General features: G+C 37.5%; 5 protein-coding genes and 1 pseudogene across 8 annotated transcripts; 2 read left to right on the top strand and 4 right to left on the bottom strand.

Annotated features, from left to right (window-relative positions):
• The first annotated feature begins 4771 nt into the window (after positions 1-4771).
• Positions 4772-7117, top strand: LOC132131150 (large ribosomal subunit protein eL42). The gene is made up of 5 exons (XM_059543141.1): positions 4772-4825; positions 5225-5330; positions 5411-5478; positions 6273-6395; positions 7036-7117. The coding sequence occupies exons 1-5, from the start codon at positions 4823-4825 to the stop codon at positions 7054-7056; spliced, it is 321 nt and encodes a 106-aa protein (XP_059399124.1). The 5' UTR covers positions 4772-4822; the 3' UTR covers positions 7057-7117.
• Positions 7118-10085: 2968 nt separating this feature from the next.
• LOC132131142 (glycine receptor subunit alpha-4-like) lies at positions 10086-25726 on the bottom strand. Its single transcript, XM_059543128.1, has 10 exons — positions 25185-25726; positions 23650-23777; positions 21030-21097; positions 20049-20272; positions 19876-19958; positions 19648-19785; positions 18920-19134; positions 18555-18713; positions 11634-11738; positions 10086-10529 (listed from the first exon to the last, which is right to left on the bottom strand). The coding sequence occupies exons 1-10, from the start codon at positions 25253-25255 to the stop codon at positions 10242-10244; spliced, it is 1479 nt and encodes a 492-aa protein (XP_059399111.1). The 5' UTR covers positions 25256-25726; the 3' UTR covers positions 10086-10241.
• A 2151-nt stretch (positions 25727-27877) lies between these two features.
• LOC132139863 (apoptosis-inducing factor 1, mitochondrial-like) lies at positions 27878-40992 on the bottom strand. Of its 2 annotated transcripts, XM_059548522.1 has the most exons (19): positions 40786-40992; positions 39203-39333; positions 37165-37264; positions 37005-37031; positions 33841-34128; positions 33674-33739; positions 32951-33096; positions 32648-32778; positions 32418-32508; positions 32149-32233; positions 31990-32066; positions 31028-31136; positions 30070-30177; positions 29707-29795; positions 29461-29601; positions 29113-29255; positions 28904-29028; positions 28595-28785; positions 27878-28501 (listed from the first exon to the last, which is right to left on the bottom strand). In XM_059548522.1, exons 1-19 carry the CDS (start codon positions 40871-40873, stop codon positions 28430-28432), a joined length of 2208 nt encoding a protein of 735 aa, XP_059404505.1. In that variant the 5' UTR covers positions 40874-40992; the 3' UTR covers positions 27878-28429. The 2 variants fall into 2 exon arrangements, with proteins under 2 accessions (XP_059404505.1, XP_059404506.1); XM_059548523.1 differs by lacking the exons at positions 33674-33739; positions 33841-34128 and having other exon boundaries at positions 40786-40991.
• A 1012-nt stretch (positions 40993-42004) lies between these two features.
• On the top strand, positions 42005-43733 carry tnfsf10l4 (tumor necrosis factor (ligand) superfamily, member 10 like 4). The gene is made up of 5 exons (XM_059543115.1): positions 42005-42323; positions 42428-42559; positions 42655-42700; positions 43003-43089; positions 43184-43733. Exons 1-5 carry the CDS (start codon positions 42090-42092, stop codon positions 43585-43587), a joined length of 903 nt encoding a protein of 300 aa, XP_059399098.1. The 5' UTR covers positions 42005-42089; the 3' UTR covers positions 43588-43733.
• Positions 43734-48499: 4766 nt separating this feature from the next.
• LOC132139862 (non-POU domain-containing octamer-binding protein-like) lies at positions 48500-55318 on the bottom strand. Of its 3 annotated transcripts, none has more exons than XM_059548519.1 (10): positions 55161-55318; positions 54276-54423; positions 54000-54193; positions 53005-53306; positions 52824-52919; positions 52198-52394; positions 49962-50146; positions 49842-49872; positions 49167-49246; positions 48500-49080 (listed from the first exon to the last, which is right to left on the bottom strand). In XM_059548519.1, exons 2-10 carry the CDS (start codon positions 54421-54423, stop codon positions 48985-48987), a joined length of 1329 nt encoding a protein of 442 aa, XP_059404502.1. In that variant the 5' UTR covers positions 55161-55318; the 3' UTR covers positions 48500-48984. The 3 variants fall into 3 exon arrangements, with proteins under 3 accessions (XP_059404502.1, XP_059404503.1, XP_059404504.1); XM_059548520.1 differs by having other exon boundaries at positions 48500-49077; XM_059548521.1 differs by having other exon boundaries at positions 48500-49077; positions 49172-49246.
• Positions 55319-56072: 754 nt separating this feature from the next.
• Positions 56073-60970, bottom strand: LOC132135739 (uncharacterized; annotated as a pseudogene).
• Between the last annotated feature and the right edge of the window lie 1179 nt (positions 60971-62149).

Genomic DNA, 62149 nt, shown 5'->3' with positions numbered 1-62149 from the left:
TTCACTTATAGTCTAATTAAAATAACAGTTTGGTAGCTTTAAACCCATTATATTTGAGATCACTTATATTCAAATTGCTCTTAAGAGCAATTAGATAGATAGATAGATAGATAGATAGATAGATAGATAGATAGATAGATAGATAGATAGATAGATAGATAGATAGATAGATAGATAGATAGATAGATAGATTGATCATCAGGCTCCTACAGTAATTATACTTTAATGGCAATGTATAAGTCCTTTTCTAAGCCATTATAGTGAAATAACTGAACATAAATGTAGGAGCCTGATAAAAATGTTCATTTTAGATTAAAATTTCAGACAGCACTTAAGAGGCTTTTAGATCAGAACTCTTCATATATATATATATATATATATATATATTATATATATGTGTGTGTGTGTGTGTGTGTGTGTGTGTGTGTGTGTGTGTGTATAATGCAAAAACTTTTAATTTTTGGCCTTTAAAACTAATTTTAAATATTTTTTAACTATATTTACATATTAAAACACAAACATATATAGACATTAAGAAATACTTTAGAAAGATTTATCAAAATGAAACCATATAGATACCTTTAAATTTGAATCATACCTGTATTTGTAGGCTGAAAAAACCCTGAAATCCCACAATATTATGAAAAATTTGTCTTTGGTTATATATGCATTTAAATACACCTAAAAATAATTACTGAACTTTCTTAGCAGGCACATATGAAAAAATGTCTAGTTAAATAAAATTATTTCTAGAATTCCAGTCCACTAATTTATCATTACCACCCGCCACTAATTTAATGCTATTAAAGTAAGCATACAGTAGCTCAGAAATACAAAATTCTAAGAATTGTTTTTTAAAACCTACCATTCAGATTATTCACATCCACCAGCCTCAGATCTTGGTTTGAATAGATATAGCTGAACACTAAAAATGAACCAGTTTCTTCATCAGCGTCTCATTCTAGCAAGTCTGTAGGTAGGTACAGGCAAAGGTTGGGGATGAGAAATTCTTCAAATTCAAATGAAAAGTGTCCTTGCTGCAGCTTTTCATGATACAAGTTGTGGTATTACTGGGAAGAGACAAACTATTGTGTTCCAGTGTCACTGCATCAGGACATCAGGTGCTAATACTTCTAATTTTATACTTAACTGAGGCACACAAATATGCTTTTTTTGAATTATTTCATTTGAATGTTTGTTTTTGTTTTGTTATTTAACTATAAAAGTTAGAATAACAGTTAAATGTTCTGAAACACAGTGTGTCTAGTCAAACAATTACATATTTGCACAATTGAAACATATATGATCAACATATATATATGATCATAAGTGAAAGTTAAAATTCTTCACCTTCGTTTTCATAAGTTGCTGGCCGTCAGCATAAACTTGTCTCCTTCCCATTTAAAATAAAGTCTGAGACCTTCAGCTGTTTGTCCCCCTTTTACCCCTCCATGGAGAACATGCTCTGCGATATGGGGATCATGCACTTCCACTACAAGAAACCATGTGGATGAAATGGTTAAAGAAAAGTACAAACATTAAGAAAATAAATGTTAATGTGAAATGTTTGGAAACGTTTAAATGAAATATTGATATTATCACATCTTCCATTTTTATACTTATGTTACAAATAACTGGTTATCATTACAAATACAGGTACAACCTGACAAAGAGAGGCATTTATTTACAAAAAAAAGTTGCAATACTTATATTGTAATTTAAAAGGTTGATGAAACAATGTTTACCTGGTATTCAGAAATATCATTGGCCAGTGTTGTGTCAATTATTGGTGGATCACCAGGGGTCCTGCAACATCCAAAATATTGCTTTATTTCTTACAAAGCTTTAATATCAACGCATGGATGTCCATTCCCTTTATATAGGCTTGCAAATCAGACACATTTTCTCAGTCGTTGGCCGTTTAACAAGAGAGCAATATGTTTGTTCTTTGTCTTTTCAAATTATTTCACTTTAATTAACCCCATTAATCTGCACGAAGGGAACCAAATGCTAACATGTGTGTAATCAGGTGTTATTAATCAAAGCTCCAGGACATGCAGTGTGTGTGTGTGTGTGTGTGTGTGTGTGTGTGTGTGGATGGATGGATGGTTGAGAGTGTGTTTTTCAGAGGGCATGTCATTTTAAACCCTAAATGTGCAGGAATAATTTTCTAGTAATATCTAGCAGTACAGTCTAATGTGAAGAATTCACCTTGAATTCCCTGGGTCAGACAGATGTTATACTGCTCATCAGGGCCATCGCAAGTGGGGTGAAAGGGGTGAAAGGTGGTGACGATTATACGGGGCCCACGATGAGTGGGGGGCCCGGCGATCTCAACCGTCTGGCTGAGGCTAGCCTAAAAGACGATCAGGACAGTTGACAGAACGCTGCTGAATGTCTTCACGAAAGCTTATCATTTTCATGTGCTTTTAAGCCTGGCCACTTTCCAACTTAAACATTCAAAAGAGTTTAAATCATTCAAGCACAAGACGTGGAAAACCTTAATTTGCACGCATCTCACAGTCTCAGAGCGGCGTCTCACAGACAGAACACTGTACCGAGCTCTCCTTTGCGAAGTTCTCCTCGAACTTCCTCCTGCACCTGAACGAACAAATACAAATCGCAGTTTAAACAAACAGAAAAGGATGTGAAAAAGCCCAATTCAGCAGCCGCGGTGTTCTGGTGTTCAGGACTCACGCAGAGAAACACATCTCAAAACACTTGCCTCTTTTTGCTTTTGTACCGACAAAACATACAAAGTGTCAAAATACCCGTCTTGGAAAGTACGTTCGAAAAAAACTGTCGGTTATGTCTTAAGTGAAAGTAAACAGTTGAGAAAACAAATCGGATGTGTATTATATTGGATGCATTCATAGTCTTTTAAAGTGACTGCGCCAAATTTAGCTACTAGCTGCTGTAATGTTTATCCAAGAAAATGAAAGAAAATCACTCACTGCTCTTAATTGAATTACTTCGTAGTTTTAACAAGAATGAGTGCACAGTCAAACCAAAAATTATTCAGACACCATATATTATTTTTGAAAAGAAAAAGTTTTAATAGTAGGTGCAGGACACTATAATAAATGTACGTAAGTGAATAGCAAAATAAAGCGTGCTGTGACAAAAAAATATTCATACAATGGACTACTAGTGAAATTGATAGAAAAAAATGGGACCAAAAATTATTCAGACACTTTGACCTCACCATGTTTTGCTTATGTGTTTTTTTTTCCCTGAATTGCTAATGCAACCTTTTCACATCACAGACTGAACAAAATTAAGCATTGCTTGTTAATTGTTCAACAAAGTATTGATAGTTGTGTAAATATTGCCATACTAACAGTTATCTGAAGTTTTGGTTGATTGTAATCCATTACATATCTTTCTATCAAAGTTATCTGACATTATCAAGATGAATTTGTTCTGACAGTTCAACTCAACGAGTTTTTTTTTTTTTCATTTTATAAACTAGAGAAAATAAACTGTGATAATGTAAGAAATGTTGAAGGTGTCTGAATACATTTTGGTTTGACTTAATTAAATTTTTACAGTGAAGACTATGCAGTGCTATTTTATATTAAATTATTTGTTTTCTGTGCCTGGACACCTACAAACATGAAACAACTTAAACATTGTGCAATTAGAACAAATAAATAAATAGGATGAACATATAAATTAAACAATTTCAAACAGGGCCCACTGGTACAACCTGCACCAGGGCCCCGCAAACCCCAGCTACGGCCCTGCTGCTCATCAGGAATGACCAGTGAGTGTTGCCATGGTGATACTGCCGTCCAGCAGAATGCTGCATGTGCCAGTTCATATCATCCTTTCAGATGGCCAGCAGCACAAGGCAGTGTGGTTTCTTTTTCTACTGACCCTTTGTTCTTAATTATTCTCTGACAGACCAACAATTACGACAAACAATAACAAACGAAGAACATCAGTAGAAGAGCTTGAACTTCTTTGTTGTTTAAATATTACCACTTTTATAACCTGACTTCTGATTTCAATATATATATATTTTGGATAAAAGCGTCTGCTAAATGCATAAATTTAATATATGTTTTTGGTCAGTCATCAATTCCTTTTATCCAAAGCAGAGCCTATACTGTTATATCTTCTTCTTCATTATTCCCATAAACACCACTGCAGGTTCATGACTGTGGTTAATAATAAAATACAAAAGAGTTACAAAAATTAACTCTAAAATAAATTAAAATATGACCTCAACACTGAAACAGCACAAAAACCCACGCCACAACAAATAATATTGTTTTCAAAAATTTTGCAGAAGTACTCTGTAAATATAGATATTTGTAACTTCGTTTCAATCTGCCGTAACAACAAATATTTTTGTCCTACAAACAACTGAACAATTTTTTATTTTATTTTAGAGGCATTTCCTCGAAATCATCTTATTATGTGATACTATACGTCGCATTTTAAGTCATTTTCATGACATTTGGATCGTTTTCCATAACACTGTTAATATTGGCTGCTTTGGCAGATGAACCCTCATATTTTCTTAAAAGAACGCGCGTTTTGGTCAAGTTTAGAGAAAGTATCGCGATAAACAGCGATAGCTGGTATAGTAACCTTCCATGAGCTTTTACGTGGTCTGTGATATCTTATATATATAAATATACAATTTAAAAAAGTACTACTTATTAATATTCGAATTTATATGCTTGGTGTGTCGACCATTAGGTGGTAGCATCGTGCAACAGGAACCAGCGCCAGTCATCTGTCGCGCGACCCGGTACTAATGCTCTGAGTGACGTCTGCACTTCCTCTTTGCTCCTGCGCCGCGAGGGCAACCATGGTGCGTAATATTGTCCTGTGAAGCTTCATCCAAAATCTGTTTTAATCCTAGATATGTGAACAACCTAGACTCAAACAAACCGTGCAGTGTGAATGTATATATTCCCAGCACCATATCAAATGTGTTATTTATGTGACGAATGAGGATAATTCTCATCTATTTGCCGTTTTCCAAACTCGCAAAGTAGATGTTTCAGTTGTAGCAGCATATGAATTAGATTTATAATAATATTAATAAAATACTTTTTGTCTTTATATATTCACAACCATGAGCTTACGAACGTTTGTGTATATTTAAGTTAGCCAAAATGTTGATTAGCTCGAGCGCTAGCGCTAGGCGAAATAATGAAATCCGGCTGCACGAGATCTCTGACAATAAGCTTTTATTATTTATCCGTAGGTGAACGTACCGAAGACCCGCAGGACCTACTGCAAGAAATGCAAGAAGCACCAACCACATAAAGTAACCCAGTACAAGAAGGGCAAAGACTCTGTGTACGCCCAGGGTAAGTGGAGAGCTGACTGGGAAGATCAACGGTGTTCACTGTAGACTTTTACCTGCATTTGTTTTATCTGTTGCTTCTAGGAAAGAGGCGTTACGACAGAAAGCAGAGTGGTTACGGAGGACAGACGAAGCCTATTTTCCGTAAAAAGGTATGTTGGGTGTCAGGAGCATGGATGCTTAATGTTGACCAGCGGTTTTCAGAGTCTTTTCATTTAATATCGCACCAAAGCAATGTTGGTGTTGTTTTTATTCACTTGTATTTTAAAGCAATTTTCTCTGATTAAACACTAGGTATTTTTGCAACAAAAAGTACATATACTTCAAATGAGTAGTGTAGACTTAGTAAAGTTTATTTGATTTAGTTATTCCGCAAAAGGTGTAATTTTGCTCTGTACAATAAAACTAAAATAAATATACTCTTTTTCTAGTTCTTAAAATGGAGCTTGACAAAAATGAGAACCACTGGTGTAGACCGGTGGAAACTTGATGTCTTTACATGTTAAGTGCAGATTTGAAGTGAATTTGGGTTATTGTTATTGTTAAAAAAACTACTTGTTTTGTATGACATGCTAAAATGTCTTTATTTGGCATTGACTAAATAATATTGTTCTATTGGAATTTGGATTAACATTGAGCCTAAGACACTTTACAAGTGGTGGTCCGTTTCAGGCTGTCCAATCACAAGTGGACGGTACTAAAATACAAATGAACGAGGTCCAGAAATCATCACATTTGCAGTATGAGCTGGTTACAGGAGATGCATTCAAGTTGCAGGTGTAACAAGTGATCTGATGATGCAGCTTTAAACTTTCCACACATGAACACCAAAGCATTTTGAGTCTAGATCTTCATTGTTTGTGAAGAAGCAAAGGTTTTCCTAATATTGATTGATCATAGGGATATTTGCATATCAGGTGTAATTTGTCCCTCCTTGTTTCCGCAGGCTAAAACCACAAAGAAGATTGTGCTGAGGCTGGAGTGTGTGGAGCCCAACTGCCGCTCAAAGAGAATGTTGGCCATTAAGAGATGCAAACATTTTGAGCTGGGAGGAGACAAGAAGAGAAAGGTAAGAGGAATACACTTCAGCTGACCAGACTTGACATCACGTTGATTAAAAAACATCCTTATAAGTTAAACGCCGAATTTGGAACTGTTTGTACTGATAAAACCTCAGATGCACATGAGATGCCATTTCTTGTCATGAAATGTTTTCAGGGTTTTCACTGTAATGGAAAACCTGGAACAAGCACTAAAAGGCAATTTGTGATTTACACGTGAAAATTTATTTGATATTATTATTATAGTAAACTGATTTGTGGTTTATTTCATTAACTGGAATTTGCTTTGAAGGCAGTCTTTTTTTAAATAATCATGGAATCATTTTACATTGAAAATATTTTTAAAACATGTATCCAGTCAATTCAAAACCGATCCTGGAAACTCACTGGAGGAAGAAATGTGGGAACTAATCAGTGGTGGACTTGTATTTTTTTTTTTTTTTACTTTGTGTAAATTAAGTCTGTTACCGGCAAATTAAAATATAAAAATTGTCCTTGGCTTTTTAAATTATTAGAATAAACCAAGTCATAAATGTTTGGGTTTTCAAATGAATGCTTCCCCTTAACTAGGACAGAATCAATAAAATAGTTTTAACCTGTTATTAATTAACATGCCCCTAATTTCTATTCTCTTCTCTCTCTTTACAGGGCCAGGTCATCCAGTTCTGAGCTGGGCCAAATGCTTTTCTTGTGGTTTACCATCACTGTCAATAAAAGTTATATACAGTTATGCTGACTTTGCCTTTCATTTAACATCAGTATCAAACTGTGTTTCCAAACTAAGTTCCACACAAGTGCACTTCAGGGGACTTTTGCTTCCAAAAATACAAAAGTATTGCATTAGCTCATTCTTTGTGTCATGTGCAACTGTTGGGGTAAAGCAATGTATCTTTATGCACTGCAGTGGAAAATGAATCTTTAAAGAGACGTGCTCCTACTTGGCAGCTGTAGGAAAGAAAAGTATGTTTTTAAAAGGTATCCCCTGGCGTGTTTTTTTTTTGTTTTTTTTTGATAGAAAGTGCTGACTGCATTGGATCGTCCTGAAAAGTCAACTTTGGACTGATTTGTGATTTCTGGATAGAAAGCAGCATTATGGATATAGGACTCGTATTCTGGCTAAGACAGTTGAAAGTCAAAAACATCTTGATGGATGTTTCTTAAAAACATGCAGCATTGGCTTCAAAAGATTGATTACTTATGTATTATTGTGGTGTTTTTAGCAGCTGTTTGGAAGCAAGATTTATGATAACATTTTCAGTTTTAATAGCCAATTTGATATGTTAATGTAAACTAGAGATATCAGTGCTTCCCCATTTATGTCAATATCTATACATGCATGACTAGAAAATACCTACCAGACAAACATTATCTAAAAAAGAAAAGAACACACCAACTCAAAAGACCATTTCATTTTTAGTACACAGATATTTTTAATCCATGAAGGGGAGTTAATATATATTCAGTGTCTTCCTCCAAAATCAGCCCTGAGGAAGATTTTTTTTTATAACTTTTAGTTTTGATAACAGACCGGAATAAATGTGCTCAGTGCAGAAAGTATTTACACAAAAAGAAAACAACATAAACAATAAAATACTTGCATCTTAGGAGACCAAAGGTCAGGACTGATTCAGCCATTCTACATATGTGTCCCTGGACCACAAAGCCAGTCTTTAAAAAAAAAAAACAAATGTAACATCTGAAATCCGAATAAATAAAGCTTTCCATAGATGGGTGGTTTGTTAGGAAACTACACTATTTGGCTGAGATACAACCATTTAAAAATCTGGAATCTGAGGGAGCAAAATAAAATAGAGAAAATTGCCTTTAAAGGTTGTCCAAATGAAGTGCTTATCAGTGCATATTACTAATCAAAAAATTAAGTTTTGGTACATTTATGGTAAGAAATTTACAAAATATCTTCACAGAACATGATCTTTACCTAACATCCTTATGATTTTTGGCATAAAAGACAAATGGATAATATTTACCCATATACAGTCGTGGCCAAAAGTTTTGAGAATTACATAAATATTGGAAATTGGAAAAGTTGCTGCTTAAGTTTTTATAATAGCAATTTTCATATACTCCAGAATGTTATGAAGAGTGATCAGATGAATTGCATAGTCCTTCTTGGCCATGAAAATTAACTTAATCCCAAAAAAACCTTTCCACTGCATTTCATTGCTGTCATTAAAGGACCTGCTGAGATCATTTCAGTAATCGTCTTGTTAACTCAGGTGAGAATGTTGATGAGCACAAGGCTGGAGATCATTATGTCAGGCTGATTGGGTTAGAATGGCAGACTTGACATGTTAAAAGGAGGGTGATGCTTGAAATCATTGTTCTTCCATTGTTAACCATGGTGACCTGCAAAGAAACGCGTGCAGCCATCATTGCGTTGCATAAAAATGGCTTCACAGGCAAGGATATTGTGGCTACTAAGATTGCACCTAAATCAACAATTTATAGGATCATCAAGAACTTCAAGGAAAGAGGTTAAATTCTTGTAAAGAAGTCTTCAGGGCGTCCAAGAAAGTCCAGCAAGCGCCAGGATCGTCTCCTAAAGAGGATTCAGCTGCGGGATCGGAGTGCCACCAGTGCAGAGCTTGCTCAGGAATGGCAGCAGGCAGGTGTGAGCGCATCTGCACCCACAGTGAAGCGAAGACTTTTGGAAGATGGCCTGGTGTCAAGAAGGGCAGCAAAGAAGCCACTTCTCTCCAAAAAAAACATCAGGGACAGATTGATCTTCTGCAGAAAGTATAGTGAATGGACTGCTGAGGACTGGGGCAAGTCATATTCTCCGATGAAGCCCCTTTCTGATTGTTTGGGGCATCTGGAAAAAGGCTTGTCCGGAGAAGAAAAGGTGAGCGCTACCATCAGTCCTGTGTCATGCCAACAGTAAAGCATCCTGACACCATTCATGTGTGGGGTTGCTTCTCATCCAAGGGAGTGGGCTCACTCACAATTCTGCCCAAAAACACAGCCATGAATAAAGAATGGTACCAAAACACCCTCCAACAGCAACTTCTTCCAACAATCCAACAACAGTTTGGTGAAGAACAATGCATTTTCCAGCACAATGGAGCACCGTGCCATAAGGCAAAAGTGATAACTAAGTGGCTCGGGGACCAGAATGGTGAAATTTTGGGTCCATGGCCTGGAAACTCCCCAGATCTTAATCCCATTGAGAACTTGTGGTCAATCCTCAAGAGGCGGGTGGACAAACAAAAACCCACTAATTCTGACAAACTCCAAGAAGTGATTATGAAAGAATGGGTTGCTATCAGTCAGGATTTGGCCCAGAAGTTGACTGAGAGCATGCCCAGTCGAATTGCAGAGGTCCTGAAAAAGAAGGGCCAACACTGCAAATACTGACTCTTTGCATAAATGTCATGTAATTGTCGATAAAAGCCTTTGAAACGTATGAAGTGCTTGTAATTATATTTCAGTACATCACAGAAACAACTGAAACAAAGATCTAAAAGCAGTTTAGCAGCAAACTTTTTGAAAACTAATATTTGTGTAATTCTCAAAACTTTTGGCCACTACTGTACAATGTATTGTTGACTATTGCTCCAAATATACCTGTGTTACTTATGACTGCTTTTGTGTTCCAGGGTCACATATAAACAAAGTTTTATATATATATATATATATATATATATATATATATATATCTTTGTAAAACTGGTCTTAGATGCATGCATATATGTTCACTGGTGCAGAGAGAACACCTTTTCATCAACCTTTTTTTATTTTTTTGTGTGTCTTTGATACGGAATCTTATCCTCACACTGGATTTAAAACTGGCTTACAAAATGGGATACTGGGAAATTCTGAAGTCTTCAAGGGAGTCAGGGTTGCAGGGCAGGGTGAATGTCCTCATTTCTGAGCACTTTGTACGTGATCCAGTAGAACACGTTGAAAACGAGGAAGCTGAGAGGGAAGACGGCTCGTGAGATGGTGTCGATCCGCTTTGCTCGTTCCACAAAGCGTCGGCGGATCTCAAACAGGATGTGGCCGGGCGGCAGGCCCGCGAACATGGCAGCAGCCTCAGAGAGAGGTCCATCCCCAGACAGACAGCTGTCCATCCCGTATCCTGTGAAGTACAAGTCCTGATTCTGTGAGGATAACTGCTCTTCCTAAAGAAAAACATGACAACAAAATATATGAATATACACTACCATTCAAAAGTTTAGGGTTCAGAATTTTTTTGAATGTACAGAAAAATACAGAAAAAAAAAATAATTCTGAAATATTTTTTTATAATATTTTTTTTTTCTGGGATGGAAATGCAAAATTTTCAGCAGCCATTATTCCATTCTTCAGTGTCACATGATCCTTCAGAAATCCTCCTAAAATCCTGATTTCTTATTATTATTATTATCAGTGTTGAAAACAGTTAATAGGTTTTTTTTTTCTTTCAGTCAAACTGTAATCAATTTAATGCAAACTTGAATAAAATCTTTCAAACTTTCAAAATAAAATCTTAGTGACCTTAATCTTTTGAATATTTTTGTATGCATTAAATTATGTGACTACAATGAACAGTCAGTCAGTCATTACAGCAAAATAAAAGAGCCTTGAATAAATTATAATTTATCAAAGAAATAAACATATGGACATGTAATATTGATGTGAGTTGAAATTTTTATTATGTAGATTAGCTGAAAGTGTCCTCTAAGAAAATGTGTTAATTTAATTGAATGAATTCAAGTATATTTTAACATATTTTAATATTTTTAAATATACATTAATAGGCCATCCAATGGGCTACTTAGCTAACATGTTTAGCTGCTTTGTAAAATGTCTATTTTAAATATCACTTATTTAATTCTGAATGTCGTTTTAATTTCTCTCTCATCCAGCTCTTAGTTTCTCTTTGTGATGCTTTTGTTTTATTGTTTTAACTGGAAGATAATATCCTACCAAAAATTTATGAAATTTATTATTTATGTAGCGTTATGTGTGGCAAGATCATCAATCAGTTATCAAACTTGCATTTTTATAAAAAGGGTAAGACATCAGAGAAGCAAAAGTAACACAGTTATGTTGCCATCAACAACAGTAAAATAAAAAGTTAGTGATCACTATAAAAAAAAAAAAAAAAAAAAAAAATATATATATATATATATATATATATATATATATATATATATATATATGTCATGAATGACTAATAAGAATTAAATATTTCTAAACCAAGAATGTTCATGTGTAAATCTTTCATTTGTGGGTGCAAATACCCGTGCACAGGCACTGCACCGGCGTTGTGTGCTTCTGCGTGGCGTATTCCCCGTGATGTTGTTGCTTTTGTTCTTCATCTCTGCTCCTCCAGCCTGACCAGATGCCTGAAGACAATACAAAGACACTTATTTAAAAACTGAGTCATCATTTATTCAAACAATAAAATATTCTCTTCCTGTGGACTCCTCAACAGACCGCCCCGGCTTCTCTGTAACCATGCATTACAGATCTGAAACGGGGTCACAATGTACCTTAAAAAATCTCTAGTGACCATGCACATTTCTACTCTAATATCTTTAATTTGTCAAGACATAACTAAGCCAGTGAGCAGATTCTATGCTGAACCATCACATCTAACAGGTAACATTCTCTGGAATTTGGATAACATTCTCTCAGTTATGAACAAATATTCTTCCAGTAATGGCAATAGAACGTTCATTTAAAATTGGTCTTTAATAATGCTCTCAAATTAATATAAAATACACAAATACTTATACACTCATACATATACATCATTCATGGAATGTTTTTTTTTCCTGAAACATCTTAAATAACATGTATTTAATGTTTCAACTTGTTTCAGAATGTTCAGGACAAAAACTAAAAAGTAATGTTTTCATAATAAAACATTTGCTCATTTGAACTTTCAGAAACATTACAAAGTTTCTATGACTTACTGAGAATTTTAGCAAAACATTTATTTATTTTATACATTTTTTTTAGCTGGAATAAAAAAAAATTTACTTTCTAAGATACATGTATTCTCTAAATTTTTTATTCTAAATATGTTTAGTCAGTTTCAGTGGTTTTCTTTGCCTTTGTCCTCTGCCTGTTTTTTTTTGGCCCTTTTGTGCCAGCTTTCTTTGACTTTCCTCAGTCTTCCCTTTTTCCAGCTTACCTATTCTTGGCGGTATTTTCAATAAACATCTGTGTGTGTGTAATATCAACAGTGACAGCATATTTGTTCCTTAGGGAAAAGATGCTTTTTTGAGTATGAGATCCGGTCAGTTAGGTGTGTTTGTGTTGAATCGCGTTGTGTAAAGGTTGCTGCTTTGGGTGACTTAGTGCACATGAGATCAGACAGCCTACTGCACTGTGCTGCCTGTGACCAAACAGCAAATCAGAGTGTGCTGTTGTATGTACATTGTGCCTAAAATTTTGAGTGCAGTAGTGTGTAAGCATGTTTATATGTTACATGCCTAAAAGCATCCCTAAGGCAAATGAGGGAGCATAGCACCACCAACTCACACACTGGGTCACACACACACAGCCTGCCTGCAGGGCGATAGAGGGGAGATGGAGGAGGAAAAGAAAAGGACAGGATAGTGTAATATTTATTCTCTCTGCTTTTTGTAGAAGGACAGTGTCTGCTGTGTCCAAAAGAAAGCCACGATTTCTCTAAACTAGCTGGTTAAGAACAAAGTAACTAAGATAGGGAAATGCAGTTTCAGCTGACAAATACTCCTGAGAGGAGTCTGGGAATAGCCTTCTATTCCAGGCAGACATAAAGCCTGGCTGGTTCATATTATATCTCAAAAATCAAAAGACAGAGCAAGAAATTGTGAAAATGAGAAAAAATGTGTTATATAAAGAAAATGAAACCTATTTTTGCATTGCGAAATTTTCATGATAAGTACAACCCCCACCACCATCATTCTCATTAATTAGTATAATGCATCTGGATGTTTTTCTTAAGGGTGTTTGTATTTTTTAATGGAACACTTATTAAAAAAAAAAAAAGATATTAGACAGACAGACAGATAGACAAGTAGGTTGGTAGGTAGGTAGGTAGGTATAGGTAAAATTGTAAAAATGTTTTTGACATAGGTATCTTATCTTATGCTCACCAAGACTACATTTATTTGATTAAAAAAATACATTAATATTGTGAAATATTATTACATTTTAAAATGACCACTTTAAATATTAATATATTTAAATGTAATTTATTTCTGTGATGGCAAAATTTTATATGTAGCAAACATTTCTGCAATCTTCAGTGTCACATAAACCTTCTGTTTCCCTCTAGAGATCTATGTTTTTAACATAACGTCATTAACGTTGTCTGAAAAACTGGATTTTTATGTAACAATGTAAAAGTCCTTTTTAAAAAAGTCCAATTTAATGCATGTTTGTGGAATAAAATGTTTAATTTCTTTAAAAAAAAATGTCTCTAGGTTACGTATGTAACCCTAGTTCCTCGAGGGAACGAGACGCTGCGTCAAGACTACCAAACCCCTGCCTAGTGTATATCCGAAGAGCACAGCTTAGGACAAGAGGACAGAAGCGCCTGGAGTGACTGGCATATCTAGGCCATAGAATTTAACAAACTTAGAGGGCGTGGACCACCCCGCAGCATTGCAGATGTCCAGCATGGATACAGCTGCTAGGAAGGCCTTGGAGGCCGCCATACTCCGGGTAGAGTGAGCCTTGGCTCCCGACAGCGGGGGACGACCAGAGGACTCATAGGTGGCGTTGATAGCCTCGACTATCCAACGACTAATAGTCTGCTTAGAAGTAGGAGAACCCCTCTTGGGGGGACCGTAGCATACAAGCAATTGGTCAGTTTTTCTCCACAGGGCAGCTCTGTGGACGTATGCGTCCAGCGCTCGAACTGGACACATACAATTTAGCTTCGCTTGGTCGGGCTCCCGGAAGGGAGGAGGGCAGAAGGCCTGCAGCACTACAGGTCGTGGTGTAACAGAGGGAACCTTGGGAACATATCCCGCTCGAGGGTATATGAACGCTTTGGTCATGCCAGGTGCAAACTCAAGATAAGTGAGGGCCACAGAGAGGGCCTGAAGATCTCCTACTCTCCGCAGAGAGGTGATAGCCAACAGAAAGGAGGTTTTAAGTGTAAGATGTCTGTCTGAAATATCTTAAATGGGTTCAAACGGGGGTTTGCACATTGCCTCTAACACCTCAACCAAGTCCCACGGGGGAATACGGGACCGTACTGGAGGTCTCAGCCTCAACACACCGCAGAGGAAACGTGTAACTAGGGGGTGTCTTCCCAGAGACTGGCCATCGAGAAGGGCGTGGTAGGCTGCAATGGCCGCCACGTAAACCTTCAGCGTGGAGTGGGTCAACCCTGCAGAGAGCCTAGCCTGTAGAAACTCCAGAACTGTACCAACTGGGCAGTTTGCTGGGTCTAGCTGGTGGTCTCTGCACCATGAAGTGAAGAGTTTCCACCTCAGAGCGTACAGTTTCCTCGTTGAGGGAGCTCTGGATTGGAGGAGGGTCTCGACAACCTCAGTTGAGAGACCAGCTGCTAACAGTTGTGCCCTCTCAGGGGCCACACCCACAGCTTCCACAACTCCGGGCGAGGGTGAATTATCGTGCCCTGCGCCTGTGAGAGTAGGTCTGTCCTGATAGGTATCTCCCATGGAGAGCCGTCGAGGAGCGAGACCAGGTCTGCGAACCATACTCGGCCCGGCCAGAACGGGGCTACTAATAACAGACGGACCCCGTCCCAGCGTACTCTCGCCAGAATCCCGGGAGCAGAGCAATAGGGGGAAAGGCGTACAGACAAAGCCTCGGCCAGGTCTGTACCATAGCGTCCAGGCCCAGAGGAGCTGGATGAACTAGAGAAAACCAAAGGGGACATTGTGATGTCTCTTGAGTCGCAAAAAGGTCTACTTGAGCCCTGCCAAATACTCTCCATATCTGCTTCACCACCCCTGGGTGAAGCCTCCATTCCCCGGGCCTCGGCCCCTGCCTCGACAGTATGTCTGCTCCCATATTTAGTTTCCCAGGAATATATACTGCTCTTAATGAGAGGAGTTTGCTCTGGGACCACACCAGGATCTGGTGCGCCAGCTTGTACAAAGGGCACGAATGCAGACCTCCCTGGTGGTTGATGTAAGAGACCACCGATGTGTTGTCGGTGCGCACCAACACATGGTGACCCCTTAGGTCTGCGAGGAAGTGCTTCAGTGCTTGATAAACTGCTAGCACTTCTAGAGAATTGATATGCCATGTTAGATGGCGACCGCTCCACAGACGACGGGCAGGGTGGCCACTCATGACTGCACCCCAGCCGGTGAGAGATGCGTCCGTCGCTAGTACTACACGGCGACAAGGAGCTCCCAGCACCGGGCCCTGATTCAAGAACCAAGGTTTCTTCCACATGTCCAAGGCACGGAGGCAGCGCCGCGTGACCTTGATAGTGCGAAGTAGATTGCCCCTCGGGGAAAATCCCTTGGTCTTGAGCCACCACTGTAGGGGTTTTATGTACAGCAGGCCAAGAGGTATCACGTTGGAAGCAGCTGCCATCAGACCCAACAATCTCTGAAATTGTTTGACAGTAAGTGACTGGCCTTCTCTGACTCTCTCGACTGAGATGAGGATCGACTCGATACGAGCAGGGGACAACCATGCCTGCATCACGGTCGAATCCCATACTACGGCTAGATAGGTGGTTCTCTGAACCGGAAAAAGTACACTCTTCTTGGCGTTCAGTCTCAAACCCAGCTCCCCCATATGTGCGAGAACGACATCTCGATGCCGAGCCGCAACCTGCTCTGACTGAGCTAAAATCAACCAATCGTCGATATAGTTGGGAATCCGGATGCCCTGCATGTGCAGGGAAACCAGAGCTGCGTCTACACATTTTGTTAACGTGCGGGATGAGAGTGCAAGGCCGAAGGGAAGTACTCAATATTGGTAAGCTTCGCCCCTGAAAGCAAACCTCAGAAACTTCCTGTGTTGTGGAAGGATGGATATGTGGAAGTATGCATCTTTGAGATCTATTGTGACAAACCAGTCCTCGAACCTGATCTGAGCCAGAATATGCTTGATTGTGAGCATTCTGAACTTCAATCTCATAATTGAACGATTTAAGACCCTCAAGTCTATAATCGGACATAGCCCCCCATCCTTCTTTGGAACTATGAAATACCGGCTGTAAAATCCAGACTCCCTGTCTTGAGGAGGGACCACCTCGATGGCCTCCTTCTCTAATAGGGTTTTCACTTCCTGTTCCATAACCAGACCCTGCCTGGGGCCGACTATCGCCGGGATAACCCCGTTGAATATTAGCGGCGCAGAGCCGAACTGAATATGGTAGCCTTTTTCTACTATGTGCAGGACCCATTGAGATACATTTGGCAGTAGTTTCCACGCTGCTAAATAATCTACTAAGGGAATCAGTCTCTCGAGACTGACTTCTGGTGTAAGAGGCCCCCGCAGGGGCGGCGAGCGTCTCAGCCCCGCTACGCGCACGGGCAGAAGATACTGAGACCGATGCTCGCTGGGGACCGCTGCGCCCTGCAACACTGGCAGGTTTGGCAGACCGGCTCCCAGAGGGTACCGCTCTACCCCAGCATAGGCTGCCCTCTGAAACCCTGGGCTTCTGGTGTCAGGGTTTCTTGGCCGAGGACTTCTTAGCTTCTATGACTGCCCTGAGATCTTGTTTGGGCCTAGAAGACCTCGGCCGAGAGCGGAGGAGCACGAGAGGCGACGCTCTGTTATTGTGCCTCACAGTATGAGGAGCTAGGGTGCGGCTGGGGCATCTCCCGCCCAGATGCCCCGAGGGAGCGACGAGGGAGGAACTTATGGAACGCCGCCGTTTGTTTGCGGGCCTCCTGAAACCTGTCGATAACAGAATTGACTGCGTCGCCGAACAGGCCAGTAGGCTGGATCGGGGCGTCCATGAGGCAGACCCTGTCCCACTCTTTCATATCGGACAGGGTCAACCATAAGTGCCTCTCCGCGGCCACCATAGCTGCCATGGACTGCCCAATCGCTCGGGCGGTCTCCTTGGTGCCGCGTAGGGAGAGATCAGCGGTCCTTCTTAACTCAGATATCATGTGACTTGATCTCCTCTCCCTCGTCTAGCTCCTTAAGCAGGTCGGCTTGGTACGCCTGCAACACCGCCATGGTGTGCAGACACGCACCAGCCTGACCTGCAGCCGCATACCCTTTGCCCACCAAAGCCGATGTTGTTCTGAGTGGCTTTGAGGGCAGTGCCGGGGCCTTCAGAGATGATGCTGCACCGGGGGACAGATAGCTCGCGAGCGTCTGTTCCACCCTGGGCATCGCTCTATAGCCGTGCTCTCCCATCCCCACCACACTTCCATAGTAATCAGACGAGGGGATGTAGAGGCGGGCCGAGAATGGGCGTTTCCACGACCTGGTGATCTCATCATACAGGTCGGGAAAGAATGGAAAGCCCCGGTTAGGAGGAGACTGACTCGCGCGCAGGAAACGTTCATCAAGCTTGCTTTGCTGCGGTTTAGTTGTTTTTTTGGCGGGCCACTCAATACTTAATTTGGCCACCGCACGAGTAACCACCTCCAAGAGCAGACAACAGTAAATAAGACTCACAAGACAAACAGGTGACATTCACACACAGAGCGCTTGCTGAAAGACGTGAAGCTGACACCAGCTGGACTGATTACACACAATATTCAGAGTTGCTCACGCTAAGCGCGTTACCCAAAGCGCATTTGACGCAGCTCGAGTTCCTGAAGAGGAACTAAAACTGTCTGTACAGTCTGTTTTGCCAACCAATCGTAGATTAAGGTTCAGAAAACCTGTTTGAATACAATTACTATTTTAGCATTTACATTTGGTAAAGGAGAAATAATGCTTAATTTAATAATAATGCTCAATCAGATCAGTAAAACATTTAGTATTCTGCTTCACCGAGACATTTTCCAGATTTTAAATCCTGCAGCTCCTTCACTTTCTTCCCATTCATGTTGTCCTACATTTTTGTGTGTAAAGAAAAGCATTACTTTGTGCAATATTCATAACTTGGATTTATGCCATCACTGACCTTCCCTCTCTGCTCTGGAGGGGGCCAGCAGGCTGCTCTCATGAAAGATCAAAGGGACACAGTGGTTGTACAGTATCTTAAGGGTACTCAACGCATGTCGCATGTTTATGACAGAGGAGAGTTTCAGACTGCCACTCACAGCTCTGTAGCGTTGATCCTCGCGCAGGTTTCGACTCAGTCTGAAGAATTCTTTGTGTTGGCGAGAGACAAAGTTAACTGCTGCATACTCCAGCAAAGCAGCAAAGACAAACAGCAAGCACACTGCCATCCAGATGTCAATGGCCTTCACATAGGACACCTGTACGCATGCACAGGCAGTCTCTATTTTAATAGAATATTCTTAATGGATTAACGGATTTAATGGAAGTTTAGCATCTGTCAAATGCTGTCGATTGTCAGAGAAAACCATTTTAAAAGGTCATACAAGTTTGGAACAACATTAGGGTAATTAAATAATGACTGAAAGTGGACAAATGGATGGATAAAGTAGACCTGCCTTCCTACCTTAGGCAGGGATGCTCTGGATCCAGAGCTCTGTGTTGTCATCGTGAGAACTGTAGTGATGCCCAGACCGACACGGGCTGGGGCGGCATCCATGTTGATCCAGAAGGAGACCCATGACAAGATAACTGTTAAGAGGCTGGGAATGTACATCTGGATCAGGTAGTAGCCCATCTGCCTCTCTAGATGAAATTTTACCTCTATACAGGTGAATTTACCTGGATGAAACACCATAGCAACAGCATATCAATGTTGTAAGCAGTGTTGAGTAAGTTACTCTAAGAAAAGTAATTACTAGCTACTAATTTCATCTTCAGCAGTGTAATTAAATTACTGTACTACTAATTACCTTCACTACAATGCATTGCATTACTTATTGCTAATTATATCCTTATCCCATATCAGCCTCAACCAGTTGAACAATATAAGTCTAGACATAAAACTGCTCTTTTAATTCTTTCAAATTAATAATATAAAATTTCATAAATTGTTATTGAACTGAACTATTGTTTTATATAGAATTGATCTACCTTAGCAACTGCATAATGAAATCCTATTATAATGGAAAGTTTTGTACAGGCAAGCATCAATTACATTTTCTTTAGATCACTATAATTTGACATTATTATTCCTTGTAACATTCATTATCTAACCACTTATGAAATAAGTGAAATCAATAAACAAAATCAATAAACATAAACATTTATGCTGGTGAAATTGCAACAGCATACCAGTGTTGTAGTGTTTTGTACAGTATCCCAGGTCTTTCTCCTCTTTCAGGACAAACTGGGGCAGCGTGAGGTCATCAGCCACCTGCACTGGGCCTTCATCCAACCACTGAAATATCAGATCATTCATAGTGTAGCCAACTAGAGAGAGAAAGACAGACAATAATCAGCATATAAAAGAGAAATTAGATAAAAAAACAAATAAGATTAGTTGAGGATGTTCAGTCTTACAGCTCTCTAACTGCATAGTGCAGATCTGTATGTCCATTGGAAAATTCTTCAGATCCATAGGACATGACAGAATCAGAGTGAGTCTGTGTGAGAGAGAGAGAGAGACATTTCTGATGATCATCCATGTATTCATTTGGAATGATTTAAGTAATCTGTAGGGGGTGATATCGAACCTGATGCTATAAAGCACATTTCCATTCTGGAAAATCCTCAGTAGTTTGTTGTCTGTGGTGACCTCGTGAAAGTTGGCACCTTTCTCATTGGCGAAGAACAAGTCTGGCTTCCAGATGGAGTCCAGCATGGATGGGTCCAGATCCAGAGAATCATCTGGATACTCTTTATAAGCCAGCCGTGGGTCATTCCACTGCTGCCGTAGAAAAACATTCAGCCGATAATCCTGACGAGTTAGTGTTTAGAAAAAATATCAGATTACATTCACAGCAGCTGAGTCAAATACATTCAGTAAAACTTGACAGATGTCTTAACATTATGACAGATGTTAATATACAACAATTATTTCCAGTCCACAAATGATTTACTGATTGATTGATTGATTGATTGATTGATTGATTGATCTAGTTAGTTAGTTAGTTGGTTAGAAATGAATAACAAATTAGTAGACTTAATTCATAACAGCACTGGAACTTTTCATATCACTCCACTTGTCTGTGTTAATTATGGTTGCCATATTGTGTCTAAAATGTGAGTTACTAACTAACAGTTACTAGAGCTTGAATACTCTATCATTCATAAAACTGAGTCTGATTCTGGTCCAAATATAGTCTAACTGTCATGTTCAGGCTTGATTCTGAATATTTTAACTGTTGTGAAAGGTACTAAACATATTTCTGATAAGCTTTTTAGGCATCCTTTACATGTAAATACATATATATATATATATATATATATATATATATATATATATATATATATATATATATATATATATATATATATATATATATGGTTTCCTTGCAGTGTTTTCATAATTCATAGCATGGCTAATGAAAACTCTAAACCAGTGTAATGCTGCCAGTGTGTAATTTTGATATTCATTAATCTAATACATACTGAAAGGTTCTCCCTAGGAGATGTGAGTATATGTTTAATGTGTGTGTGTGTGTGTGTGTGTATGTGTGTGTGTGTGTGTGTACCATGGTGGTCTCTGTGATGGAACCAAAACTGTTGATAAAAATGTTGCAAGTGACATTTACAGGAGGACCTGAAAAATGAAAGAACAACATAATAAGAAACATTAGCATATTTCTTAAAAACTTAAACAAGTCTAAACTGCTTTTGCTGGTTTTGAGTGGTCTAGCTAATCCCCAGCCTGGTGTTTAGCTGGTCAGACAGCCTGACCGAAAAGTCAAGAATAAACAGTCCACTAAATATAAAGGGAAACTGAAAGCCGAATGTAATTCACACGCATCTTAGCTGAAAAAATAAAATAAAATCTAACCTGAATCTCTGCGTACAGATTTTTAACATATTAGATTAGATGAATAATTCACACAGAACTGACTTGTGTCAGCCTCAGTGTCTTGAATAAAAAGAAATTCACTAGCAGCAAATAGCAACAGATAGTTTCCAAGACAAAACACTAAAGAGGTTATCCAAGGCTGTTAAATCAAATGACAAATTATAAAATAAATCATTTTCATGAACATACAGCGGACTATGCTATTTAGCCGATGTTTAATTAGCATTCAGTTGCTCTGTAAATATTTAATTGCAGCATTTTATTTATTGATTTAACATTCATGACATTAGTGATATATATAGCTTATCAGAGGGGACATTTCCCCCCACACACATGCTGACAGCCACATCTCTGAGATGTAGAACAGATATGAAATATACACGAGCTCAGAGATGCCTACAGAAAGAGCGCGAGAAAAAGAGAGGAAGGAGGAAAGAAAAAGTATATATAAAAAAAGAAATTCCAGTTTTAAAAAACATAAGTAAGAGAATGAGAGGAAAAGACTTATTTAGGTCTTCGGGTTAACATGTACTCGAGCAGACAGCATAGCAAACTAAATGGCCCTGATGTCAGCGGAGAAACTGCCCCTCACAAATCCTCACAGAGGCTGTTGTGACACTTTTTACGGAGAGAAATCTAGCATGAGCTGACAGTCGTATCCTGCATGTTTCTAAAATCATTCTCATCGTCTGGGACTGAAATTCTGTCTTGTATTCTGTTGGTTTTCATCTCTGAACGCCTGTGGGTTTCTCTTGATGAATGGTCACTGGGAGTCTGTGTAAAGTGGGGATGGTAATAAATAGACTGGAGAACCCATGGGGGGGTCACATAGTTTAATGAGATCTTATGTTGGTCTGTGTTTTCGTGCCGCAGCACTTTTTCACACGCGAGGCTCACAGAGAATGTAAATATATTCTTTGCTGACCGCATCACATTTTCGTAGAGTTCTTGCCAAAACAATCTATGTAAAAGAGATTAAGCTTCAACAGCAGTTTTTACTTACTTCTGTGTTGTTTTACATGATTTTTTAAAAATGACCAAGATATCATTAAAAGAAAGTAACAGAAGAGAGTGAGAATGAGTTGAAGACAGTATCAGACTCCTAAAATCCTGGAGTTCCAGGCTCACGTATGTCTGACAGCAGGATTCAGTAGAAGGAATTCAAGGCTAACACAGCTTTGCCAAAGTATTAAATAGTGAGAGAATTACTGGTGAGGATAAAGGAATAGTTCAGCTAAAAATGACATTTCTGTTCTTGACATGTCCACTGGTGAAGAAGAAACCTGCTGAAAAGGGCTGCTGCTTTGAAGGAGTGTCTGTTAAACTGAGTGTGGTGGATGTCTTTGGGATGGTCTGTGATTGCTTTTACTCTACAGTTAATGAGAAAACAAGACAATCCCGCACACTATCAACTTGTAAAAACAATAAAAATAATAAAAATACTTTAATGGCAACATTACGATCGTATGATCTTCATCAGGCATCAACATTGTATTCAAACTCCATTGTATTTAAAACATGACAAATCACAGTGAAGAATCATCAATATCCAATCAAGATTAGTAATTGAATAAGCATCAACACCACACCACTCTACAGTTAATAAAATCATCATATATGAAAAAATGCTTATTTGGTTTCCAAATGTCCAGTGTAAACATATATTTTTGATTTAATAAAAAAATCTGGGGTCAATAAGATAAATGGTTCGAAAGAAATACTTCTGTCCAGCAAAGGATGAATTCAGCTGATCAAAAATGACAGCAAAGGCGTGTTACAAATGTATTTATTTTTTTTTCAAATGAATGCGCTTCTTTAATATTCTATTCATAAGTCTTAAAGAATCCTGAAAAATATATCAGCATTTTCACAAAAGTATTAAGCAGCACGACCATTTTTTAAACTGTGGTGAAAATAATAAATGTTTTTTGAGCATATTAGAACGAATACTGAAGAATCATGTGACACTGAAGACTTGAGCAACAGCTTAGTCATTCTTTGCCGTCACAGAAATAAACTTCATTCATAAATCTACAGAAAATGGTTATTTGAAATTGCGATTAATATTTGGCAATATTAAAAACATTCCAAAATCTTACTGACTGTAAACTTCTAAATGATAGTGTATGATAGAAATGTACTATTGTTTGCCTCTCATTTGAGCATTTCACAGTTCTTTGATGTACTTATCGTTTGCTCACATTTTAAGAGAAATCACATTTTCTCTGATAGAAATTAAAACTATAAACAAAACAAAAAAACTATGCTGGAGCAGATTTGAGTTGAATTCAAACCTTTAAAGTTGGGCCTGATCCGAGCATCATATCCAGATGTTTTTCCCATTAATTTGTCCAGAAAATCAGATGGTGACATGGGCTTCACCCTGCTGCTGGGAGATTTCAGCTCCTTACTAAACACACACCTGAGAGAGGTTAAAAAAAATACACATCAGAACATCCGATCTGCATCCACCTCCAACAGATCATTGTATTAGAAAGCTGTTTTTGTTTTAAAGTGGGGTCCAAAGTCAAAGAATGAATATGCTCTGCTTTTGCATTTTTCAAAATCTTTAACTTTTCGTTTATATTCTGGTTTTGTTAGCAACCAGATTTAACACCACCATTTATATTGAACAAATGAAACTCTTTGCATTCATCTCTTCGTTTCTGTCTTCAAAAACTAAAATTTGGGATTTTAAATGACTAGAATTACATGGCCTTCTGGGCTGTATATGTGCATGGTTTATTAATAGGTATGCTCTCTATGAGCTCCTTCAGTTCATTTTAACATTCACTGCTGCCAAAAGCCTCTATTATCATTCCATTTTTGACTGAATGCTTTGGCAATAATGTATGCCAAATTAAAAAACTAATGGTAGAGGTAAATTTGGTTTCTAACAAAATACCTGAGGAGTTTACTTAAAACCTTTAATAAGGCTTTAAATGAGCACATCAGAACATCTGTCCCATGTTTTATTAAAACCCCTCTCCACCTGACACGTCCTGTCTGTTTCTCTGTGAGGCTGCAGTAAAAAAAAAGAAAAGGAAATAGCAGTGACAGCTTTATTGCTTTGGACCTAATTGCAGGTTGTTTTAGGTGTTAATAATTTATTTAAAAAGAGTTAAGTAGAAGTCCAAGCAGAGAAAAGGACGGCACTTTCTCTCACACACTTCTTAATCCAATCTTATTCCATATTTAGATAAATTTTCTGGTCTAGTTCCTTCTCAATTTTCCTGTCTGTTTGTGAGCAGGACTGTGGCAATTTCGATTTGTGAAAGTATAAAGTCTGTTTCACGCAGCGTATGGGGAATGGAAATAAGACACAGAATGAATGCATCCTCAGGTGAATCTTACAAGCCCTTATTGTCATTCTAAAGAAATGTCTTATAATTCAATCTCATTACGTGAACTTCAATAAATCTGCAATTTCAGTAACTGTGAAAATGACTTCAGACAGAGCTGTCTCTATTTGTCAGCCTCATACTTCAGAGACCTAGATACGAAAAGCCAACAAATACACACACACACACACACACACTCAGAAACATAAGAACGCTCTCCAGGATTAAAATAAACCTATAACCCATGAATCATACTAAACTGAACACATAAGCCAAATACAGACGACTGAGCACACAAAAGCAAACAAGTATAAAATTTACATATTAGGGAAGAATTGGTCATTTTAACCAATTACATACATAAACACCCGAGTTTATCTGAAGACACTTCAAATTATATTTAGATTTTCAAACAGCCTCTACAAGTGTTTTAATGAATCACATGGTGACACCAGTGAGAAATGATGGCACACCTGTGAAAAACTCACCTTGTGACCCCTTCAAACATCCACCAAACCAGTAAGAGCTCCAGCAGGATCCTCCAGAACAGAGAAAACATCCTTTCACTACTCAGCTGCTCTCTTTTCCTCCCTGGTATCCTGTGGCAAAATCTCAGTAAGCAGATGTGTTTTGGAGGGGCAGGACGCCCATTCTGATGCACTCCGGTCTCTCCTCCACTGCCATCTGACTGAGCACTGCATCTTGAGACGGGCACACTAAGAGATGTTAGTGTTAGTGTATGTTTGTGTGTCAGTGTGTGTGTGTGTGTGTGTCTGTGTGTGTATAGGGGGTCTTCTGCTCTTTCTTTTTCTCTGGCCACATGCTAGCCTGAGGTGAAGTCCTACCATGGAGAAAAGAAAAGGCAACAGGGCGTAAGATGCATTTAAAGACTTTTATCAGAATAAACAACTGTGACACGACTCCACCTGAAGGGCTCCAGATCCACATCCCAAGACGCACTGCAGCAGAGGACAAACATCCATCCACCTCTTCTGATATCTGCATTCTTGAGTAAATTCGGAAGATCAAGTGCTTCCTGTTATTTAACAGCATGAATTTCAACTTTTAGATTTTTTACATTTATATTTTAGGTCCTGTGGCTAGTCAACATCTCTTCTGAAATTTCCACTATTTTTAATCGCCTTTGTGTCTTGCAGTTAACTACAACAGTCCTTTGGTGATCTTTGTATTTATTTATTTATTTTTAAGTACACATATTGCATGTATAAACTTCTCAGTTAATATAAAATATGATATACACACTACCATTCAAAAGTTTTCTCTTATGCTCACCAAGGCTGCATTTATTTAAATATAAGCAATATTATTAAAATTTTAAGTAACTGTTTTAATATTTTAAAATGTAACTTACTTCTAATATGCTGGTGTTCAATAATCCATTATAAATGCTGAAAACATTGTTATTTATCACTATTAAGAATAAACTATATATTATAAAAATGTAAAGTTTTTCAGTATTCTTTGATGAATAGAAAGTTAATGAGTTTATTTAGTTTTCTAGGTGTTTGTGTGCGCATGCATTTTTGTGATATCAGGAGACAGATTTGTATAGTGATGAGGGTATAACATAGGTATTACAAGGAGGTGACTTTTCAGGACATTTCCCCATGTCCCCACTTTTCAAAACGCATATAAATCACACAGAATGGAGTGTACTGAAAATCTGAAACAGCACAAAGTTTCCTGAGAGGGAAAGGGCTAGGTGTAAGGTGATAGAATATACAGTTTGTACAGTATAAAAACCATTATGCCTATGGGATGTCCCCACTTTTCACAAAAACAAACCAAACCTGTGTGTGTGTGTAAAAAGTTAACCATTTTTTTTTTTAGAGAAAAATGTGTTTCCATCATTTTCCTACCATCATAATTCTTAACATGAACCGTCAGCTGTATAGGAGAAACATGGAATAAAGAAGAGAGAGAAAATTAAGACTAAGAATATAGAGTGGGTGTAAGAAAAACTGAAAGAGAAATCTGACTGAGCTTTATGTGTGTGTTGAGTCACAGTGGATAACTAGGCCAATGTTAATTTTAATGTATGTTCACTCCAGAGTGAACCAAATTAAAGAATAACAGCCCCAGTTTTGTCAGAAATCACACAAACATTGTCTTGAATTAGAGCAAATGCCCAAACTACACCACACACACATTTTCACTCTCAGATAATATAATTATCCAAGACCCTCCAAATAAACACACACACTCCATTGATTTCTGCGTATTAACATGTCTGATAACAGGATTATTAATGAATCATAAAATCTGAAATAACACAAACACAGATGCGCTTCCACTCGTCAGTGTCCACAGAGGTTAAAAGGAACCCAGGCATCCTCAACTGAGAATTGCTGGCTAACTCCAGATTAATTGGCGGGGAAGCAGACTTTATGTGTGTAGGCCAATGTATGTACGGGTCAGTGACATCCACCCTGTTCATATGCTTTGCAGAATATCAGTCACGAGGAAGTTCATCTCGGAAACATCTGATCTTGTTTTTGTGGACAGATTTTGTCCCTGCATCCTGGTGCTTGTATAAAACTCATTGCCATCTATCAAAATACAAATTATATTTAATCAGTTAGCAGACACTTTTATCCAAAGTGACTGCGAAAGAACAGAGAACATGTATTCTCAATATTGTAAGTCAATACTGATGTCCAACGCCTGGATGAAGATATAATCTGTACATGGTACCCTCCTTAGTGATGATTAATGTGTGACAGATGCATCAAAATAACAATAACAAATAGTATTTGGATACATCAAAATAATTCATTAAACGTCAAAGGCTCAAATTTTATTTTTTCCATGGCTATCACTCTGCAGAAAGACAGAATGCGATTACTCTGACCTGTATATCAGAGCACTGAGGCATAAGGAAATGGGTCAAGGCTACTTTAGGGAACATGTTTGCAGGCAATCACAGGTTTAATGAGCCTTAACATATTGCATCTTCTCTACACATCTCAAAAGCCTCAGAGTCACCCATATCAGACACACAGGCATTCAGATTTCAACTATTGAATGTCTTGCACTTGAAAAGGGTTGCTAAGTTCCTCTGACCTCTGGAATGGCCAAATAATTACTGTACATTTACCATGTTGGCAAATGTTTTAACAAAATCCAAGCCAGGAAAAATTCAAATCAATCTCGAGACAAATTCAAAAATAACTTACTTTTATTTAATCTTCCTTTGTACCAGCTGCTTTAATCGTGCAGGCAGCAAACAGTGTGCTACCAGACGTCAGAGGAATGTCTCTCATCTGGTTTGGTTTGCTTCAAAATGCAACTTTATTGTGAAATTCAACAAAAGTGGATATCCTGTCTGATTTTGAAGAGGTGTTTAGAAAGGATGCATTCAAGAATTGAGAATTAAACATTTACTGACCTCAACAGAAAAAAAAACACACACACACAGCAACTTTTCAATACAAACAGTTGTGGATTTCCCTGGGTAGAAAATTGAATGGTACAGTTTTAACCAATCCATGGGCACAGCGCCACCTTGCAGTGTGGAGTCAGCATGGCATGTCCTGATCTCAAAGACTTTTGAGGTCAAAATGGCAGATGACAGGCTGGTGTAAGTCTGTATGTGTTTGTTCAGTGTGTATGTGTGTGTGTGTGTGTGTGTCTTCTCCCAAGTTTACTCCACATGGATTTGGGCAGAGTGCCCTTGACACAGTGGACAGAAAACAGAGAAAACACAGTTTGTTCAGTCTTCATGGATGTTGAAAAGCTTGGCCACCTCATTAAGATCTGCATGTTGCTCTCCATCTTTGATTATCTACAAATACACAGACAAAACAACAAATAAATCTTTTTCAGAGAAACTCTTAAATGAAGATGGATGGAGAAAGGAAATTATATCTCTGCTCACCTTCCTTGCGATGGGCATTCTGTTAAAAACGTTCCAAAGTACAATTCCGACCACCACGTTGTCCCTCAGGTAAAATATCACTCCTTTCCCATAATCCTCCTTCTCCTGGACAGGACGTGGAGGGGCCATTGTTTCTGCTTTCAATGTCCCGGCAACTGCCTCCGTCTCACTCTCAGAACGGATTCCGGTGCCTGTAAACAGAAAAAATGTTGGTTTTGTTTGTCCGCTGTTATTGATGGGACCCAGGAAGTGGGAATCCACAAATCCATAGTAGTCTAGCAATCTACATGTCAGTAAATGTTTGCATACCTGATTGTTCGGTTGCAGCTTTTGGTGTGTCCTTGGCTGTGGCTTTAGCAAACACTCCCACGGTGGGCAGACTGCTGTCCACTATACCGATGGCCTCATATCCTACATCTGGACCTAGATCACTCCTGAAGACAAGGACATATTGTGAGTGCTTAATAATACAATTAAAAACTCATTAAAAGGGGAGTTTGTTGGAGATGTGTGGTCACCAGAACATCGACTGATGCCAGTAGGGTTTGCTGGCTCCGGTCATGTTTTCTCCAGCCAGTCTGCCGCTGACCACCGCGTGATCATGATGCTCTACGCGCCGGCGGCCCAGCTTGATGTCATAGAAACATGCAGCATCTCCTGCCTAGAACACAAACACAGAAGAACCTTATTTGTGTTGAAAAAATGTATGATGCAATCAGAACCAGTACAGTTCCTATGAAAACTGAACCAGCCATTCTTTAGGATCTTCTGGCTTACTCTCCTGAATACCATCAATATCAGTATTTTTAAAAGATCCTCTCTTCCCTTTTGTAAGTTTTGCTGGAGATGCCATCAGCCCTACGTACCACCCAGATGTTGGAGCGAGCCTGGAGCTCAGCATTAACCCGATACCCTCCGAAATCAGAGTCCACCTCTAGCCCAGCAGATTTGGCAAGTTCCACACTAGGCTCCAAACCAACTGCTGCTACGACGTGGTCTGTCTCAATCTAAAACAATAACATAATAATAATAAAAAAAAATCATATTACTTTGTTATTAGCAAACAAAAGATCTGGCTAGGTTATGACTGTCTGATGGATTAGCAGACTCACCAGTCGTCCATCCTTCAGTTTGATCTCCAATTTGTCATTTTTGTAGCTCACATTTTTCACTACAGCATCCATGATTATGTTCACACCCTCTATGAATGGTCAAAAGGTTAACTGTGGTTAGCTTAAACTTTTCAAAATACCTACATTTCATCTGGACGTTTACAGCTAAGGGAAGCAATTCCTGTGATAAACAGAACTGGGGGTCGGGGTGGGGGGACTAAAAACAATAGGTTTCAGGCAGGTCTCTCAAACACTGTCATTGATACAGGTAATCTTACTCCCCCACCTCAAAGCACACGCTATTTTTTTGAGCCAATGCCATAATGGGCTGCTCAAACAAATGTGCTTTATTCATTCTCTCACCTTTTCGGACTTTCTCAGTGGTCCAGTTACTCAAGTATTCAGGAAGTACTTTTCCCATGTTACCCTTCTCTGGGAACAGCTGGATCACCTCTAAACCAAGGTCAGTGGCTACAGAGAGGGAGAGAGAGAGAGAGAGAGAGAGAGAGAGAGCAAGGGCAAGGAAAAAGAGAGATGGGGAAATGTCAGCTGCATATTCAGTTAAAAAAAACAACAACAAAAAAACACCTTTATAACATAAGAACATGTAGATACATACAATCACTGACAAAGTTTTTGTTTTATGTGGCTGTATTTACTCAGTGCAACTTATAACATCAAAGTGAAAGATATAACCCCTGCATGTAAGGAAAAAAATTAATAACCGAGTTGAAAAAAGGATCACCCCCTTGTGTCAGTATGTTGTTAAACCACCTTTTGCTTTAATTATAGACTTTAGTCTGTTTATTTGTCTCTTCTAATTTGGCACATATGGACTTTGCAATATTTGCCAACTCTTCTTTGCAGAACTGCTCAAGTTCAGTTTAATTTTAATAGGTTTCAGTTCAATTTTAGCCTCATCTGCCTCAGAATCTTTAAGATGCGTTTTGGCAAAGCTCAGACTGACTGCATAGGGCCTTTCTAGAGGAGTGGCTTTTTTCTTGCAACTTGGATGTTATAAGGTGCACTGAGTAAATACAGCTGGATTAAACAAAAACTGTGGCTGTCTTCATTTCAGGCTGCAAAGCAACAGAATTTGATTATTTTAAAGGGGGTGATTCTTTTTTATACCCACTGTATATACACATTATTAATGATAAAACGGTCATCATTATTTATATATACAAGTTATAAAATGTATACACGTACTTTTTTTTTTTTAACCATCAACACTGTGACATTCTATATATATATATATATATATATATATATATGCACACATTTATATATCTCTGAATGACAGCTTAATGTTTGGACTCACATCTGCGACCCAAAGCACATGCTAGCTCGCTACCAAGAAACCCTCCGCCAATGATGGTAATGGATTTAACCTCTCTGGAGATCTTCTCTAGAGATCTAAAATCTTCAATCTACCAAATAGAACATATGACAGTTAAACAGATGTATATATAGAGACAGGGTTCTGTCCAATAGTACTTTTTTTCACAACACATTTCCATCACTTTTCCAGTCACTACATTCATAGATTCATTCTTAGTGGTGTGTGATATGCTAAGCTAAGGGAACATTAGAGATTAGCATAAGGTGAAGGGGAAGTCGTGGCCTAATGGTTAGAGAGTCGGACTCCCAATCGAAAGGTTGTGAGTTCGAGTCCCGGGCCGGCAGGAATTGTGGGTGGGGGGAGTGCATGTACAGTTCTCTCTCCACCTGCAATACCACGACTTAGGTGCCCTTGAGCAAGGCACCGAACCCCCAACTGCTCCCCGGGCGCCGCAGCATAAATGGCTGCCCACTGCTCCGGGTGTATGCTCACAGTGTGTGTGTGTGTTCACTGCTCTGTGTGTGTGTGCATTTCGGATGGGTTAAATGCAGAGCACAAATTCTGAGTATGGGTCACTATACTTGGCTGAATGTCACTTCACTTCACTTCACATAAGGGTGCCCTCCAGTGGTGTTTTGCACATTTACATTTATGCATTTGGCATCTCGTGAGATGATGTGCATATGTGCTTAATAAAAGAGCTCTTCTTATTAAACATCTTATTCTGGCTTGAAGTTTTAACTGTACTAACACTAGATCGAGGTATAATCTGATTCTGTCAACATAAAACGCCATTCGCAACCCACTTGATAAGCCTTATGTGACGTATTTTTAAAAAAATAGAAAATTCAATTTCATGTTGACTTTATGGAGGATCTCATTTGAACACTACTTTTCAATTCTGCTTTTCCTGAAACCCATAAATGTGCCATGAGACATACTTTTCTAAAGAGGGTTGTCCTCTTCATCACTTCCTCTCCAGCTCTCTCAATCACTTGCAGGTTTCGAGGCACCCCTCCTAAAACACACATACATTTTATAAGACAGTCAGCAATAGATTTTACACCTCTGCATTTGTTTATATTTTACATGCATTTTACCTGTGGCAATCAGGCACTTTTCATATGAGATCTCTGCACCATCACTCAACTTGACTTTATTCTCTCTGACATCCATGTGTACCACCTACACCACAGTTACAAAAACACACACAAACAGGGGTATGATGAGGACAAGTCATCTACATTCACTTATGCATCCATAAAGCATTTTTTCCTCTCGTGGGACCTCAGCTATATTCAGACTTATTCATGTGGAAGTTATTAAGAACACAGCTCAGTAACAAGAGATGCTGATGTCAGTTTCCCACCTTACGGCCCGTAAGCACAGCCACACCCCCATTCTCCACTTTAGCAAGATCCGTGGGGCTGACGTAGAACGAGGGAGGTTGGAAGTAAATACTAAAACAAGCATAAATAAATATCAATATCATAAAAATCAACCCAAAAAATCCTGAATTCAGAAGCAATTGTCTGAAACAAAGCCAGCGCATTAGTGTGTGGTCAGATCTTAGGTGGTCTGGAATATTCTGACACACACCTCCTCTCTTTTCCATTCCATTGTTTAAAGCGCAGTGTTTCAGTGGCCTTGGGGTCATCGGAGAACCAGAGTTCTTTAGAGAGAGGAGGTCTCATGTAGGGCAGTTCAGACTCCTCTGTAACAATCAACACCTGTCAACAATCAACAACAATTTGATAAAATTTTAGAATGGAGGTATCACAAAAGCACCAACATCCTCATATTTGGGGGTTCTTAACAAAACCTGTTCTAAAAGTATTGATTACAATATCCTGTGAGGTTCAGCATAATTCTGCCAAACTACCACGAAAATGACAGACTCACCCTGGCCCCAGGGTCACGTGCGCGGATAGACCTAGCTGCAGCGAAGGAAGCCGTGCCTCCACCAATCAGAAGATAGGCAGCGTGTTCAGGGACATCTGAGTGAGCAGCAGTGGATTCAGTAGCTGGATCTGGCTCAGAAACTGCAGCTGGTTAAATAAAGATACATTTAGTACAAACGAGCATTTATGAATAATTTGACCTGAACACTGAATTAGTGTATGCACTTAACATTATCTGTACAAGAATATGTAAGTAATCTCAGGAACACAGCGCTAGAATTGGGGAGAGATTAGAATTTTATTGTAATATAAGTGCAAACTGTACCCCAAGTAATCTGGAAACGTGGCTGAAAATCATAAATTTGTGACATTGTACCATTAGCATTGGCCTTTAGCATTACAACAGTCACACAAAACAACCATTGGAAGGAATTGAAAAACTGAGTTGGAAAGAATATAAGGCCTTGAAAAGAAGAGAGGACAATGTGGTTTATAAAGACAACAATGAATGAAGTTCAATGATAAAGGATATAACCACCCTAAAACAGACCAAGACATCATTTAGTCAACTCAAATAAAAGAGCATTTGTATCCATAAATATCAAAAGTGTAGTGACGGAAAGTTTAGAAATAGGTGTCCATATGTGTGAAAGAAGTAATTATCAGTATCTTTATCAGTGACATGTTTAAACTGATTCCCATCCAGTCAAAACTGGACTCTTACCACTCTCAGAAACAGGTGAAGCCTCCGGAACATGCGCAGCGATGATTACAGGTGTAGGTTTGGTTTCTTAATCCCGATGTAAGAGGAGAGGAAAGACATTAACCTCAGTTTCCAAAAATATTTCCTCTGTAAAAAACTGGATTTCCATGCAGATGCGTTAGGCTTACCAATCTCAACTACAGGAGCTAAGGGTTCTTCACTCTGCATAACTACTGGAGCTTCAGCAACAGGTTCTGTTACAGAGATTTCAATGAAGGGTTCTGGTACAGAGGCTTCAACAACAGGCTCTGTTACTTGGGTTTCCACAATGGGTTCAAGAATAGAATCTTCTACAATTGGTTCTGTAACAGGTTCTTCTACAACAAGCTCAGATTCCGTGAACTCCACAACAGCTTCTGTTACCAGAGGTTCTTCAACAGGAGCTTCTGTTAGAGTAGGTTCTTCAGCAACCGGCTCTAATACCACAGAATGAGCAAATCAGAAGAATGTTTGACCGTAAAAGAGAAAGCACCAAAACAATCCTCCACTCTATATCATTTGTCTCTTACCACTCTTAACAGGTTCTAGAGATAGTTCAGGAATGGAATCCAGAGGTGTTGGAGCATATAAAGCAGGATTATTAGTAGATAACTGACTAAACAAAAAACATCCCTAACATTTTTAATGCTCTAAATCTAAACATTTTCACGCTTTGATGGGTTGTAGGAGTGATTCATGTGGGGAAGTTTCATCCAGTGAAAATGGGAAAAATAATGGATCCAGGATCATAAATGAATTTGTAGGACGGAAAAAGAGGTAAAAACATAAGGAAAGGTTAGATTATGGATGAATGTGATTGTATCAGGGTCTTCATCTACTTCTTGCCATAGATGCAACATCTTCTGTGTGAACTTCCATTTTCCAAATTTGTGGAGGATTACCATGTTACCATGAAGATCCTCATATCTTCTGACATATCAAAAACTATCAGGATGGGACAATTCTCTGGAATATTCTCTTAGACTCCACTACCTTTACACTCTCTCCTTCCAAGAGTAAAAGCTCCTTCTTTGGCACTCATAGATGCTAGTTGATTCTGAGGCTGGGACAATGTGTCAATGCAAACCAAAAAGTACAGAAACTCATGTACATGTGCATTAATAGAATGTTGTTCCAGAACAAGTCCTGATGAGAGTTTCTCCAAAACATCATCTTCATTGTGCAAGTGGAGAACAGAACTGACAATCCAGACAAATGAATAGTCTAGCCATCTAAAAACCTTTCTAAACTTTTCAACATGAATAAAAAAGTAAAGCAAGATAATAAGCAAGACAAGACAGCTTATTTCAAAACATCTAAGAGTTAGTTGGAAACAAGGAAAAAGTAACAAAGAAAATAGAGGTGGAAATGATTGGTTGGTGATACAGACAATGTGTGATGCAAAATACACAACTGACAAATGAAAGACATGATGAAGAAGAAAAGACAAGCATCATGCATGTCCATCAACAATTAAAGAACTTCATAGATTATCGCCTCTCTCCAACCACTCTTGGAAAAATAGCAGAAAGAAAACTGGTACATGTTGTACCACATTAACCTCTTAACTTGAAAAGACATAGTAAGTGAAATTTAGAATAGAAACAAACGGATGCTCAAGCGGTTGGGTGAGGAACATCAATGGAGTTACCCACAAAGCAGTGTCAAATGCAGTCAAATGCCTGACAGTGAAGACAGTTCACCATGTATGAGTAAAAGCGGAAGGTCACGGTGACAATTCTAAAGATGGCTGAAAGTTTACATTTACAGTTCCTAGCAGATGCTTTTTAAAGTTTAGTGAACAAAAAAATGCATCTAATGCAGAACTGTTAGGTTTCAGACAATGTTAAAACAATGCAAAAGTCAATTAATAGGAAAATTACATAGTCACATGCAGTATGCAGTGTCCCAAGAAGCATGCACAACTTAATGTGACAGTTCATGTACATTTTACCAGTTTTCTATAATGAAAATCATGGCTCAGGGCAAATAAACAGAAGGGGGTTAGGGGGATTTACACTGATATAGGCCAAAAATCAAACTACCTTTTAAATTCACAATTACAACCTATACAGTATAGAAGGGTTGAACAGGAAACGGTGACTACGTATACAAGCTGATGGTTCATCTATCCAAATCTGGAACTCCTGTTATTGTATATTAATACACTGTAGAGGCACATCTACGCTATCATTCAAAATGTTGCAGTGGGTAATATTTTTTTTTATGTTTTTGAAAGAAGTTTCTTATGCTCACCAAGACTGCATTTATTTGTTACTGCTTTTACTTTTAAATTGTAGTAATATTTCACAATATTACTGTATTTAAAGAACTGTCTGAATAGGTTTTGAAAATGAAGTTTTTTAATTACAAGCCATTACTCCAGTCTTCAGTGTCACATGATCCCTTCATACATAATTCTGATATGCTGATTTGGTGCTCAAGAAACATTTGTTGAAAAAAAGTTATGTTGCTTATTTTTTGTGAAACGTAATGCATTTTGGTCAAAAATTACAGTATTTATCAGAAATATACATTTTGTAACGATGTAAAAGTATTTACAGTAACTTTTGATCAGTTTAATGCATCCTTGTTGAATACAAGTAATTCTTTAAAAAAAATGTAAACTCTTACTTTAACAATAGTGTATATGCATTTTACATGCACAACTAAAACTATTTAATTCCAACTAGAACATACAACAGAAGCTATCAGTTTATTTCTAAGAGTAGGTTAAAATTGGAATAAATGTTTGATATGACCTTTTTAATTCATTTTACTAAATAAACTGATTTATGTTAAGCAATATTAGGCTATGCACACACCAAAATGAAGACACTATACTAACAAACAGGAGCTGACTTGCTTATTGTACATAATACAATATAATATACTATTTAATATGTTCAGGTTGTTAATCCCTTTTTTAGACTAAGCAGAGTTAAGAATTCCCAAGAAACATCTCCTACTGAGTGAAGTGTTATTTCACCCTGCATGAACAGGACATTCTGTGAATGTTAATACCCATATATGCACCAGTGACAGTGACATATGAAAAACCAGAGCCATATGACCTCAGAGCACAACAGCACTGCATAACTTATCTCAAATGTTCATTTTAGGTTTCCAATCAAATGAGAATGTTGTCAGAGAGCTGGCAAATATAAGATAAATCTCGAGTTTTGCTTTTAATTCAGCGACCAATGTGCAGGGAGTGGACTACAGTGCTCTGTGTGTTAGGCTGTGAACAATGTGCATATATAGACAGAAAGATGGAAAGAACCTATAGCAGAATGTAGAAATAACCACTCACCTTCTTTTGATTCTGCCACAACTTCAGCTGAAACAAAAAAGACAACATGCCACTGAATTAAACTGTAAATATATAAATGATATAAAAAAAACAATAACTTCTAATTGAACGACCATGATTTATTATTTGGTGTGTCCATGTGGTTAGTGTATTTACTTACTGACAGCCTCAGCTGCTGATGGCCCTTGTTTTGGTCTGTTGGCGATATCTATCATACGCTCATTATATCTTTCCTTGTCCCCTGAGACAGTGCGGTACGCCTTTAAACACACAAACAAATAAACAACACCTACATTGAACTCTGCAAATCTAAATATCAACATTACAGCTGCTTGTGACTGATCAACTAAAATGTGAGAACGTTTATGACTGATATAAAAGCAACATTATTTACTACATCGAAGAAAACTGATGCAACTTATGATCCAGAGTTTGAAATGGAACTCTGAAATGGAGACTGAAATTTTGAGCATACTCAAAAAAAAAAAAAGTGTCTGCCAAATGCACATGTAAATTAACATTAACATGATTCACAAACCACATAAGCAGTGCAATTCTAATATAGGTAAAACTTGAAGCAATTTTTAGAGGAAATATATATTATGTGCACTGACAATATGGGGCTGGGTAGGGTTGCACCATCCATTCATAAGGACTGACCTAAATTAGAATGCAAAGTCCACACTACAGGCTTAGTAACTACTAGCTAGTTTGTAACTAAATCTATGCATTATTCGGTTGCACCAGTTTTTGGTAAGGTAGGATTGTAGCTAGTAGTTCGTAAGCCCTCCGTAAAGTAATGTTGCATAATATGACGTTTAACCTAAGACCCAATAGAAGCCTTCAAATATGTGAGCTAGTGTTGTCACGGTACCAAAATTTCAGTATTCGGTACCGATACCAGTGAAAATCCACGGTTCTCCGTACCAATTTCGGTACAAAAGCAAAACACAAAAATTTTGTCTTTTAATTTATGAAACATTTTATTTAAGGTAAATAAAAATTGCTATTGAAATTAAAACATGGAAGAAATATTGTGATTTATTTAGCTCCGCCCACTACCGGAGAAACCGGTATGTCTTCTGCTTGTTCGAAAATGAATATGAATAATTCTAAATGAACTCCATTATTTTGACAGGAGAAGACAACAAAGAATAGTTTACATATAGCGTGTCGATTCAGCGTGGTAAGACACTCGCTCTCTCTCTTTGCATGTGTGAGAAACAGCGCTATCAGTAAAGCAATGGTGAGTCTTGCACCTACACAAAGAGTTTACAGAGCATCAATTACAGGTGCGCTGTAAAGTTCAGATCGCTTGATGGAGAGAGAACTCTGAAGCTCAGATGCTGAAATTAATGCGCTTCAGTCTATGAAGTAAACAAACCTGCATGTCTCTGCCATTCATTAATTCACACAGAGACGCGCAGAACACGGATTCATATTTCAAACAACTTTTGCGGCTTAACATTTACAGATACTGGTCCATATGGAGATTTGATTTGATTAATTTATGCTAACTATGACAAATTCCATGACTGTACATCAGGGATAGACAACTCCGGTCCTGGAGGGCCACTATCCTGCAGAGTTTAGCTTCAGCCCTCATAAAAACTCACCTGCCTGTATCTATCTAGTAATCCCGAAAACACTGATTGCCTTGTTTAGGTGTGTTTAATTAGGGTTGGAGCTAAACTCTGCAGGGCAGTGGCCCTCCAGGACTGGAGTTGCCTATCCCTGCTGTACATATTAAACTGTAAGTTTCATTTTCTTGACTGGATTTTGAGATTCCGTTCTCGTTTTCTGCTTCGCGGAAATCATAGCGCTGAACCGGGTTTGAACGGGACCTCGGTACTACCGGTACTTAAAGAAACCTGGTACCGTCACATTTAAATTTTTTTAGTACCGACTTGGTACCGAAAGTACCGGGTCTTTTGACAACACTAATGTGAGCAGAACTTGTTTAGGGTTGTCGGCTAAAAGAAGAGCATATGATGCAGTTCATTCAGTCTGATATTTTATTCCAACTGTTACTCCTGACCAGATGCTTCTGTAAATATCTAGTTTATATGTAGAGATACGCTTCAGCTAAGTGTAATGGTCGCCATTTACGTCAAAACTACATCAAAAAAAAGTTGTAACTTGTGTACAGCTGGTGAATAAGCCCCAGAAGAATAAGCGAATCATAAAGGGATACTTACATAAACTCCTGTCCCCAGACATGTTGCTCCAACCAGGACATAATACAGAGTGTTTTCTCCGCCCCCTCCTGCTGGCCCTGATGACATCTGGGCTTTCTGTACCATCTCCAGTCTTCTCCCATGTCTCAGCACTGAGAAGTCAATCATAAAAAATATATACATATATAAAATGATGCATGTATGTATCATTTTCATGTATTTTATATAAATGGCATATTAAATGCAAGATGCAAGTAAACTGTCTACTTTATTGTTTAAAATAACTGTTAATAATGTCTAAATAATGTCAAAATAAGGATAAAATGTTCCATTGTTATTAAGCATAACAAATATATTAATGTAAAAATGAAACAACATATTTATTCTTACCCGTACATACTAACATGTATAAATGAATAAGTGGTCATACAAAAACTATTGAAACTTCTTGATGACAAAGCCTAGTGGTTCAAAGGATAATGCCAAAGATTAGAAAAGTTATATAATTGATAATTTGGGGCTCCTTAAATAGAGTAATTTTATCTCATCTAATGATTCTTATTTTAAACATTCCTTACAAGATATTTGGTATATAAACTATGTTACACTGAGTGACATTTTTTCATTCATGGGGAAATGTTTAAACAGGACACACTTTAATGTACGAAAAAAAATTAAAGCTGCTTTATTTCCAAAGAATATATGTCTGTAATAAAATATAATTCTATTTTTCAGGGTCACGTGAAATTTTTTTTAGCTTAAGGATATAAAACATTTTCGATATTTTGTGATATATTTTTTTTCAACTTGTAAATGAAATACATACATTGCACTACTTTTAGTCGTTTAGTGTTTGTTGCTTAGTTTTTTCTATAACAATTACCAACGTATGTGTGTATGATAATGTTTTTCCTAATATTTGTTCAGTAACGTACTGTAAAGTGTAAAAATCTGTGAAGTCGCGTAGTGTAAATACCTTATAGACAGCATCTTGCGACTCAAAAGAGTTACTACGACAACCAAATGTAAAATAATAATAAATATAATAAAATGCAACCTGTATCAGAGAAAATTATACATTTTAAGTCTAAAGTGCATGTATTTATTTAGTTAGTTATACCCCTGTAGTAAACCGGGAAGTATATAACGTTAGTTAACGGTCATTATTGTCTTGACCGCGTCATGGAGCTGTCAGAGCCACACGCGTGTGAAAGGCAGACTTATGTTCACCGACCTTGGCCCAAAAATTACTGCAGCTCTTCGTGCAGTCCTGCATTAACCCATACAAGCGTTTGCGTTACAAATAATCATTTTGACAGAATTCCCACGTGACTTTGTGTGGAAATGTGTCCATATGCGGTGTGACCGCAGACAGTACTGAATGAAACTTCAACAGTGTTTATATACTCAATTCAGTTTTGTTAATTTCAACTATCTACATGGTCATATAAAGTGCCTAGCATCTGGACAGCACGCACCAAACTAGACCTTTATCCTACTGGACTTGTGTTTTCATAGAAATTGTGCAAGCCTTTCTGCTAGAAATGAAGTTCACAAGTGATTAGCAGAGCCACAGACTTCTGCGGCCGCTTTCTTCAACTTGCCTGATTTTCTCGCATTCTGCAGACACAGAGTGGAGGAGGCTCGCACCAGGGGAGCAAGTTTATTCCATACTGTCTTGCACTTAAACATCTTAGCTCTTCTGTGCTTTTCGGTCAGACAGCCGGTTGAAGTTCACAGCCACGCTCACCGTGCAGCTGTAGCTTAAGGCCGGAGACCTTCTCAGGTCACACAGCTCCAGCAGGCGCTACCGGTCTCGGCTGACGGCCCGCCCTCTTTCTGCACTGATTGGCTGCGGCAATGACAAATTTGTGAGTGATTGGTAAGATTTTCTGTCAGTTATAATTTGTCAGCGTTACTCAATTGCCGATTGGTTATTTGTGGGGTACGCCTTAACGACGCCACATGTCTTGTGACGAGAGACCGCCCAATTACACTGTATTTAAGTCCCACTGTATTCAAGGTATATATAGTTTTCTTTCTTTAAAAAATGTAGCTTTATAACTGGCGTTTCAGTCATTTATAGATTCTATGACTTGAATTGTTTATATATATATATATATATATATATATATATATATATATATATATATATATATATAATACACTATGATATATATATATATATATATATATATATATATATATATATATATATATATATATATTTATTTATTTTTTGAAAGAAAAAAATAATTTTATTTAGCAAGGATGTGTAAAATATATTTTTTAAAGTGATAGTATAGACTTCTATTGTTAAAAAAATCTATTTTGAATACCTGCTATTCTTTTTAACTTTTTATTCATCAAAGAATCCTGAATAAAGTATAACAGTGTCTAAAAATAAAAATACAATAATAATAAAAATATATATTAAGGAGCACATCTGTTTCTGACATGTGACACTGGAGACTGGAGTAATGGCTGATGAATATTCAGCAATACATCACAGAAATAAATTACATTTTAAAGTATATTAAAATATTAGATTTTATTAACATTATTTTGAACTATTTTACTTTTTTTATTATTCTGTATTTTTGATCAAATAAATACAACCTTGATGAGAAGAAATGACATGAAAAAAAAATAGAAAACAAAAATCTTAACTGATCCCGATCCCATATATTAACAGTGCATGGTACAATACAATGAAAAAAAACAGCACTGACAACAGTGGCGCTGCAAATACAGTTTTCAGATCACTCATACGCCCCTGATTTCTCGCATGCAATCACGGTCATAGAAAGCGGGGCGGCGCCGTGACCGCGGGACTTTCCAGCGAGGAAAACAAACGTGACATGCGGAAGACCCTGAACAGCGCACAGACCTTTGACTCCTTCAGGATATGACAGGAAAAACGACTTTCTCTCTGTCATGCGAACACTCTGGAAAACACTGTCGGAACATGACATCAAACTTACCAATCAGCCCCAATTATAGCCAGCTGGACGAAAACATTTCTGAAAACAAACCTGCAAAAGGGCAGTACATATTCTTATTGATTCTGACTTTAATATTAAGCACGGAGACGTTTATCACGGCTTTCCTTCTTTATGACTTCTCCGAGGATATTCAAAGAGTGAGTTAAATCCTATAACCTTAAATTATTAACATCTTTAAACAGAAAATATTGTTATTTATACAAAGAATATAAATCTGTAAATCGTTTAATTTTTTTTAAAGACTCGTGAAACTGGCAAAGATGGAGGGTATCCAATCCACTGTCTCTCCACAGATCTTACCCAACCGACAAATCAAGCAGGTTTCGCAAGCTGTGACTTGTTCAATCAAGAACTGAAACAAACCGCACAGCAGGTATTTATAACTGCTTCAAGACCTTGAATGCACTTTGTGATGGTGAGGAATATATGTAAGATGTTCCATAATAAACTAGATTCCCTTTTGAACAGAGGCTGTTGATGGACATACAGAATTATGTACTGGAAACATTAGGAGGTAAAATAAATACATTATGTTTGCTTGTTTATTTAGTAGTGCACAGCCTACTGCTGCTATGCACATGAACGCAATGAATTTATAACCTAATTTAGGCTATGCGGTAGTGAAATATTGAATTATATTATAAACTTGAAAACGATTTTTAAACTGTATGCCTGTGTAGTGTAAAAATTATATTCTTCTTAGACTTCCGTTGGGGGATTTAAGCTTTAGCTAATTTGTGAATCAGACCATGCACCCCCAGAGTTTGCACCCTGGTTCAAGCATTTTATTTAGGCTAATTGAAAGTGTGTTTACAGAACATAATGTCACTGAGATTTTCAAACCAGCTGTGCACGTCGGGGCAAAACAAGAGCTTAAACAATATCAAAGGCTGCAGAAAGATGGTAAAATCTTCCCCACAGCTTACACTGTACAAGATAAGGTGGTTAAGTTTAACAGTCTAATGATAACAGCGTTCATCTTTTCTATTTTCTGCAGACGGAGTTCGTGCACTGGATCGCATACAGTGGGACAACATGAACGGCCAGTTCAGTCAGGAAGGGTTAATGCGCCTGAGTTCCGATGGAGAAATAGCGGTGCCACACGACGGCATTTACTTTGTTTTCTCTCAGATTAATTTCGAAACACAATTAGGAAAGATTATGCACTTTACGCAGTACTTATACAAGACGACAGCATCCTATCCACGACAAGTGATGCTCGTAAAATCTGTAGTGACTCCCTGCGTGAGCAAAAACTCTAATGTACAGCTTTATTCCAGCCATCAGGGGGCGCTGTTCCGCTTAGAAAAGGGCGATAGGCTCTCCTTGTACGTGCTGAATATAAGCTCCGTTCGCTTCCCACAGGAAGCTACTTACTTCGGGGCTTTCATGATTAACTAAGCAAAACAGCAGCATTTTGTTTCATTGATTTCTTACAGAGACGTTATATTTGTACCCCCCCCCCCCCAGGTATATATTAATACAATGTATGTATACTGAGATGATGATGTTTATCCACATCAAGACTAAATAAGTGTTGTTGTTGTGCAGTTAAAAAAAAAAAAAAAATATATATATATATATATATATATATATATATATATATATATATATAATACAAAATAATAAAATCATTCAATTATTTTTTTTCCTGTTAACATGGATAAATGTGGTATACATACTCTTAAAATCCAATACAATGAATATGGGAAAAGAAAGATGAATAGACTATCCGTGTCATTGATTTTCTCTAGAATGTCAATGGCAAGATTTTCTCTTCTCCTTCAGGTGAAAGATGAGGTTGTTTATCCTGTTTTCTTCTGTTTTGAAGCACCAGTCTTACCCTGGGGAATGAAGTGATAGCTTTATTTAAAAAACATTATATTCAATATGTTGGTAAATGCAGATTGACAAACTTAACAGAAATCAGAAGGCTGTTAAACTATGTTTAATTATAACAGTGAAATTTTAGTTTAAGAAGTTGCAGATCTGCAACTGAACAAGATTCAGTTGTGAATGTTTCATTTTTTTGGCAAAAAGAATATAGTTACACTGCAAAGAATAATCCATTTCTGTTACGAAAAAAAAAAACAGTTCTGACCTTCGGGGCTTTAAAAATAAGAAACTTCCTAAGGGTGAACTGGGGCAGAGGGGTCATCTTTGCATCTATTATATCATTGTTAATGTCTATGCCCATGGCTTACATCGTTATTGGTATTAATGATGATCCTCAAGATGTACTTGGCTCTTAAAATAAAGTAAGAAACAATTAGGGGTGCAGATAAATATCGTCTGATAATTAATGCGCATCTCGTCAGTAAAGCCGGTTCTATTCAGCTAAATTCTATCAGGTGCGTGATTTCACACAGAGCAGCTGTTCATGAACGTAGATTTGCGCAGCTTGTCAGTTAACAACAGCTCTGTGTAGTAACAGCTGCTCTATGTTAATTTTTAATTACACTTCTATATTTAGCATTTTATTTTTGTTTGCTAAACCTCTTTTATTCTACACAATACTTCATTTTCTCCTGCAATTCTTTTATTTTTCGCAAAACTTTTTTTCTTGCAATAGCATACTTCCCTTTCTTGTGCATTTCTTGATTTTTATTTGCAAAAAGCACATTTATTTTTCTCAATACTTAAATTTTTCTTTTGCAAAACTTGATTTTCTTTTGCAAAACTTTATTCTTTTTCATATATATGTGGCATTAAATTGACTCCACACACCTGACCTTGAAAAGTGCAGGACTCATATTCAAAGAAATCATTCATTGCCTTTTAAAGTTTACTTGCCGCATTAAGCCATATCGCAATTCTTGTCTTTCCATCCCCTGGTGTCATAATAAAGACTTTCTTGTACCATTTAAGAGTTTTATTGGCTTAAATTTGATAAAATTACATAGAAGACTTTAAGAAACCCTAAGAACATAATTCAGTGCATACATTTCTATCGTGCACTTGGCAAAAACATTTTGTTGACTGTGCATTTTACCTGTGCAAGTGCAACAGCATCTTTATGAGGAGTAGTGTAATGGTAATTTAAATTAACATTTTTAAGGTACATTTCCAGACGATCCATGCGATCCATACGATCCAACTATATATATATATATATATAGTTTTTTTCAGTTTTTTCATGTAATTCCAGATGGAATGGATGATGGTGAAATCAGATCTCTGTGTGTAGAGCACCGGCTGTTGTCAGACTCCTTGTGCATACAAAAATCTCACTGGATTATTACAATTAATGGCATGTTTGAAAATGTTAACTGATATTTCCTACTGACACACTACAGCAAAAGGTAGAAATTAAATCCTTTAGTTAAGTGAAACTAAGGTAGAGTCTAAGGTAGAGTTAAAACCATTATTATTATTTTTTTTTGTGAAAATACTAATGCTTAAGACTTTTTCACAGTACACACACACACAAACACATATATGACTCTGGACCACAAAGCAGTCATAAGGGTCAATTTTACAAGATTGAGATTCATACATCACCCGAAAGCTGAATAAATACGTTATAAAATTGTTACTAATAGGACAATATTTGGCCGAGATAAGCCTATACTATTTGAAAATCTTGAATCTTTGAGGGTGCAAAAAAAAAAAAAAAAGTCCAATAACCATAATGTCCAAATGAAATTCTTAGCAAAGCATATTACTAATCAAAAATTAGGCTTTGATATATTTACAGTAGGAAATTTACAAAATATTTTCATGATCTTTACTTATCCTAGAAAAAGAAAAATCAATAATTTTTATCATTTTGGCTATTGCTACAAATATGGGGTACATTGTACGGGTCAAAATTATTGATTTTTCTTTTTATAGGATATTAAGTAAAGTTCATGAAGATATTTTGTAAATTTCCTACTGTGACTTAAGACTGGTTTTGTGGTCCAGGGTTACATATATTTAACTTCCTCGCCCTGAAACACATTCTGTTGCCATAAACCAAATTTCATGACAACTATTCAAACAAGACATCAATAAATTATAACTGAAAGTTTATTGATAAACATTTGAGGGATTCTAAAGTTGGTTCATTAAAAATGGTAAAGAATCTGTTTTTCTTTACAACCTCAAATTAGCATTGCATTTAAGTGCATACAAGTTCCTGACACCTCTCTACTGGTATCTTGACCCATTCCTTGCTTAAGAAAGCTTCCAGATCACTGATATTTGTTTTATGTTACCACTGCTTTCTTCAAATCACAACAAATATTTTTAATCAGGTTTAAATCTGGAGACTGAGCAGGCCACAAGCTTGTCTATGCACCCAGGGCCGGCCCGCGGTATAGGCGGTATAGGCAAATGCTAAGGGCGCCACTCATCCATAGGGGCGCCAGTGAACGAGTGATTTTTTTTTATTTTTTTTTTTACATATTTTTTTTATAATAGGCTACTATTTAAAAACCATTAATTCGAAATACTACCAAATAAAGCAAAAAAAAAGTCCGGCTCTTCAATCTTCCCCCGCCCATCGAGTGCTTGAAGTGCGTCAGAAACAGAGCGCGCTCACGATCAGTTGTTGGTAATTTGTTGTGTAGCGTGCCCGACGCCGCATCCAATGTAGACAGCACTGCTTTTGTTAACACACAGCTCGTAGAAACGGGCCTGGCAGCTCGCGCCAGTTCTAGACACGGTGAAAGTTTCCAGATTGTGACGGAAGGCCGAATTTACATGCCACATTATAAATGAGCATAGTCTGCGATAGATACAGTGCCAAAAAGAAGAGAAGAGGATAAAGACAGAGGTAAAGTGATGTAGTGAAAGAACAATTTATTGCATAGGAGTAAGATACTATAATTTCATGGCAGTTATTTTTACCTTAAACTTAATGTTAGCAGTTGTTCTGAGTTCTGAGTCCCCAGACTGTGATTTTGTACAATCATGTCAGTTTTAAGACGCATTTTTATTATCACTTTTTTATTAATATTTTACTCTACAGTTGTACAGTTTCGGGGGGATACAGTACAGGCCAAAAGTTTGGAAACATTACTATTTTTAATGTTTTTGAAAGAAGTTTCTTCTGCTCATCAAGCCTGCATTTATTTGATCAAAAATACAGAAAAAAAAATGCAATATTGTAATATTATTACAATTTAAAATAATTTGTTTTCAGTTTATTATACTTTATCATTTATTTCTGTGATGCAAAGCTGAATTTTCAGCATCATTACTCCATTCTTCAGTGTCACATGTGACATCCGGTCTATCACATGATCCTTTAGAAATCATTCTAATATGATGATTTATTATGAGTGTTGGAAACAGTTCTGCTGTAATGTGTGTGTGTGTGTGTGTGTGTGTGTATATATATATATACATATATGCTAAATCATGAACACAATGACAGGGTGAAATGGGCTGTGATGCATGGGGCACCAGGTAAAATCTTGCCTAGGGCAGCAAATTGGTCAGGGCCGGCCCTGTATGCACCGTAGGCATCACAGTCTTTGTAAAAATGGCCTGATACTTCAGAGAATCCATGTCCTTCATATAGTCAAGATTTCACTTCCTATAAAAGCAAAGCAACCCCATAACAGGACTGGCTCTCCTCCATGTTTGATGGTTGTGACAGTATTCTTATGCTCATAAACCTTGCCTTTTTTGCTCCAGATATACCGCTGATCCATGGATGCAAAAAAATCCAGCTTGGTTACATCACTTCATGAAAAATTCCTCCAGAACTCCTTTACTCGGGTCATCCTGCATATCCATAAGTCTTAGCAGTAAATCAAAATGTAGTCAAAAATATTTTTTTTCTGGTAGAACACATTTGAAACTTATATGGCTGTCTCCAGGAATTTTGAGACTCTTTGAAATCTTCCTGTAGCCATAGACTTTTTAATGTCTAATTTTCAGTTGCCATATTTACTACTCCTCTTAAGCACATGCATGGGCTAAATTTATGCATGTGTAACAGCTCAAGCTAATTTCAGTTAGAGAGTTTCTAAAGGCTTAATAATTTGAACAATTTTGTACCATACAAATAACTTAAAAACAGCAATGTTGAGTAATTTTAACAGCTGTATAAAAATAAAATCCTAAAATTCAAAAATATTACATTATAAATTGACATCATCACTTCTAATATGCCACTAAACTGTTTGATATAAGGGGAAAAAAAGGGACTACTTTAATTATGCTTTTCAACACCTAGTGATTGAGTTCAATGGTGACTGAGGACATTGACAATTTCATTTTAAACTTTAAAGCTGCAGTTTTTTTTTTCTTTGTAGCAGCTGCACAAAGACAAATCACAAAATTTAAATCTCAAATGCTGCCAGCAACACTGGACTGTATGTAACATGTAGTTATGAATTTATTTAGTTGTCTAGAAAGGCAAGCGTTGCAAAGGACAAGATGGACAAAAGCAAATCTCTACTTTAGAAAAGGTCACTGCTGGGTGAAATACAAAAGAGAAGAAATTAATAAAAAAGAAAAACGGATATACAAAGCTGAATGTCCAGTCTGGAGCTATTTCCATGCACAGATAAACCCTCATACAGAGATGAAGAATCTTCAGTAAGAAATCATAAGCGTAATGGTTCCTTTACCCCAACACTGGGCTCAGCTGGATTCTGGAAACAGTCCCTTAATTCTCCTGCTGGGGATGTGAGAACTTAAGAGTAACTTAAAACGTACACTTAAACCTGTTTAAAACATTTGACTACACAAATTCATTTGTGAATGTGAAATGCATACACAGGTCCTACAAAACCACAATTTGCACTTAAAAATATAATACAGTATGATAAAAAAAAAAAACCAGATGTTTGGCTGGCGGTCTCAGAATCTGCGGCGTTTGTTGGGGCCAAAGTCAACTGGAGGTCCAGCACGAGGGAAGGGAAGAGGGAGACCACCTGGATTACCAGCAGAGCCCTGCTGAAAAAGAGAAACACAGAAGCTTATATACTGTACACTTTGCATGTTGAACTGAAAGATGTCAATGTGTGTTGAGAAACCTGTACCTCACTTGAAGACAAGCTGGCAGCTCCTGCTGTTGTGGTATTTCCACCCATTGGGTTCCTGTTCATGGCCATTCCCTGACCTTTTACCCCAAGAGAGAAAAATCAATGTGAAAAACATGACAAGTAAGAAAGAATGTATCTAGTATTTTATATTACCGACCCGGAGATGAGGCCTACATCTTAAGTAGGGCAAAACAACAGAATTCCCCTTGTGTTGTGTTCTCTCATTTTGACCCACAGAGGATTTTTGTTGAAATGCTAGTTATCGCACTGCACTCAAGCTTACGGACTCTGCTCATCCAAGATATAACAATTCCCCTAAAGAATTATATTTTTTTACTTTTTGGGATCTTTATTTTTCTGGTCAAAAAGGACCATTATACTAAAAAATGCTTATAAATTTCCCTGTATTCTATATTATAAATAGCACATGCTTTTTTATTTCTTTTTCAAACTGAATGAACATAGGCCTCATTGATCTGCATTTATGCACCTCCTCATTTTTGAGTGTACACTGCCAAAATTATCCACTAATAAGGTTTTTTTTCCCACTTTAAATCTGAGGTGCATAAGGTGTTCTTGCTATGACACTCATATTTAAAAGGCTAAAAATTCATTAGTGTAAAGGTGAGTATAGTGTTGTTAATCACAGTGTGCTGGAGTCCCGTTTCGTACCTCCCATATGCATCCTCATGTCTGGATCCCTCTGAAAAAACAAACAATTTCAATGAATTCAAAATCCTCAGAAATGCAGACACTAACTAAGCTTGGAAACCTCAGAGAATTCACACTCACTTTCTCGGAGAAGTTGCCTCCCTGCCCCTGCTGTCTCCTCATCAAGTCCTCAGAATGGGCACGGAGCTCCTCCTCTCTCCTCCGTCGCTCCTCCTCCTGACGCAGCTCCATCTGTTTCCGTTTCTGGACTTCCTGGCTATGAGCCTCCTCCATTCTCCTCAACTCTTCCTGTCTGCGCAGGAGATCTGAAGCAGAGACAGAGAAACAGACATGACAAACTGATGTGATTGCTGACTAGGGATGTCTTAAAATCAACTAGTTTGTGGTTTGCCTGAACTACTAGTCATCTGATTTTAGGTACACCTGACTATGCTTGGGTTCAAGAACTGCTAGAGGAAGTGCAAGGGCTTTGATTTTGAGATTAACTTGATATTACATTATACTTATAACTTGTATTAAAAACAACAATCATGATGGGACAAATTGAGAACAAGATGTTTTAATATGGAAAATGCATAACAGTTAAAGGGATAGTTCACCCAAAAATCTAAATTATGTCATTAATGACTCACCCTCATGTCGTTCCAAACCAGTAAGACTGGTCCTTATCTTCGGAACACAGTTTAAGATATTTTAGATTTAGTCTGAGAGTCTGAAAACGATTCAGTTCGATTTGGTGAACTGGTTCAAAAAGATCCGGTTACATCGAATGATTCGTTCGCGAACCGGATATGACAAACTGCTTTGTTTTGAACTCTCTCACAACAGACACAGAAGAGAAGACAATGCTGAATAAAGTCGTAGTTTTTGCTATTTTTGGACCAAAATGTATTTTTGATGCTTCAAAAAATTCTAACTTACCCTCTGATGTCACATGGTCTACTTTGATGATGTTTTTATTACCTTTCTGGACATGGACAGTAGACCGTACACACAGCTTAATGGAGGGACTGAGAGCTCTCGGACTAAATCTAAAATAGGGATGGGACGATAACCGGTTTTATTGATAACCGTGATAAAATGAAGGTTAATAATATCGTTTAAAAATGAATTATCATTAAAACCGTGTTTGATTATCGCGGTTTTAATAACTCACTATTAAATCATGTCCAGCCAGCAACAGTCTGACGCAAGCGCAGCGCACAATGTTTTTTTTGTTTTTTTTCGAGAAGGAAATGTCAAAAAAAAAAAGTCAGTGACTTTTCTATGCTTTTCTATGCTTCTACACTTTTCATTGTAAGGAAGGAAATGCCACAGAATTTAATCTTTCTTTAAATTAAGTGCATAGAGTTGCTTGTTTTATTAGTTGTTTGTTGATTATTAAATATAAAACTTGCTGAAATGTTTTCAGTGTGAGCATCAACTATTTTTGAACACTTTCATCTCGTTTCAACAAAACCGTGATAATATTGATAATCGTGATAATTTTAGTCACTATAATCGTGATATTAAATTTTCATACCGTCCCATCCCTAATCTAAAATATCTTAAACTGTGTTCCGAAGATAAACTGAGGTCTTACGGGTTTGGAACAACATGAAGGTAAGTTATTAATGTCATAATTTTGCAAATTGGGCGAACTAACCTTTTAACACTACACAATTTCAGCCAGGATTTTCCACTCGCTGATAATTCATGAAGCCTGTCGACATACGGTCAAAATCAGAGAAAAATGGGTGCTTGTTCACCTGAGTAATGATTGCTGTGTTTAAATGAGCAAAGACACGATCTGAGAGAAGGACTGATGCCCAAGAGATAATCAGCAGGTTAAATATCTAGTCTGCAATCCAAGTCCTGTAGTGTGTAATGTGTTTTGACTGGAACTGACATTTGTGACAAAAAACAGTTGTGTAGTGTGAAAAGAACAGCAATATGACAACTTTCAAAGTTGTGAAGTGAATGGCATAATTATTTCCCTGTATTTATAAATGCACTGCTATTCTTTTTTTGCTTCAAATGCATTTTCTGCTGATAAATGTGGACATGATATCACATCGATACAAACCATTTCTCCTGAATTGACTGAATCAATTGATTTAATATTAAATATTTTATTATTTTGTTTCCCTGCATGCCATGTGACCACTGAACCAACACCAGAGAACCGTGAACATGCAATGTGTTAAATGATTGAAATATTAACTTCAATTCCAAGGGGGCAAATATTTTAACTCAAAAGTGTTCAGCTGACAACAACAACATAATAATTTCTGTTCTAAAAGATAAGAAAAAAAAAAGTTGGAGTTTCATTTTGGGGTTAACCATCCCCAAAAAATAGCAACCTGTGTGCACTCACCTTGTCTCATCAGCATGACTTGGTGCTCATGTCGTGCTGCTTCCATTTCGGTCTCCAGCTTCTCTTGGGCCTCTTTGATGTTTCTATCAACCTGTTCGAATTGCTGCTTTTCCATTTCCATTAAGGCCTTCCAGCGCATAGCATACTCGTATTCAAACGAGCCAGGCTGAGCGAACCGGGGTGGCTGCTCACGCTCTCTAATGGACAGAAGACGTGTCACTTTATGTATGTGGTGAGTAGCCACGTAATAAGTAGTAAAATGTACACTTTTAATAATTAACCATTATTCAACTCTTCTTCAATGTGATATCCTATTATTGAGTCACAATTTCCCACACATCTATGAATTTTTTTTTGCTAACTGGAGACAGTTTTTTTTTTAAATTTCATTAAGGTTGCAATTGCAATTTTATCAAAAAATAAATAAAATCAGAGCACATCTAGGAAAAATTATATTCACTACACAATATTCCATTATTTTTTATAATTTAGTAAATTTCTTCTCCATGTCTGACAAACAGTATTTTTAATAGTTCCAAGATTCTCATGCTTATAGGAAACCTGAATGGATAACCATCTGGTTGCACATTACTGTTTACGTAATGCATTTTAGAACATGAACTCACTTGTGATATATTGGATTTTTGTTAATAAGTCTCTCAGGAAGTCCCTCATCCTCATCAAGCTGCTCCATCGGCTCCACGGTGACAGGCCTGGGGAAACTGAGTTGGTTGGGGGTAATTATTAAAAGTAAGTAAAGCAACTACCATTAACACACAATAACTGATGAGAGCAGCAGACACTCACGCTGAGAGGAGAAAGGCTCCATCTCCGCAACGGTCCAAAGCTTTCCTGGCAGACGGTTTGTTGGCAAACTCCACAATGCCCTTCCCAGTTGGCCTGCCACGATCATCGACGATGACAATGGCCCGTTCGATCGGACCAAACATGGAGAAGGCCTCCTCCAGGAGCTCATTGGACACAAACTGAGGCAGGTTCTTGACAGTCAGTGCAGCGCCATGAGTCGCAAAACGCACACGGATCTGGCGACCTCGGAACACAGTGTCATCCAGTTCTGCTTTTGCTATGTCCGCAAGAGTCTTTGTTTCCTAATGAGAAGAGAGCAGCAGGTCAGGGTTAAAGTTGCATTGGTCCTTTGTTGTTTGAGAACTGATACATCATTGAAAAAAACTAACAAATAAAAAACAAGAAAATTGCCCAAAACTGCATGTTTTATGAAGGTGAATTTAAGACTAAGATTGAATAAGGAACTAATTTTTAAGGAATAATTTGAATGGAACACAATTTTCATTTTCTCGAGAAGCAAAATGACATTTCTTGTTTTATGAAAGATTGATTCAAATGAAGAGAGTTTATTAATCAAACAACAAATATCTGCCAATGGGCTGAAAAAAAAAACAGTTTTTTAGAATGTGTTCATTAGTTCAATTTGCATCTTAGGTTTATAGCTCGATTTAAGGATGTTTAGACATTTATACTGAAAACAATGCACAAATACTGAGGAAGATATTAATTTCATTTAACGCCATGACTTTATCAATTTAGGATTTTCTGCTACGATTTAATACCTATTTGGACCTTAAATGTTGGAAAACGAATCTAGACTTTATCTAATCTAGAAATCTAGAAAACCATAGTAAAAAAAATTTGTTGAACAAAATTAACCCCCCCCCCCACAAATAAATTCAATTTTGGTTATGAATAAACTTTTTCAGGTCAGTCTCATTGAAATAAACAGTCAATATCTGCTTCATTTCAAAGTGATGTCCGGTCAGACTCACCAGCCTGATGAAGCCAAAGCCTCTTTCCTTGTTGATGAAGATCTCAGAAGGTTTCCCATACTTGGAGAAGAGCTTTTCCACATCCTCCTCTGTGGTTCCTGTGGGCAGGTTCCCCACAAACAGCCTGCTCCTCTGCGTGTAGGTCTTCTCACCTGGCTTCCTGAAGTTCTGCATGTCTATAGTGAAAGCAGCATCTGCAGGAGAGAAGGTTCAAGTCAGTGACCGTGAAGTTGTAAATGTCATAAACGCTCTTCAGCACACACAACTGTAGCTTACTTGGGCTACTCTGCTCTCCAGCATCAGTGTGTTGTCCATTGCTGTCGGCTCCTGAAGGCTTCCTCTGTGGTTCCTGCTGGGGGTTGGTCTGCTGTCGGGGCGGCCCGTGATTCTGCTGCTCTGAACGGAGTCCTCCGTTTCCTTGCATCTATTAAGGCACATGAACCATCAATACAAACTCGAATTCATAGGTTTTTAAAACCTGAGAATAAGGCTCATTCAAAAGTGTAAACAGCCATGATGGACGTTGTTCTGGCTGCTTTAAGAGGATTCAATAACATTACAGCATCATTTAATTGCACATTCACTGAAATGCTTAATGACTAAATCTACACTGGCCAAGCCACATGAAGAGGAGACACTGAAAAAAATCAACACATTATGAAACTGATTAATTTACATAATAAAACAGGATAACAAAGGTTTAAATACGATTATATTTATCATTGGGCACCATATTTGAATTATACTTTGATTAAGAAATGAGAACCATATTTAACGCCCAATGCCTTAATTAATGAGTGTTTAAACATTTCATGAAGAGCGTGGTTTCTTTATTGATGGGTACAATTTCGGTGTCTTTGTTTTCAATGATGCTTCGTTATGAACGATAACGTATGTTTTGTTCACAGTTCAGATTTTAAACTCGGATTACTATCATTAGCGAGTGAGGCTTTAGTGCATGCATTTTTACATTATTAATTGTCTGATTTATTCATTAATAAGCTTGTATGGGTTTGCAAAGTGGAGCTGAGCCGGACAGAAACGCTCAACACGGCAAATCGCCCGGCCTCGCCTCCAGCTCATATGCACAAACATATTCATTAATAAATAAAAGCATGCATTTTATGCATACAATATAAAAGTGATACAAACGTCTAGTACCTTTTATAAGCGTGTATAATCCGCTCCAGTAACACACGCAGCTTGATCACAAAGAGGAGAAGGGCTGAACCCCGTACACCTCAACCTGCTGCCTGATCTAACTGCTCATTGGCTGGTGCTGGGTTTTCCGGTGTACGCTCTGACGCTTTCGATTGGTTAATTCCGCGTCAGTAAAATGACGTTAACGTGTTTGTAATTTTTCATTGGATGCAGTCGTTTTTAAACCCAGTTACTTAGGCCAAATTCGTTGTTTTACGTAGGAAATGACGACAAAACAAGTTAGTGAGCGGCGTAGACTGAGAAATGCTAATATAAAAAGATTGGAGCTGGGCTGACGCCGTCCAGCGTTCAGCAAAGGAAGCGCAATTTTCAAAGACGGTGTTGATTTCAATTAAAAGAAATGAACCAATTTACAAATTTTATCCGGTCATGCTCACGCACCTTAACTTTATTAATTATTAATTTATTTTATTATTTACACAATGACAAGAACTTTATTAAGTATGGAAATAAGTAACTGAAGTGATGGAACTGGGGGTTATTTTATTTAATTATATATATATATATATATATATATATATATATATATATATATATATATATATATGATGGAACTGGGGGTTATTTTATTTAATTATATATATATATATATATATATATATATATATATATATATATATATATATATATATATATATACATATATATATATATATACATATATACATATATATATATATACATATATATATATATATATACATATATATATATATATATATATATATATATATATATATATATATATATATATATATCATCGTCATATACATTTCTGAAATGTAATTTAATAGGATAGAAAGTGAGACAAACCAACTGATACCATAAAACATCACAGAACGAGTAGTGAACTCATAGAACATAGTTGTGACATTGTGTTCACCTGCCCTGGTAAAACCTGCTGGGAAGACAAAACATGAGTATGTGAAAGACTCGTCTTCAGTGTCACATGATTCTTCAGAAATCATTCTAATATGCTGATTTGGTGCTCAAGACACATTTCTTATCAATATTGAAAACAATTGTACTGCAAGGATTATGTGATAGAAAGTTCAAAAGAACATTTATTTGAAATGGAACTTCCCTGCAACAATGTAATTTTGTGGCACTTTCCTGCCACTTTTGATCAATTTAATGCATCCTTGCTGAATAAAAGAATGACATTTTTTAAACCTAAACTTCTGAACGGTAGTGAAAGGTGAGTTGCAGCAGCTCTTGCCTGCAGTACCACTGGAACCAGCCATGGATCCTTAGACACAATCCATCAACTGCATTTTCACACATCTCTAGAATGCCTCCACATTTTACCTTATAGGTGTTTACATTTTCCCTGTACGTGGGTGAAGCCACCTGAAATAAACCCACATTTTTTATCTTTTATTTTTTTTAAATGAAAAAACTCACAACAGTATTAAATGGCTTAGAAATAAAAAATATTTATTATTGTTTCAAATACAAGCAAACTACAGCAGCTCCAAGTTGGAACTGAATATGTCATGTTTCTGTCAACTGTGAATGACTGAAGGCTTGTTGCAATCTAGCTTTTATCAACTATTCATTCATTTTTATCCAATGCAAGCGAGGTTTTGTAGATGCATAAAAGTTCATGGTTTCCTTTCGTGTGAGAATCTTATCACATGCTTATAGCCCCGAGCATCAAACTAAAGGGATAAAACCACTCAAATAACCAGTTAATCTGCTGACATAAAATATTCCATAAAACAACATGAGGCTTAATGTTAAGTTAAGCTCATGTTAATGATCTTTATAAAAAGAAGCATTAATACACATCAGTTCTTGAACTGAGGTCTCCATTGTGATCTACAATGAAAATTGTGCAAATCGATGAGTCAAAGGAATAAATCATACACACAAAGGGAGTGCATTCAGGTTTTTTTTTTTTTTTGTGCTATAGACACTCATCGTGAAAATTTTTATGGTAACGTTGATAAAAGTATTTACTATTAAAATGTAATGATAATGATTAACCCATTTAGAGATGTTTAGTCCATCCAACCAGTCTTTGAGAAGCTCCTGCCAAACATCTTTTAAAAGTTGCTTCGTTAAAAAAAAAACAAATTTCCAGTTGAGTGCATAACAATTGTTAGAGATGTAATCGCATAACCAACCTCACTGTGTGACCTGTGGAGAGACAGAAATGTAAAAAACTGAAACTATTTCTTCTTCTTCTGACCTTTTCAAAAATAGTTGGACTTGTTCAAGTGAAAACAGATTTCTTCAAAAGTATTACAGTTCTAAATTATAATGATAATTTATATAAATTATACATTTCCATAAGTATTCACAACCATGCAAATTTATATTTCATAGCGTATATGCACCTTTGGAAGCAATTACAGCCTTATAAGTAGGGTTGGGAACCGGTTCTGTTTTTGAAAAGAACTGGAACTGTGAGCAATTTCTAAATTACTGAGCACACTGATTCAATGACGCGCACTCCACAGACTCGTCGAGTCGCATAATGTCTTTAACTGTAGAACATGTTTCCCACGACTGTACGCGCCTTCAATAACAGTGCACATCGTTTTGTCTGACTGTACATCTACTGGCAGCGCACAGCACCTGCCGCCACTAAATTACATTATATTTGTCCCATATTGTCATTCATTTACATACTGACTTCAACTTGGACCACTAAATAAATAGACTGCTATTGTTATGTAAGTATGAGGGATAGATTATTTAGTGTACAGGTCATTTCAAGAGTGATAAAGTGATAAAAATTTATTTTCATGCATTTTAAATGTTTAAAAATGTGGAAACCACTCAGTGCATCACACCATCTCATGACTGCATTATTATTATTTGTAAAATAGGGGCTGTATAAGGGAAATGAACAAGTCTCTCAGCCTTCAAGGGACTATTTGGCCAACCAGCTTATTCCTGCATGAAAATCAAAATGTTATTTATAGTGCAAAAACATCTTTGAAGCACATGCTGATTGATGGGCATTACTCAACATTACTTACTACCTTTCAGCAACACTACATTCAATGAAGGTAAAATAGTTCATTTAAATGGAACTATTCTATTCCATCAATTAACATCTTGTAAAGTGAAAAAAGAAAAAAAAACCTTGTTTGTTAGAAACAATCCATAAGTAAAGTTTTTATTTTTATTATTTTTTTTAATTTTTTTTACTTTAAACAATCATCCATTATCCATAATAATGCTTCCTCCATTGAAAAAGTCCATCCCCTGTTGTCCTCTCACATCAAAATCCACCAACATATTTGTTTAAATCTAATTTTGGACTGTTTCACTTGTAAACTGTGCTTGATCTAGGCATATTTCTCTTCTGGTTTAGACGAAATGACTTTTTCACTGGAGAAAGCAATATTATGAATGGTGGACAAGTATTTCAGCTGGAAGCAATGGGCTGAATTTAAATATTGGAGTATTATGAGGTTTTCATTAGCTGTTTGGACTCTCATTTTGATGGCTTACACCAGTCTGATTGCCAAAAATCGCATTTTTGGGTCTGGTAAAAGTGTCTAGTAAAGCGCCCAGACAGCATTTGTTTGTTGCAGCTAATCTCAGTCATTAGAGCACGTAACACATTCAGAGTTGTTTCCTCTCACCAGCTCTGTCACAATATGGACTAACCACACATTAGATCTAACATATATATTTATGTGACTTTAAAAACCAATTGGCTGTAACAGTGATTATTGAAATTTAATATTGAAGGGGGTTAATTATTTTTTTAGATTTTTATTCATATTTTTTAGATTATTTAGATAAGGTCCCATTTTTCACGGAAACCTTTCCAATGTAAGTTAAATATTAATAATAATATTACATATAATTTGGTAGTAAAACAAAGTGATACATGTTTTAATGGTGCAATGGTGAGTAGCCTATATTTATTTTGTGCATCATTTGCAACTGCTTTTTATCACTTAATTAGAGGCACCAGAAATTAAATTGTGTCATCTGTTATAGGGACTACTGAACAGACATTTAAACGTTTATTTAAAAATGTAAAGTATTGAAAATAAAATTTTTAACTCTGTAAACACTTGCAAGTGTGTCCCATCAGGTAATGAAGTTCTACACACACTTGTGGTCTTCATCCTCACTTGAACACTTGGACCAAGTACAGGAAATACGTCATTTAAGTAGTCAAGTGATCAAGTGCAAAGACCACAAGTGTAAGTATTAGGACAAGGCAATACTTGTGATACTGTAGTAGATGGGCCTGAAATAGGTAAAAACTGCCTGCCTGTAAAACCTCTTTAGGAGTCATGTTAGGTGTGAACTCTGGGTAATCTGAAACAACAGAAAAATAAAAAAATAAGTAAATCAGTAATTAAATTACAAACTTATAGCACAAAACATTCTTAACTTCACCTTTAAACATAAGTTGTCCTTTCTCATTCCTATTTATTTCTTTATTTTTATTTTATTTTTGCCACCATCTGAGTTTTTTTTTTATCATCCTCATACCAGTCTGTTGAATGGGCAGATTGATTTTTTTTTCTCTGTCGTTGTCTTTACTAGAAAGCTTCACTTTAGATTTTGTAGAGTTAGCTTTACCACTGAGAGCTGTGGGTCAGATAAAAACACATTATAAAACACAATCTTGTTGCTAACCTTCATTTCTGAAATGTAAATATAAAATGTGTAAATTATGAGACAGAAACGTGCATCTGTCAAGAACATTAATATATATTAACATACATAAAAATTGTCTATTTTCTTTATGCAAATGTGGATGAGAAAATCATATGTTGGAATATGAAAATAACCCAGTAAAAAAAATAATAATAATGATAATAATATGTACGAGAAATAATGTTTAAAGTAACACTGTCAAACATTTAAGTGGGTAAAGTTTCTATTTCAAAAAGCAAGGCAGTGTTACTTTTGACTACATTGAGGTGAGGTGTTTAGTACACGTCCTAAAACTAAGGCTGCATCCTAAATCGAATACTCTGTTGAGTAGGTATTTTTTTACATAAGTAATTACCTCACGGCCTCACTGTGTAGTATGAATTATACAATTATGCCCATATTATGATTGGCTGATAACCGTCAATGCAATAATGCATGCCTCTCATGTATGCTAATCAGTGGGAAAATCTAACGGTTTCAATGGACGAACTAATTACAAGTGAACAAATCAAAATGTCAGAACACTTTCCACCACTTACAAATTAAAATTACTTGAGATGCCTTGAAATGCCCGCGGTCCTTCAGAGGACAGGCCAACTGAACAATGTTTGACTTAAATGAAGATATGTGAGTGAGCATGGGGCACACAGATAAGTAAAATTACAGCTGCACCTGCGACCATTATGACACCTGAGGTGTTTACAGAAGTTGCTGTATCAATGGCTTAAAAATAAGCTCAGTGAAGTAATAATTATATAAGTTAAGCAACATTTAGTAGTAAAATAAAAAAGCTAAGATAAAAATAATTTTTATTTTAATTAATAAAATGAAAAAAAAAGTCTAAATGGCATGATGTATTGTGATTTTGATTTAGTAAATAGTATGCTAGTATAGTAGTGGTACAGTATAGTATATTATATTATAGTATATTATAGTACAGTACAGTATAGCAAAGTACCTGCCACTAAGATAGATACCATCTAATTTCTGCACTGCGCTGCTCTTCCCCTCTTTTTTATCCTTTGTTTTCTCTTCTTCCCAGGTTCCTTTAAATCATCCGGACCTGTTTTTCTTTTCATCTTCTTACTGTCTCTTACATTATTGGCTCTCATGTTGAATGAACTTTGCTTAAAAAATGAGCAATTAGTTAACTAAAAAAACTAATAAAACGTAACCTCGGTTCTCTCTAGAAGAGGGAACGAGTACTGCGTCTTAGCTAAGACGCTACGGGAAAAGTCTCTTTTCACGAAATACTGAAGCAAAAAATTATCCTTAATTTTGAATTTTTGTAAAGCGCATTTGCAGCAGCACACAGCCATAGGCGAGACGGCTCGCTCGCTCATTGGCTGCTCTGCGGCAAGTGCACAGCCTACCGAGCGCAGGCTGATGCAATATCAGACCAATTAGGGCGCTTCGCGCCCTTCATGCCACATCCCACCGAAACAGGTGAGGCCCAACCCTATAAAAGGAGCTCGAAAAGGCTGACTCACCTGATTTATTTCATCGCCGAAGCGAACCAGAGTGAATCGTACGCACGGCAGAGAACGCAGCACTCATTCCCTCTTCTAGAGAGAACCGAGGTTACGTTAGTAATCGAGTACGTTGTCTTACGAGAGTTCTCTCGTACTGCGTCTTAGCTAAAACGCTACGGGAACCCCATGTAAAACGCCGTGCGCGCAAGGATCACACACCAATAAACCTGAAGCAACGCCCAGGATTTACAGTGCACAGTCACCCAAGGGACTCCCAGAGAGTCCAGGACAGGAGAGGGGGGGAGCCCTCCGTCCCATATCTAGCAGCACCCGTAGATGCGGCAATACAACATCACACAGTCAAGGCAAGGCCTGACCAATGTGGCAATGCGGGTCTTACGCAATGCTGCCCATATAACAGTCGGCAGCGCATAACGCTCACAAACTCAGAATTCCCATCAGGGCCGATTCGGCTATACCGACACCAGCCTTGCTTGCAAGGCGGGAACCTCCAGGTTATAGAACCTGATAAATGTAGACGGCGAGGCCCAACCTGCCGCCATACACATATCCTGCAAGGAGATCCCAGTAGACCACGCCCACGATGAGGCGACGCCCCTCGTGGAGTGTGCTCTGACGCCCAGTGGGCACTGAAGGCCCCTGGAAGCGTAAGCGAGGTCCCATATAGGGACTGACGGAGGTCTGGGAGGATTCAGCCTCCTAGCTCCTCTAAGGAAGCGGATGACCAAATCGTTCCTTCCTATTGACTGACCGAGTGCTGTTTCAGAAAACGCTGCGATGGCCGCCACATAAACTTTG

This window comes from Carassius carassius, chromosome 4, assembly GCF_963082965.1.
Source record: "Carassius carassius chromosome 4, fCarCar2.1, whole genome shotgun sequence".
NCBI lineage: Eukaryota > Metazoa > Chordata > Actinopteri > Cypriniformes > Cyprinidae > Carassius > Carassius carassius.
Note: the sequence above shows the minus strand (reverse complement) of the source record. Positions and strands in the feature narration are given on the sequence as shown.

Coding starts and splice junctions, on each gene's coding strand:
- LOC132131150 (XM_059543141.1), top strand. Junction 5,479..6,272: donor AGCCTATTTTCCGTAAAAAG/GTATGTTGGGTG, acceptor TTGTTTCCGCAG/GCTAAAACCACAAAGAAGAT. Junction 6,396..7,035: donor GAGGAGACAAGAAGAGAAAG/GTAAGAGGAATA, acceptor CTCTCTTTACAG/GGCCAGGTCATCCAGTTCTG.
- LOC132131142 (XM_059543128.1), bottom strand. CDS start 25,255: ATGTTTTCTCTGTTCTGGAGGATCCTGCTGGAGCTCTTACTGGTTTGG. Junction 23,778..25,184: donor ATGTTTGAAGGGGTCACAAG/GTGAGTTTTTCA, acceptor AACCTCTCTCAG/GTGTGTGTTTAGTAAGGAGC. Junction 19,959..20,048: donor AATGTGCTTTATAGCATCAG/GTTCGATATCAC, acceptor TCTCTCACACAG/ACTCACTCTGATTCTGTCAT.
- LOC132139863 (XM_059548522.1), bottom strand. CDS start 40,873: ATGTTTAAGTGCAAGACAGTATGGAATAAACTTGCTCCCCTGGTGCGA. Junction 34,129..37,004: donor TGTGGCAGAATCAAAAGAAG/GTGAGTGGTTAT, acceptor CTGTGGTATTAG/AGCCGGTTGCTGAAGAACCT. Junction 30,178..31,027: donor ATGTGCTTTGGGTCGCAGAT/GTGAGTCCAAAC, acceptor CCCTCTCTGTAG/CCACTGACCTTGGTTTAGAG.
- tnfsf10l4 (XM_059543115.1), top strand. CDS start 42,090: ATGACAGGAAAAACGACTTTCTCTCTGTCATGCGAACACTCTGGAAAA. Junction 42,701..43,002: donor TGTACTGGAAACATTAGGAG/GTAAAATAAATA, acceptor GTGTGTTTACAG/AACATAATGTCACTGAGATT. Junction 43,090..43,183: donor TCAAAGGCTGCAGAAAGATG/GTAAAATCTTCC, acceptor TATTTTCTGCAG/ACGGAGTTCGTGCACTGGAT.
- LOC132139862 (XM_059548519.1), bottom strand. CDS start 54,423: ATGCAAGGAAACGGAGGACTCCGTTCAGAGCAGCAGAATCACGGGCCG. Junction 52,920..53,004: donor GGAGCCTTTCTCCTCTCAGC/GTGAGTGTCTGC, acceptor CAACCAACTCAG/TTTCCCCAGGCCTGTCACCG. Junction 50,147..52,197: donor AGTCATGCTGATGAGACAAG/GTGAGTGCACAC, acceptor TCTCTGCTTCAG/ATCTCCTGCGCAGACAGGAA.